Source organism: Colossoma macropomum, unplaced genomic scaffold, assembly GCF_904425465.1.
Source record: "Colossoma macropomum unplaced genomic scaffold, Colossoma_macropomum, whole genome shotgun sequence".
NCBI classification, from domain to species: domain Eukaryota; kingdom Metazoa; phylum Chordata; class Actinopteri; order Characiformes; family Serrasalmidae; genus Colossoma; species Colossoma macropomum.
Genome location: NW_023494802.1, coordinates 22,798,071 through 22,870,159, shown reverse-complemented (window position 1 = coordinate 22,870,159; position 72,089 = coordinate 22,798,071). Strand labels below are relative to the sequence as shown.

The window sequence follows — 72,089 nt, the reverse complement described above, 5'->3', positions numbered from 1 at the left end:
GCCTTACTTCATGTGTATTACACAGACTTAGCTTAATGTTGTTACGTATGTGAGGTGATTTAAGCTATCAAAATATCCTACCTATAGTTTTAATGCTAATAGCAATTTCTGATAAAGCCAGTTAGTCTATCAAAATATCATGTTTAGCCTGTCTGTTCGTCTAGTTCATAGCCTAGCTCATGTGGACTAAATCTAAGTATTCTCTTTAGAGAGAGAAAAGAAGAAAAGATATGTAATCTCATGTATCAGTGGTTCTTAACTGAAGAATTTCAAGTATTTCCTCCTCCAGCAAACATAACCCAGCTCAAAAAGGGCTGGATAATTAACTGATGGAACAGGTGTGTTAGGGAAGGGAGTAGTTGGAACTTTAACCTCAGGGTATAATGTGAAAGATTTTTTGTTTCTCAACCTATGCACACTTTTCTTTACATGACATTGTCATCCCAGTTTGTCTAATTTTGACACATTAAAATTTGATATATTGAGATGTCAAAGTGTATTTGCATAAACAAAATGTACATTTTTTGTCAGATATATATAATAACTAATTCAACCATGGCACTACCTCACAAATTGAAGCAATACATTCATGTAGCTTTGGGACAGAAAATATGGGACTGGTATTTTGGTACAGGAATCTGGTCAGCTCATACACAAGCAGTGGGAGGTAGGTGTGGGAGGTAGGTGTGACTGGCGAAGCATAATACCTTAGTCATATGCTTTTAAAAGCTTTGAAATACAGGAGCACAAATACTGTTGGGAGGTGCCTGATTAAAGTGCCCTTATATTGTCAAGGCTACACATGACTAGGGAGTAGATTTAATGATCTGCTGAATGAGCAGCAAGATAGCTATTTTGTGTGACATGGCAGATTGCTGTCAGTTGGGTGTCGGTAATGGGCAACAGAGATAGGTTACGTAATGAATTTGGCTTTTCTCTTAAAAAAACTGATTCTACTAGGGGACATGCATGTAGAAGACCAAAAACTGATCTTGTTTTCTCAAAAACGAAGTTAGCCACATTAAAAAAAAAAGTCCTTACTTTTGTGGGCTTTCAACTTGCTTTGCATCATGAATTGAGTCTGGCATCAACCCAACTGGGAGCTGGTTCTCTGGCCAGTTTTCACTTAGACAAATCAATATGTTCTGTTAAGCTTACAACAAATATGCAAAACAAAGTGAGGAAAATATATTTCCTTATAAAACCACAGTAGTAAATGACTGAGAAATACTGTGTGTTTTTTCATTATTTGAAAATGAATTATATACACTCACTGGCCACATTATTAGGTACATCTACCTTGTATCTACACTCATTGTCCAATTCATTAGGTCCACTTACTATACACGAGCACTTTGTAGTTCAACAGTTACAGAATGTTGTCCATCTATGTAATTGCAGAATTTGCTAGCCCCTTTAACCCCTTTCATCAGTGGTCAGCCCCCCCACTGGACCACAAATGAGCAAGTTTTATTTGGGTAGTTATCCATTTTCATGGTAGCATCAGAGTACTAAGAAAAAAACAACACCCAAATAATACCTGCTTAGTGGTGGTCCTGTGGGGTTCCTGACAATTGATGAGCAGCATAAAGAAAAAAAAATGCAGAGAAATAGATGAACTACAATATGTAATTGCAGAACTGCAAAGTGCATGTATATATGGCAAGTGGACCTAATGAAATGGACAATGGGTGTAGATGTATGGTAAGTGCCTAACAAAGTGGTCAGTAAGTGAATGTACTACTTTACTGGCTAGTCACTTAGTTAGTTAGCTACTCTTGTCACAACTAAAATTTAAATCAAAAATTAAATACTGCAGGATATTGTTGAACATTGTTATATAAAAATGCTCCACACCGCTGATGTTTTGATTAAAACTGTTTTGTTGTGGAAAGAATGAGTACCAATATTGCAGCCAGACAGCTGCACATTGCAATGTTCAGTATGATATCATCAGTTATCTGGTTTAAGCAAACTAAACACCATATAACATAAAAACATAAGAACACATTTATTCAGACCCATCATTGTAAGAAAAAATCAAGTTTTATGAAAGGTTCATTGGCATTGTTTTTTTTTCTTTACACTCTGTATTGAATCTTGCTTTCAAAACTAGGGCAACTACACATGTAGAGGACAGCTGTGAATATTGTTTGTTTATTTAAACTCGAGCTACGGAGAGGCCGGTCAGCTCTCGGTTTATTTGTTTAGTCTGCCAGGTGAAGTTTGAAGCATTATCCTATGGTCTATCATTAAGTAAACAAGAAAGTAACATAGCACTGTATATTAAAGTGTCAGTACCTATTTTTAGAATAATGACTTTGTAAAGAGAGCTAAGCTAATTTTATTAGCATATGAGTTATCAGGCGTAAATTGAGTACTTTTAAAAGTTTGTTTTCAAGTTCTCTTGAGTGCAATAAGTAATCACATATATAAACTCATTACGATGCTGCACACGCACCTAAATGGCTTTCCAGAAATACAGGATAGCACTAACCCAGATACGTGTCAAGAGTTTCATGTTAACATTCAGTTTTGTCAGATTTCAATATTGTCAAATTTGTTTAGACTACTCAGGTTTCATTCAATATTCATGGGAGAATTTGCAATAAACCATCTTAGGCTGTTATTAGCAGCAGTTTATAACATGATGTCTAGAACAATGTTACTGAAATACCTTTGCAAACTTAGCCTAAACGACCTTAGATATTTGTATGAAATCTTTAAAGACTTATTTAGACATGCAGTCTAGAATAATGTATTTGAACACACCAAAATTTATGAATTAAATTAAATTAAATTAACTGGTTAGCTTTGTAGCAACAATTGTAACGACAGTTTGCTCACCCACAGCCTAGCTAATATTAGCTGCATTACTTGCTGTGTGGTTGTTCGCTCTGTTATGTCATGGTATTTGTCTGTACAACTTTGCGAAGAGTTTTATGGCCACAAAAACCTAAAAAAACAGTTTGCTAGTGTCATTTGCCTTGGTAGTGTGTATCCATGAATTTGGGGGGAAGTATTATTGGTCTGTAATTAGTCTGTTACCTTAAGAACTTCAATCCTCCATTATGTCTCTTGGTCTGTTTGAGGGAACACTTTCATTTCTTAAAAGAGAAGTGATACATTTAGGCCCAATCCCATGTCACCCCGTGCCCCTACCAGCCCTTAGCCCTCTGTTTTGCGCATTCATGTCTAGGGTTAGGGAGTCCCAATTCTTGTTGAGATAGAGGGGTAGGGTGAAGTGTTAGGGCTACATGGCCCTCCAAATGGAGGTTTTTCAGAGGCACACTCCAAAGAGAAAAAAATATGAGAAAAAAAGAAAAACCGGCAAGATGGCTACATGAGTGACCAAAGAATCCCACAAATGTAAATATTTTCTCAGTTAAAAATTATGATAACCATTGTATTATCTTAGTTTAATGTTGTTTCAATGTATTATGGTTGTTTTTTTCATAACAAGCATAAAAAATTGCTAATAGATAGCTAGCTAACTTTTCTGTTCCATCTTAAATAGTGCAGCAGTTACATTCTGGCGCTTCATGCATCAATACTGCTGGACCATTTAAGGTGGAACGGGAAAATTCGAACAAGACGCTGGTGAATAGATGACTTCAGCTTTGTATCACCAAAGAATTAGCGGTGGCCGATAATAAATAATTGTCTTATACCCCCTCTTTGAAGGCATATGATGCCCTAAAGGTAACTAAAGCCCAGCAGTGAGGTCGCTGAACTTTACTCTTCTGTAGGGCCGGGTCGCCTACAGAGCACTGCTAGTAGCCTGTTAATGAAGCAATGTTTGTTTGTTTGAGGGTTGTCCCATTTCGTAGGGGAAGATTTCAACCACTACCCCATGTAACTCAGTTCCAAGAGGTTAGGGTAACACTCAAAAACAAGGGGTGGGGGTAAAAATAAGAAATGGGATTGGGTCTTATTTGCTCGTGATGGACTTCCCAGCTATTCTCCTGTACAACACGGGCCTCCTGCTTTTGAGACAAACTCAAGCCATCCATCAGAGTTCCCTTAATGCAAAAGACTGGCACACATTGAGATTAATGGGCACAGACCTCCCGATTAATCACAAATCTCCGTCATTGCATATTAATGGTCCATGAAATAGTGCTGTACTACATTATATAATATTAAAGTTATAACTATACTCCCAATGTGACATTGCTTAAACAGATTTAATTGTATCACAAATATGGAGAGTATGGTTATCATTATGTAAGTCAGATTATACTGTTAACACAACAAAAAAGTAATGTCAGTTATACATGGATTTATTCTGATGAACGTCTCAATATAATTTGAACAGCAACAGTTTTTGTATAACTGAGGGATGATAAGAGACTTTTAGTAAAGGTTAAGGCAAAGCTCTGTAACATGATCATTTAGTCATTAGTCTATGCCATAATGCATAGGCATGTGAGAGAGTATACACCTTTGTGTGAAGTGTATGTTGGTTAACTTATATTTCATAGTTTAGTACTAACTTCAACTTGAGCTACTGCTGTTTATTTTACAGTGTGAATTTTACATTATGGTGTGAATGGAACACAGTCCTCAGAAAGACTGATCCATCACATCACTCATTACTCATCCACACATGACTCAAGACACAATATGAGAGTAATGTGTAATAACAGAGGCTGGTTTGTCAATTGCATCACTGCGCTGTCCTTTATTCAGAAATCTGCCTGGAACCTAAGTTACCAAAAACAGACAGGAGAGTGCTTATTCCTTTGTCATTTCATTTGCTGCTTACGCAAAGACAATTGTAAGCAACAATAAATTAAAAAGTCCATTTATATGGTAACAACAGCACTAACATTCAGTTGTTTCATCATTTAAGAACATGTAAAATGTGTTCAAAGTTACAGATCAACCCATTAAATAAAATGAAAAATGGTATATGTAATTACGTAACAGTCATTCTTAAATAAACGCAGACGTTTTCATTTTGAGCTTTGTCTTTTTATTTTTAACCCAAAAAATTCACAAGGATCTCAGCTGTGGTTGCGCACAAAGAGACAAAGAGAGAGGACCAAATAAGCAGCAGTTTTCAGCACCGTTTCTGGGACAGCTCCGGTCAAGCACAGACAGAATTCACATCAATGAACCTGATACCTTAACGAAGAGCGAAAGAAATAAGAAATCGGATTCTTCCCGTTTCCAGTTGTGTTCGCTGAATCAGTGCAAAGACATGCCAGACGTTCAGTACTCGTAGCTCCGAGGACGATACGTTGTGAACGTGGAATAAGCTAACAGAATATTCTCCGAGGAGAGGATTTTCCACAGTTAATCTGGAACAGGGTTACTGACTTTTCATCTGAATGAATTCGTGCTGCTTGACTATCCACGGTGAAAAGACTTCCTGAGATTACACAACACGCCACGATGACTGCCATCCCACACTGCGACAAAACGCATTCACGTTAACGGGGGCACGTGGACAGAGGAGTCTATGAGATACTGCTGTTTAATATTGCATGCTGCAGTGGCCGCGTCTCTGCTCGGGAAAACGCAAAGCTCTTCGGTGAGGAAAGGTATGGTACACAAACATGTAGTCGAATTAATGCCTTTTTGTGACTAATCCTTTGTGTTATTCTAATATTTTTGTTGTCTTGTTAGTTGAATGGATTGAGAAAAATTAAAGAACCGTTTACAATAAAGGCATATAGGCAAATAAATAAATAAATGGATGCTTTTCAGCCTTTCAGATGTGACCAGGAAGGGCGGGATCTAACCACCCTATTTGGTAGAGGATCGATATTTCATAGTTTTGATGTATTTCTTTATTACCCTAAAATGCGTACAACAGGAATAAAAAGAAAAGAAAAACAGTTCTACGAGTAGCTGTGTCCAAACCTTTGACTGGTAGTGTATATAACTGACTTATCATAGGCCTAACACACTACAGATACCACTTTGCATAGGCATGGATCATGACCTCAGGAACTGTTTTCGCCTAAAATCCATTTTGCTTTGAAAGACCCTACACATTAATTATGTTTATTTTATTAAAATAAATGATTTAACATTCCATCTTGTCACTACCAAAACAATAATAGCACTCCTGAAACATAACCAAATATTTTGGTAGAGACTGTTTCAGTAGTGACTGTTTCAATAGTGAGAATTTTAGCTAATTTTGAGCATAATTTAAAATGCTAGCAAGCACACAACTAGCAAACCCAGCTTTGAACAGTTGTACACACATAAAATCATAATATTTTGCATTTAAACACAAGAAGATTAATTTAATTGCAGAAAATGTGTTTTGGTAATGATGATTTTTTGGGTTACACACTGACTGATGTCAGGACACATTTACTTTAAAACAATCTGATCTAACTGCTCACCATGTAGCCATAAGGGAAAGACAGAGTCTGAGTTGCTTTATGTGTTCCTGAGTGGTGTAGTGGACTAAGCTCTCACCACAACAAGAGGTTGTGAGTCTGAACCCCAGCAATGCCATAGCCATCCTTAAGTGAGTACACAAGAAGAAAAGCTGTCTAGCAGGATTGTGTGATGGACTGGCTAGTGGGGGAATTGGGTATAAAAACAAGTTCATTTTACTTTCCTAACTGAGATGCAGAACTAAAAAAGCTTTTGACTCAACTAAGAAGTTTGAGTTGTGTGAACTCAAGTTGAGGCAACTCGAGAAAAGCCATGTGATCAGTTACTATATAATTTTAAGTTTAGCTGACCTCTCATTTTTAACAGTGTGGGACAGCATTTTGGTATATTTAAAAACTTAAACTCATTAATCTAAATCTTTCAACTTCACTTTAAAAGAAATCAAAAAGAAATTTGAAAAAGTTTTAAAAGTACAATATATAAAAAGTATGTATTTTTATCACTTGAAATTTAAGGTTTAAGGTTTGAGACAGCCACCTCTCAATAGAAAGTTTCACTATAAATGATGATTTTGTATATATTTAGCTAATTAATATTCAATTAATCCCCTTGTTTTAAATAGATCATAAAATAAACAACGTGTTATAAATATGTAAGGCCTTGGTTTTCTTTACTGTAGGACAGCAGTTTGAAATAATGCAGTAGAATGGTCCATATAGTGTAGGATTCGCCAGTGTGAGTTATTACTGTTATGTGCAAATGACTTGTATGCTTGTTGTAAAAATATTTTTTACACCTAGCTTGTTGTAAAAATGTTTTTTCATAAAACCACAAGAAAGGCCAGCAGTAGTTTGATCAGATGTGGCTTGTTTGCTGCGTCATGATCCCTGTAACATAACCCCAAGCACACTCTCAAAAAAGACAGACCAGAAAAATTCATACAGTGAACATTTACCTGCCTTAACATGGTGTAGAAAATTTACACACTGTACTATAGATATACTTTACTATATTTTGTATGTATACCTTTACCTGCTCACTTCTTCTTTTGCAATGTGCATTTTTACGGAACAATATGTACAGGAATACTGAGAATAATCTCTCGCTCTTAATCCAATACCAGTCCACTCACTGTAACACAGTGATTATGAACAGTCATTCTTGAACTGGAACTCAAGATCACTTTTGTACCTTTGAGGGTATATTTACATTGTTTGTACCTCTGTGCACAAAAATGTACCTGCACAGCACAGTGTACAGTGAATCATTTAGACACATTTCCCTGTATGTACAAAATAACACGAAACCAGCTCAAAATAGATTAATAGATAAAACACTTATAGACTTGTATTAAAACTGTTTTTAGTTAACAAGTACAGGACAAAGCTTTGAAATGACTGTCCATGGTTAGTAATTGTACAGGTGCAGCACACTAGGGATTAAAGATTAGCTTGAAAAATGTTTCCGTACCCTTTTGGCACCTTTATTTTTAATAGTGGTGTTGAACCCAGCCCGTAAAATTATTGCAAGATGTTGTCCTATATGTGTCAAACTCGGGTCTTGGAGGGCAACAGCCTTGAAGACATTAGCATTTTTGCTCTCCTAACACTATGTAATTAACTGATGAGTTGAATCAGGTGTGTTTGATGTGACAGAATGCTAAATGCTGCAGTGCTGTGGCCCTCCGTTACTGCTGGAGTTTAAACGCCCAGTCTAGTTCATAAATAACCATTCTGTTACAAGCGGCAGGCTTTTGGAGAGATCGCTGTAACAACAGTCCAAGCAATAGCCAGGCTTACATTGTGGACCAGAGACACTAAGAACACACACAGAATCTTAGACACTATCACTGATAGACATGAACACATACACACACACAAACACACACAAACACACACACATACACACACACACATGTACAATAAAAGATACACTTATTCTTGCTGGAGTCTCAATGTATTGCAGGATCTCAAATGGGTGAACAGACAGACACGCAGAAGACAAAGCTTCAATGCCACATCATATATTCTCTAGCTGGAAAGTGAGGAAGGCAGTATTGAGGCCAAAACATTTATTGTAATGATAGTGTGTTTTAATAAAAAAAAAAGTTTTTTCTTTCTGATCTTTGCTAGCACAACCACTACAATTTCCTACCATTTCTTTCAGTTTTAAGCCAAAGAGTGCTGACTGTGAGATTCTGTGCAATAGAGTTAAGGCTCATGATGCACTTCTACCCTGGCAGGACCAACATGTGATGGACAATACATTGTGAATACTTCATTTGTGCATTCATATCTACTAATATAATTATATATTTATTTAACTGATATTTTTTCCACCACTCATGACCGGACTATGACAATAAGGTCACCATAGTTATGCTTTTGCTTTTTAATTTCATTTCCTGCTTGAGGGGTGCATAATTAGTTTGTTCAGTATTATAAATTTAAAACAAGCAGGGATAATGTGTAAAATATGTAAAAACAGTGCAGATTTCTATAAAACAACATCAATGCTAAGTAGGTTATGAAAGTGAAACATATTCACTTCACTGTAACCATTCCTTTTTTGAGGCCTTTATATCACTGGAATAAGACTGAAATCATAAGATCATGTTACTCAAAATGCAACATAATCAATAGTCATCATGAGTTATCATGAGTGACTGAATATTGCAGAGAGGGGTGCCCTGATAGACATTTGATAGACAATCTGCTTTGCATTAATTTTTCACAAAATGGAATGTTACACAAAGGTATGAAAAAGGATCTTAACATGGTATTAAATATGGACAAATATAGACGTGCATAAGGTGATTTAAATAGTATGGGCAGCAGTCCATCTTATAGACAGTATATTTTGCGGCAACTTTGATTGTTGTGTTTTAACCCGAATTTGGCATGCTTAAAATTCCAATAATTGATAAATCTCCCCTTTTGTGAGTTCCAGTAATTTAAATTCACAAATTAGATAAATCTGTTGTCAAAATGCAAAGAACATACATTTCCAACAAGTTTTTTTTTCTACAGAAATGCTGGTGAGATTCAACAACATTTTATATGTAGTCTACTAAACAAAACATCTCACAAAGATTATGTAACACTATTACACACTGTTTCTCAGAGTTACAGAACATGGCTACTTGGATTAGACTTTTTTGCCACTGTAAGAATCACACCAGGGCACATATCCATACTATTTCTTTGCCATTCTTCTAGTCCCTCTGCACTGTCCTCGCTTTGGATTAGTTATGCAGCTCACTGCTGAATTTTCAGAACAGTCTTGCCTGCCTCTCTTGCCATTACTCCTCTCTTCTTTTCATTGCATTAATTTATTCTTTCTTTCTGTCTCTCTCTCTCCTCCTGTCCCTGTCTTTCTCCTTCTTCTCTCTCCTCCTGTCCCTGTCTTTCTCCTTCTTCAGGACTGGAATATTATGACTGGAAGTAGGTCCATTTGAAAACAAACACATACACAAACTCATTTGAAAACAAACACTCTGAGACTAGATCAGGCAGCATGTTATTTGGAGGAAACTGATGTGAGTGCCCCCATCCAGGAAAGCAGAGCTCTGGTAAAATTGAGAGATCTAAATTAAGATCTAATCTAAGACCAGTGGAAAGATTCCCTGTCTGTGTGAATCATTTTTATTTCATTAGTGATCTAGGCTCAAAATTGGCAATAGAAACACAGCATGGCATATCATCATCCAGTGTTTATAACAGAATCTCTTTTTTACCCACCATGTGTTACATGTAAGCATACATACTTTCACTCTCTCCTATCATCTGTAAAACAACACTTGATTGCCAAGTTTGTTAAGCATACCAGGGATCTTCTTTGGCAAAATGGCACAACGTTTTCTTCTGTTCACTATAAGAGACCCCTAGGAACGAATCACTCAATTAAACAGATGAACTTTACAAGTTAATTTACAGCCAGATATTGTGTTTGTATATGACGTTACCTTCTGGCTGAAATAAATGTGAGAGGGGATTATCTAATGTGGCTCAGTCACTTCCAGCAAACTGTAGAATCCAGGACTCTTGGTGGCTGCTTGAATCCTGTGTGGAGAAGTAGGTGCTGCAACTCGCGTCTTCTCCTCACACCAGGAACTGAGACATTTGGGTGTTGTCAAGGTGTGAAATACAGGGGCTCCTTGGGGGTCCAGGACCCCCTCATTAATCTCTTGGACCATTGAAATGTCTCAAAATCAAAATTCTGGGGGATTCCTGAAAATTCCGACGTTATGCTCTTCATTAGGGGAACAAAAAAAAACAAGGCTGTCCTTAATACTCTTAACTAACTAGAGCAACTAACAGCACTGGTTTGTCTCAGGGTGCCGCTGTATCCAAGGTAGACATTGCAATTTTCCTCTGGTGATAGAACGTAACTGCTGCACCATTTAAGGTGGAACAAGGTCGTTTTTTTTTCAGTTTCATAACAGCTTTTTTGTGTCCTTGGTTAAACCATTCCCAATATCACATTTTATATAACGTGAAATCTAACTGTATTTGATGCACGTATTGTCTTACAACCCTTGAATCAAAACAATGAACATTAATAGTGTTGTGACACCCCTACTGAATTAATCACTGCCATCTGATGTCACCATTATGTTCCTTCTACTCCTGTCTGAGGCACTTTCCACAAATCCTCAGTTTAACAATTTCAGTTATATATACTTAAAGGTTCAGTGTTTAAGGTTTGGTGGCATCTAGTGGTGAGGTTGCAGATTGCAACCAACTAAACGTCTTTCCAAGAGCGTAGAAGAACCTATAGTGGCTTCCAGGTTTCAACGTTCTTTGAGAACAAGGATTCACCTTTTAACTTTTCGTTTTTAGTCACTGAGCTCCATTTACTCCCATTCATTGAGGACTCACTTGCGGGCGCCCTCTGCTGTTTTGCAGTCATGTTTTTGATATAACAGGAAATAGGAAGTGGCCAGGCTCCTCATAACCGGCTCTGGTTGTGTGTAGTTTTTGGTTCCTGGATAATTGTTCCTGCTAGAGATGGAATAGTGGTGGTGGTGCTGCCACAAATAGACAGTAAAGACCAAATACTGTTTTCCTCACAAACTGATTGCAAGAGATTTTTCACCAGGATTTTTATTTTTAGCGGGAATGCATCTGATTTGTGTTTGGCGTCAGTGAAACCATGGCAACTAACAGTCTGCTTGAGTTCAGAAAAGCCCACAGGCGATGAGCAATCAGCAATTTGGGCGACAAGAGGCAAAAAGTCACAAAGTGTTTATGGAATTATATCTTACCTTTGCTGACTTTATACAATGAAGCAAACATCTGCTTTGATATTGTGACATAGCCATATTAATTTTGTAGCAAAAGAACATTGTAAGCACCAAATCACAGAACAAAGACTTTTTAACACAAGCTGACATTCTGTAAATTTGTTTTTGGCTTTAGAAATGGGTAGAAACTTATATACTTTACTCTGTCAGGATCTCATTTTTACAGTTTACCCAGGAACATCTTTTGACCCCTGCTGGGGTTTTTAATTCAAAATACACAGTGTGCTGCTGAAGAACTAAAAGATTGATAGCAACAGTTGCTAACCAATGATTGGAGGGCTGACAAAATAAGTGTTGATAAATTTAACCATAATTCAGAACTAGTGAATGTTAACTGACAGACAAATTCAGTGTAGCTGCCGTTATTTGTTTAACTTACTAGCTGAGAACATAGCTAGATCGCTAATGACATCCACACCTGTATGTGCGTTTGTATACTTAAAAAAATAAAATGTGTCCTTGTGTTCCAGTGTCAGTACAGTGGCAGAATATGGCTTTGTTTTGTATTGTTTGGGTGTATGTTTTGATTTTTTCCCCCTGGCTGGGTAGTTTGCCATCATATCTATCAAGATAATAACAACTGAGAGTGACTTTCCTGTAGCTCAGATGCTTCTAACACTGGACCAAGCAACGCTAATTGCAGTTGCGAGGCTGCCTTGACCAGCAGTCTGAGCGACACTGCACCGCAACTACATGGCTGATTGGGCTGGCTGCTTGTTCAATGCTACATTGCTGCTACCTAGTTGCCTGGGCCTTGTTCAGTGCTATATAACAGCTTTGTGGCAGCCTAGGCTGCCTGTTTAGATGATGGTGCACTGCAGCTATGGTATGGTTGCTTGTGCAACCATACCCCTTTGTGACTACAAAACTCCACAAGGCTTCCCAGGCCAACTGCCTGTTTGATGTCACATTGCAGTGGCAACACATCCCAGGCAGAGAGGGACACTCCCCCACAGCCAAGGACTCTTGGGTTAGCTAAGTGACTAACAGAAACAAAGCTCCAACTGTCACTATAATAGTCAGAAGAATTCTGTCTTTCTGACACTCAATTTCACTTACTCAGATGTGAGTCTTTAGCCTCTAAACTTGCCTCAGTGCAGCATCAGTGAGCTTGGATTGCTGGTGATTTAGCCTGCTCACTAACATTAACCTCTGGTGCTAACAAGGATATGAAATCTAAATTATCTTAAGCTAACAGCTTTGAGTCTTTATCTTCTAAACTTGCTTCAATGAAGCTTAAGTGAGCTGGAATAGACCTGTGTGGTTGTGTGTAAAGCTGTTTAAGCATTCTTGCTAAGCTAACACAAGCTTCTAGAGCTATCAAGAACACTGAAACCAAAGAAGCTAATATTTACAGCTCCACACACAAATACACAGGTTTACCTGCTCAGATTTAAGTCTTTATTCTCAATACTTGTGTCAGTGAAGCTTCAGTGAGCCGGAATGAACCAGTGCTGGTGTAGTGGAGCCATGTCATGTCATGATGAGTAGTCCAAAAGTAACAGAAAGTAATCAGATTGTTTTTTTTACTGTAGCAATCCTCTGGATTAGATTACAATGACATTATTTTACAGATAATCAGTAATCAGAACAATCCATTCTGGTCCTACTTGACCTAACAGCAGCATTTAACACAGTTGAATGAGTGGATTTAAAACTTATCTCACAAACAGACAGTGTTTTATTGCATTGGCAAAGTACTACTTCTCTCACTGTACATGCTACCTCTAGAAAATGTGATCAGGAAACACAAGGTAAATTTTCATAGCTATGCTGGTAACATGCAATTATGCATTTTCCTACCCTCTGAAAGTCAAGACTATGGTGATAGGCTATCAAATTATGAGTGAAGTATCTTTAAATGGATGTCAAAAAATAGTCTGTAGCTTAATCAGGACAAAACTGAAATTCAGATTCTTGGCACTGAATCTCAGAGCAAAATAATTCATGAAAAATTAGGTTCTTTGGGGTCATGTGCTAAATCCGAAGTACGGAACCTAAGTGTCATTTTAGATTCTCATCTTTGTTTTATTGGGCAGCACGGTGGCACAGTGGGTAGCGCTGTCATCTCACAGCAACAATGGCCTGGGTTTGATTCCCGGCTGGGTGACCAGGGTCATTTCTGTGTGGAGTTTGCCTGTTCTCCCCATGTCTGTGTGGGTTTCCTCCCACAGTCCAAAAACATGCAGTCAGGCTGATTGGACATGCTGAATTGCATGTTTGTGTGTGTGTGTGTCTGTGTCTGCCCTGTGATGGACTGGTGACCTGTCCAGGGTGTATCCTGCCTTCTGCCCAATGACAGCTGGGATAGGCTCCAGCACCCTACTGTGACCCAGAAGGATAAGCGGTTTGGATGATGTATGTATCTTTGTTTTATTCCTCATTTAAATAATGTTTCAAAGGTTGCATTCTATCACTTGAGAAATATTGCTAAAGTCAGACTTTTCTGCCCCAGTTCAGTGCAGAGAAACTTGTCCATGCATTTGTCAGGAATCATTTGTTGCAATTATCTTTTCAATGGGCTTCTCAAGGAAACTATACATCCTCTGCAACTTGTACAAAATGCAGCAGCACGGATCCTAACAAAAACAAAAAAGGAAATCATATAACCCCTGTGCCTGTATTTTGTTTTACAAATAACCTGTTTAATGATACTATTATAATTGCCTGCTACTAGTACAGCTGTATGCCATATTTGACAGTTTATTAGATAGATGCGGAATATAAATTTGACAATGTTGTAATTTTAAATACATTTATTCATCTTAGCCAACATCTTCCATGTCAAATACAGGGCTGCCAAATCTCATGCATTAGCCATGAGACTCAACTGGAGGCAGTCGTGGGCTAGAGGTTAGGGACCGGAGGTCGCCAGTTCGATCCCCTAAGCCCACAGTATGTGGCTGAAGTGCCCTTGAGCAAGGCACCTAACACTCAACTGTTCCCCGGGTGCTGTGGATAGGGCTGCCCATGGCTCCGGGCAAGTGTGCTCACTGCCCCCTAGTGTGTGTGTGCATTCACTACTGTGTATGTGGGTGTTTCACTGCACAGATGGGTTAAAATGTGGTGGTGTCACGCCACACTCAATATTTTCAGCAGCATCTGTCACTACCCTATCTGCGTCCCCTGCCAAATTTGCACCATGCATGCGTGCTACTGTCACACATGCATAGAGAATATTACTTTTACTGGAAATACCCCATCTGTAGAGCATATATGTAAGCATTTACAGTAGCTGAGCTGTAACAATATGACCGTGTTCTTCCGTAGTAGTTCTCTGCTCAATTGGCAAGCTATCATAAGTGTTTATCAGTAAAAACACAGAGCTTTAAGGTGTCATTGTCTACCTGAGCCATTTTGCTTTGTGTATAATGTCATTATTGGCCTGTATTTGCACTATAATAACAACAGTTTGAACAGAGCTTGGCAAAATATAGGCTCAATCTCAAATGGCTTCCTACTCCCTATGTAGTGCGCACAACATAGATCATTACATAACAGCCTCCACACACAAACAGTGCATTGTATATCCAAATAAAAGCCATTTATATTCAGTCAAAACTGCACAGCATCCTATCTAACATGTGCACTATTTTGGTGCAAAATCCCTGATTTCATGACTTGTGCAGTGCACTATTTGAGATTCAGCCACAGACAGTCTAACCTTAATGTTTAGAAAGAACAGAAACATAGAAAACATAGAAAGAAACATAGTAATAAGTGGGATTAAACTAGGAAAGTAAATAGGACTGCTTATACAGTGGTTTCAGCATTAAACACCCCAAGATAATCCGCTAATACGACATCATAAAAAGATAGGCATGTGAGGTATAGATCAGGCAGCATCCAAAAAGGTAATGCAGTGTGCAGGACACACATTCTGACAATGTTGCTTTACTTGAATACAAGAGAAATATTGTGTTAGAAATAGCATACTGTGTACTGCATACTGCATAGGTATATACTCAATACTGCATAGTGCTCTTCATCAGTAGTATACAGTACAGTATCCAGTATGCAACACAGTCTGTGTGCTGTACTAAAGGTAAGGGGCGTGACTAGACTGCCAACATTTCATCAGACCATCTTAAGACGCGCCCCATTTTCCTCAGGTGGAGGCACACAGCTTTTCCACAACTGTAGACTTTACTAAAGGGTGTCTCTTGCTCCAGTCTTGCCTCACACATGAAAGAGGAATGCTAACAGAGTGCACTAAACCAAAGTGACATCTCATTTGGTCTGCTGGCAGCCTCAACTCCCCGCTCTCTTGCTGCACTTTGCATCAACAGAACCCCAGACGGTATCACAATCACAGCCCTTATAGAAAAAAAAACAGTAAATAATTGCTGTAGAACAATTACAGTAAACATGAAAAACGTTTCCTGAAATCACTACACTACCCCTTCTCATCCCTGAGAAATTATAAAGTCCTTTATAAACAGAGCTGGGAGCTGTCTGCTGCTTCTGTGGCGTGCCATTGTGGGGGGACCCCACAGGCTTGGGTGTAGTCTGCACTGACTGGGAGGGGAAGAATTGGAAGGGGAATCAAGTTCAGCGGGGATTCCCTGTGCTCCATTAGCCACCCCGCCTAATGTAGTGTCCCTATATTTTGGTGCAGCTCCTGTAAGGGGCCAGCCTGTAACGTCTCTCAACCTAGGACCCAGCATGGTCCTACCCAGTGGCTGTCCAATGTAGGGCACCTGCCCTTCTTTCTCTCTGGGCTGTAGACCCATATGAGCACTCCTACTGTGAAGTGCCAACAATGCATGCAGGAAGTTCCTTCTCTGTCACATGCCATAACTCAACAGTTGCTTCCTAGCATATGCGTGTGCTGTGTCTATGCAATCTTGGAGTCTGCTGGGTGTACTTTGGGCCTGCTGGTTCTAGTAGGGTATCTGGGGGGTGACCAAAAGCCAGTTCCACAAGGGACCTGATTTTCCTCCCCAACATTAGTAGGGCTAGGGTAGACAAGGTTGAATCTTAGACTGCAGAGTGGATGCCTCCACCAAGGCATTAACAACGGTCTCGGCTTCTTGGTCTGGCTGTGCATAGGCCTCTGGGCATATGGTGAAATAATCCATGGCAGACAACATAAATTGGTTTCTCCCAGGAGTGCGTGGAAATGGCCCTACTATGTCGACCCCAAACCATTGCATGGGCTCACCCACTGGAAACTGCTGCAACTAGGCTCAGGACTGCCCTTGGTGTTCTTTGCATGCAGTATACAGGTCACACCTTCTGCAAAAGTCCTCTATGTCCTGCCTCAGCCTTCCCCAGTAGAAACTCTGCTGGAGTTGGCAAAGTGTTTTCCTGTCTCTGAAGTGACCAGATCCTGCTGAGCCATGCATGGCATTTAAAACTTTCTCCTGCAGCCCCTGAGGCACGACTATCTGCCGTCTCTTCTCCCCAGCTCTCTGATGGCTCAATGACTCACACGCACTGGATTTTTTCCAAGGGTCTGCTGCCTCCTACCGGCCCAGGGGGAGACATTGAGGCCACTGCCGTAAAGGCATGGCCTCCCCAGTGTCAATGTTGTGCTGTACTAGATGAGTCTGTCCCAGCTCCACCTCTTCAAATGCAAAGCAGTCCTGAAATTCCATAAAATCTGCCACAACATATCTCATTGCTGTCCAACTCACCCAAACTCTTTTTCCTTCATGCTGTCATTTTATTTTCTCTTCTGTTAGGTGGGGCCAGTTTCTCTGATTTGCATGCTGCTGGGCTCACACTGCCTATAGGGACATGCAAGGGAAAACATCTTGCTGGCTGCCACATTCCCCTGAATCATTTTGGGGGCTGGAAAAAGCTCTGGTTGAGGACACCATGGGAGACATAAGTTCAATGCGTAATTGCCCTTTCGACTACCGTGGGTCACTTTTCTCTTTAGTTAACCTGTGTAAATGGGAGGATTGTCACACCCCTCCATCCCAAACACAGCAAGTCTTCAGGGGTTCTCCCCCAGGGCTTGGGGAAATACCCCCCATGTGCTCCTGCTTCATGATGGCTTGCTGCTTTCTTTTACTGTTTTGGGAGAGCATACTCTTCATCAGGGCCATTGGGGCTGGTTCTTCACAGCATCTTCTTGTCTCCCCACGGTCTCTCCTTCCTCCGCTGCTTCCAAGCACAAACAGCCATTTGAGTTGGGGGCCTTGCCCAGCTCCCACTCTGTGTTTCAGGTGGCTTCATCATCACTACACGCCCCCCTTTTATGCTCAATATGGCATTCGCGAGGTCTACTTAACACTAAATATTTTCCAAGAAATAAAGGCCTAGATTGCACATGTCCTGCACCTCTGCTATCCAGACTAAATGGCACATATGCCTACCACTGACTGTCAGGGTCAGTCACTCTCTCCTCCTCATTGGTGCTAACTCACCAGTCATGGTGCGCGGGTGGACTATCGTATCCTCCAGCTCGACCCCCATTGTACCACTTTAGGACGGGCCACCGTAAAAATTGACCCAGTATTCACCAGTGCAGTGCAAGGAATTCCCTCAATGTGGATGGAAATGTGGCAAAAATCAGATGTAGACATCCACCCCACCAATGCCAGTAAGTTTTGCAACGCTGGCAAGACTTCCCACCGACTTCTCCCTCACTGGGCATGCCCTAGCTAGGTGCCTAGGCTGGCCGCATGACCAACAGTGGCAAGCCCCACACCTCTGGCTGTATAGCACTGGGAATAGACAGTCTGCTAACCATGTCCATCATCTGCTCAGCCCATGCCAGCAACTGTGACATACTTTACATATCTTCCACTCCAGCTCTGGACCCAACGGTATTCGCACACTGTGAAACCACTGACAGCATGATCTCCCTCTCTAACACATACTCCAGGGCCTCTTGCAAGTCATGTGGGCAGACTAGTTCTGCTTTACTGGAGTATCTAGGGGTCTTTATACTTACCACTAGGCATGTGTGTGATGTGCCCTCTTCGTTTACATTCACGCTCAGGGCTCTGGGTGCTCTGCTGGCAGTTTCAGATGGTGCAGCTTCGCGGTTAGCCTCAGTGCTAGCCAGTGCACTCCAGCTCGATTATCTCCTCGTTTCCTCAGCTCTCCCACTGAGGATGTCTGATCAGCGCCATCCATTTCCACTCGAAGCCAGTGCCCCATCCTCCTCTCTGTGTTAGCATAGTGGTTAATGCTAGCAGCTGAATAGGCTGGTGCAAGTTCGTAATGTCCTGACACCAAATGTAGTGTTCTGCTGCTATGGAAGGAGCCACACAGCTTTTCCACAACTGTCTCTGGCTCCAGCCTTGCCTCACACATGGAAATGGAATGCTAATAGAGCCTAAGCCTATATCTTTTTCTGAGCTATTTTTCACTTGGTCGGCTGGCAGCCTTGACTCCATGCTTTCTTGCTGCACTAAGCATCAACACAACCCCAGAAGGCATCCCAATCAGACTCCTTATAGAAAAACCTAGAAAATACCTACTGCAGAACAAACAATCAGATTAAACATGAAAACATTTCCCAAACTCGCTCCAGTTTTTTGTTTGAAAGATGTGCCTGTGTGACTTTTAAAACACACCCCATACAATGACAGGGGGTAGGATGTTGTTTTCTACCCATCTTCAAAGCTACAAACAAACTCCTAAAAATGTCGGGAAAAGCTGGTGTGGCTTCAGTGTGGCAGTGAGTGCAGCAGCATTTGGTCAAATTTCTCTCAGTTTGCCTTTTTTAATGCATAGAAGAAAGGCTGAATCCAGAGCTATTAAAATTATGCAGGAGGTTACGTCAGTGGTTACATCCCCCCAGAATGGCCGCATTGCACTTATGATACTGGAAAAATTTGCCAGAGCAATACGTCATCTGGGCATCTTTGGCGTAGTGGAGAAATCCATGTTGGTCACAGTATGCATTAGGCTATTTCGTATTAGGACCATGTGTGGGAGGGTGGGAACCAATGAGGGCAGTGCAATGTGAAAACAGAGAGTAGAGAAAACATTTCTGATGAACCAGAACAGATAGAAAATGAAAAGGTTAAATAAACAACTAAGCGTGATCAATAACAAGAGAAATGTTAATGACTACACAGTTAAGGCTGCAAAATGAATGCGAGGGTCTGTCTTACTTACAAGCTAAACAAGAAGCGGTGCTAAATCCAGGCTATTCTAACACACTTTCAGGGTGTAGCTGTTAGCTTTGAAATTCGTGCCTATCAATTTCAGCAAGTAAAAATTTTGACAGAGCTACACCTAGCAGCAGCGCTAAAACTGCCATTTTGGATAGACATGACAAATTTTACGGTTGAACCTCACTTTCATGGACAAACCTTCAGTCTCCCTCTTGCACACGGACCCTCAACCTCTTTCACTTATTAAACGTTCATTCCTCATGTTTCCGTTTTTCATATTAGGCACTTCATAGATATAGAATATAATGAGTAATTCACAGTGGTGTCTTTCAAACACTGCAGGAAATACCAACTTGCTAACTGACCAAAACACAAAAAATGTAGAGCTTATAATAAAAGAGAATAAAAATTTTGATCTCTTACTTTGCACACAAAAGCAACCAGCAACAGCCAGCATAACTTTGATATGCTTGTGATTTCTAGTATTTACACCTAAATATTGTAGTTACCGTGTTTGTTTAACTCTTTTTAACTGCTCTACATTCTCTATAATAGGACTGTGTTTTGCCCTCATTAGAAAAGGCTGACCAGTTCAGCAGAGAGCTAACAACAAATTATCAATGCTGGACAAGAGCTTGCTTTCAGTCTTTTCTTCTCTAAAGGATTAAATGTTGTTACTCTTTATTAAGTCAATGTGACAGAATATTTTTTATGTTAAGGAAAAATCCAGTTATTTTTGTATTAAATATCAAATTATATTAAAATATATATATAAAAAATATTAAAATTATTGTTTTTATATGTAATGTTTTTTATGTAGTGTTGAGGTGGAAACAGATCCAAGATACATCTTATATATGAGATGGAATTTCAGTGACTGTGTATAAATACATTTAAAAATAGCTATAAATGATGTGCACCAAACTCCCCCACCCCCCTTCCCAATACCGTCAGATCCATGACCACCACCCACCAACCCCCAAAACCTCAAAACTTCAATATCCCACTGAAATCTCACTCTAACAAAAATGTAAAAGTTGGCAGCTCTGCAAACCCAGAAGCTGTGTTAGTGCAGGCATGTTCTGTAACTGAGGGCAAGTTTCCTGTTGTGATATTGTAACCCACTTATTAGCATATAAGTACACAATCACACAAAACTAAGCTGCTACATAGTGTCCCACAAACCAGTTTTTTCAAATGTACTACAAATGTCGGTGTTTTCAGTGTAAAAATGAAAAACGTGAGCTCTGCTCAACGCTAACACATTTAATACAAACATCACTCACTATATTCTTAATAACCCTCCAGGAGTTAACCATTTAAAAACACATGAGTTTTTTTTTTTTTAACTACTCCTGAACTCCTGTGTATGTAGTATTGTCATAAAAGTTATATGAAATTCAGTCCAGTATACATTGAATTTTTTCATGTGAAATACATAAAGTTACTGTTTCCATTTTTAATCATTCTATTCAATTGATTGCTCTGCATTATTTACAGCTGGAAAGTAGATCCTGCAAACACAGAGGTGTGTCTCAATTTCTTGGGTCTGAAAGGCTATGTGAATGGGAATGAGAATATGAATAGAACGATATATAAATACTATACTATACTATACTTTGCAGACCAGCCCACTTGCCTCAGGAATCTAAGCTTAATTAGAGGCTAGTGCTAGGACTAACATGTCCTCATCAAGATTACTGTATGAATTCAGCACTCAAGGTACATCTTCACTACCATTTGTAAGGAAACATAACTGTACCATATTCAGTTGCAATTATATATAAGTTTTTATTTTAAAAAGTTAGGTTATGAGAAGGTACAAATGTGCACCTTCGCCTAGGAGAGCAAATGTAGTGAACCATTAAAACATACTACACTGAGGTAAGCAAATGGACCTGAACATTATTATTGTACCTTTACATTGTTTGTACCTCGATGAACAAAAATGTACCAGCACAATAATGTTTTCCTGACAGTGTAGATTGAAATGCTTGGGTTCCCTAAAGCAGTCCTAGGGACCCCGTGCTCCGCACATTTTTTTCTCTCATCTAGCACACCTGATTCAACTAATTAACTAGCTCCTCAATGTGCTTGGTTAAGTGTGCTGGAGTAAAGAAAAAAACAAAAATGTGCAGTGCATGGAGTCCCTACACTGTCAGTAAAGGTACTGTGTGGGTCAATTTTTATTCATCAAGGTACAACTGTATATGTATTTGTACATTCCATAACACAATAATTTAAAACAGTAAAATAAAATAAAAAGTCTAGAGACAAGTACTGAGTTGATATGATTGCAATGGAATATGGTACAGTTGTGATCCTTAACTAAAGGTACTGAAGATGTACCCTTGAGGGTCCCACCTCAGCAACAAGAGTGGCAGTACCACTAAGACAGTTTTTGCAGGACAGATTTTTTGCACCACTGCTCAAATGATTTACAGTGCCTTGAAAAAGTATTCATACCTCTTGAACTTTTCCACATTTTTTCACATTACACCCACAAACCTAAATGAATTTTATCGGGATTTTATGTGATAGACCAACACAAAGTAGCAAGTAATTGTGAAGTGAGAAAAGAAAATTATGCATGGTTTTCAAAATTCGCAATAAATAAAAATCTAGAAAGTGTGGCATGCATTTGTATTTAGCGCCCCTGAGTCAATACTTTGTAGGACCACCTTTCGCTGCAATTACAGCTGCAAGTCTTTTGGGGTATGTCTCTACCAGCTTTGCACAGGCTTAAATTTTTGCCCATTCATCTTTGCAAAATAGCTCAAGCTCAGTCAGATTGGATGTGAACAGCAATTTTCAAGTCTTGCCACAGATTCTCAATGGAATTTAGGTCTGGACTTTGACTCGGCCATTTTAACACATGAATATGCTTTGATCTAAACCATTCCATTGTAGCTCTGGCTGTATGTTTAGGGTCGTTGTCCTGCTGGAAGGTGAACCTCCATCCCAGTCTCAAGTCTTTTGCAGCCTCTAACAGGTTTTCCTCCAGGATTGCCCTGCATTTAGCGGGGTGGCGATGGTGTGTTCAGGGTGATGTGCGGTGTTAGTTTTCCACCACACATAGCGATTTACATTTAGGCCAAAAAGTTCAACTTTGATCTCATCTGACCAGAGCACCTTCTTCCACATGTTTGCTGTGTCCCCTACATGGCTTGTGACAAACTGCAAGCAGGACTTCTTATGGCTTGTTTTCAAAAATGGCTTTCTTCTTGCCACTCTTCCATAAAGGCCAGATTTGTGGAGTATACGACTAATAGTTGTCCTGTGGACAAATTCTCCCACCTGAGCTGTGGATCTCTGCAGCTCCTCCAGAGTGACCATGGGCCTCTTGGCTGCTTCTCTAATTAGTGCTCTCTTTGCCTGGGCTGTCAGTTTAGTTGGACAGCCATGTCTTGGTAGGTTTGCAGTTGTGCCATACTCCTTCCGTTTTCAGATGATGGATTGAGTAGTGCTCTGTGAGATGGTCATAGCTTGGGATATTTTTTTATAACCTAACCCTGCTTTACACTTTTCCACAACTTTATCCCTGACCTGTTTGGTGTGTTCCTTAGTTTTCATGATGCTGTTTGATCACTAATGTTCTTAGTGACTCTATTTACTAATTAGGTGACTTCTGAAGGCAATTGGTCACACTGGATTTTATTCAGGGGTATCAGAGTACAGGGGGCTGAATACAAATGCCTGCCACACTTTTCAGATTTTTATTCATTAAAAATTTTGAAAACCATGTATAATTTTTGTTTCACTTCATAATTACTTGCTACTTTGCGTTGGTCTATTACATAAAATCCCAATAAAATACATTAAGTTTGTGGGTGTAATGTGAAAAAATGTGGAAAGGTTCAAGGGGTATGAATATTTTTTCAAGGCACTGTATATGACAAGTGTTACAGCTTATGGCTAAACAAATAAATTAAATCCTCTTTTCCTGGTGCATTGTGATTGTTGTGGCTTCTGTGTTTGCTTGGAAGGTTTAGGGATGCATTCATGAGGTACTTCTTTTACAAGAAACAGTGCTGACCTTCAAAATGTGCTTCTGTCTGAGAGCTTCCAGACCATATGCCTGTAACGATTTGCTCTAATGAGTTCACACAGAAGGCAATACACTGCTTATGACCTTTGCAGTTTTCACAGAAAGAGCAGGCTGACTGGACAGACTGCTAAGCATGAAAGATGGAAATGAAAGTTGCTTTGGATCCAAATCGGATTCAGGTTCAACACAGCAGTGATCATCACATAACCACTGGAGTTCTCCACCAGATGAAGTACTCTTAGACCAGAAATCAATACATGCATTATTCAAGCCAAAGAAGGCTGATTCAAAACAAATGGAACTGAATCAAGATCTATGAGGTTGATGTCTGATGACTAATTTTGATATTCATGCCACAGTAAATAACATACTTTACCTCCATCAGTTTCAAGTGAGATAAATGATTTTCACACAGCCCTACAGAAAATGAGGCAGTAGTTATTTTATAGTTTAATAATATTAAGTTTTATTATAGCCTTTTTTGTTTCGTTGTTTAGTCACTATGTACAAAGCAGCTGTGCTGTCTGCAAACATGTAAGTAAAGCAGAGTGCTGCAGTGGTCTTTTTTTAATTTTTTTTTTTTAGGCATTTGGCGTGGTATGTAATGGGGCTGGGCACCGCAGCATACTGCAGTGCTTGGAGCTTCCAGGACACCCACTCTCTCTTGTTCTCCCCTCTGCCCTTTATCCCCTCGGTCTCTCTTTCTCTCTCCTTCACACATGCATTCAGCTCTTCTTCTGCCCTACTTTGCAGTCTAAGTGTTTTCTCTTTAGCACAGACGCCTTCGCACACACACACACACACACACACACACTCTTCTTCACTGAACAGACACACACACATACACGTGGCCAGGAGATGAGTGATGAGTGCCCTGGTCTGGTACCTTGCACCTGCGCCGCTGTATGTATGAGGAAATATATGGCTTAAGATTAATCTGACCAGAGCTGCTGCAATCATTCTCCAACTATGCAGTAATAGTGAATATCAGTGGATATCAGTCATGCAGCATGTGTAACTCCAGACTTGACATTTCACCTATCTCTTCCAAAATATACTTTGCACAGCAAATTAAAAGATGTAACCAACAACAAGGGACTTTATCAATTAAGGAAAGAGGTATTAATTATTTTCTGCAGGAAAAACGGAATTTATACTGCTTATCCCAAGTCAGTAGGTTGAGTCTAAAAAAGGATAGTTAGACCAAAAGAACTCAAAGCGAGGGCAAATGAAAATTACAACAGTATGACAAACAGTACCCTAACTAGCCTTATGACAGCTTTAGCTTTACAACATATTCTTATGCAAATACTTACATACTTAGAATGGGTTTGTTGTGTTTGTACATTTAGCACAGGTCATTAATACTCACAGATTATCACTTTATAGCTATGAGAGTTGTTAAGTAATTTAAAAGGATCAGGAACTTGTTTCAAGACTGAATCTTTTAGAGAGCCCAATACAGGTCAAAGGATACATAAACAAATCTTAATAACAGTATCTTTTTCCTTTTAAAGGGCATTAAACTTAAACAAAGGGAAGTCAACCTACTCCAAACACTGTAACACATCTCCACAGAACAGGAAAACATCGTTTCTGTCTTTCTTTTCTAAGACTTCCAGCTCCCCATAATCAATTCAAAACTGCGAAAAGGCATCACTGTTTTCACTTTCTTTATCCACTCAAACGACAAATTGTGCTACTTACCACATGCGCTTTTGTCCCAAAGGGAAAAATAGCTTCAGACCAAAAGCTTCTGAAGTGTGTCCTAAAAATATCCTCTTTCCAACATGTGCCTACACACCTGGATTTTTACAAGTGTCCTATTATAAACCTTTCTATATTTCTTCACAAATTCACCTACATCCAGTTGAGTTTTAAATTGTGTAAACTGCCAGAAGTCTGTATAAGGAGAGGGCGTACAATAAAAGCACACATGCATCTACACTGCAGGCATTTTTTTTTCCCTCCCTCACTGCCTGTGCTGCTGTTTTACTGCTGTATTAGCCAGTAGTGTCCTCTGATTGGCTGAGAGGCTCCTCTGCAATGTAGGGCCTCTTCTTTAAATGGGATGCCTATCAAAGACCCCCCCTCCCACCACATACACTGGTTTGCATGGATGACATACTGCAAAGGGAGGGCTGCTGAGCTCTGCAATATTAGGCGCAGTACAGGAAAAAAAGGAAGACGAAGACTAAGAATGGGTTGGCATGTCCTGGGATGAAATACAGAGAACATAACGAATAGTACAAAAGGGAGGAAAGAGGAAGAATACAGATTTGTAAGTACTGCAAACAGTGTGGTTCAAGGTGGTTAAGAATTGCCCCTTAAAAACATAGGCGCACAGGGGTGTGAGAAAGCCCCTTGATTTGTTACATTTCCCTGATGCTTGGCTCATTGCAGGGCAGTTAATCTGTTCTGCTGCAGTGTGTTGAGTGTGCAGTTTTATTTCTCCAAGAGCTGGAGGGTGGAGGGGGTGGAGGGGGTGTTTGAATGCAGTGATGCCAAGAATGAAGATCCATGTTGGTAAACTGAAGCAGATGCACTGTGGGGAACCAGAGCTTTTATTCATATCAATTATTAGCTCTTTCAAGAGATCTTAGCTGAGGAAGATCATAAATGATGAAGGTGCCCTACTGAAGACTCACAATTATTGTTATTTCAATAATAATAATAATAATAATAATAATAATAATAATAATAATAATACCAGACATTTATATGGTCTATTTCATATAAATGCAAATACAAGAAAGAAAAAACAGATAGTTGACATAAAAAAAATATTGTTTATTTTTAACGACTGCTCAAATTGCTGCACAAGTACATCAAAACACATAGTGAAGGTGGCAAAAAAAACAACAAATCAAACCAAGCAATTATGAACTGTGAGTAGGCAACAACACAAAAAAGTGCAACAAAGGGTTCCTTGCACAGCGCCATAGAATAAGTACTTTCGGATATCTGGAGAACCATGTTTAAAGGCTTGAAGAACAGTTACATAATACAAAGGTTCTTTACAAATTTAAGGCTTCTTAAGAACCTTTACATTGTGTGAAGGGTCGTTCAATTTTTAAAAAGTTTGGGGTATCAAAAGTTGGTTTTTATATGCAAAGAACCCTTTCTAGAACATTTACTTTTAAGAGAAAATATGTCTACAATTGCTTTAGACTGCTGAAAAGTGAAATGAATTATATATATATTTTTTTTGCATAGAAACAAAGCATTGCTTGCCAAGGTTTATGTTTGTTGATTAGTTCGTCTGCATTAGATTATCTTGATTTGGTACATAATATGTCTGGCACTAAGAACCCTGCAAAGACAATTTCATACCATGCAAAATTTTCCACACATGCACTCTAATCATAAATACAAGCAAAGGTGAAAGGAGGAACAGACAAATCTAAAAAACAATATAAATGTATACATAATGTTACAATTTTCATGATAACATAAGTTCTTACTCGACTGTGAATTATGACAAATGAGGCTACTGTTCAATATAACAAGCTAGTAAATATTATAGAATTCTAAATTAAAATAACCAGGCATGTATTTTGTGCTGACCAAAGACAGGACATAGCACTGAGCAAACAAATTAAACATGCACACATAAAATCACCCCTGCATACAAAGAAAACACTGGTGATTGTAAATAATTAAAATTGACTTTTTTGAAAAAAAGAAAAGAACTATAGTACATTGAAGATCACTGGCCTTGTGCATACCTTCTACTACACTGATCCTATCCAACTCTGATTTTTGCTTTCATCTACGTTTCTCTTTGAAACAAACACCAAGATAGCTTAAAGGTAATGTGCAAATGATAGCACTAATGGCCACTTTGAGTGTTGCCAGATTATTTCTCAATATCGCATTATTATAACCAGTATTGCACATTTACAAAGCAAAATGTCACATTTACTTCATCATGTCCTTTGCAATATGCTTTATAAATCAACTACTTTGTATAATCTCCCTCAAGACGGGTATAATACTATTATGAGTTGAATGGACGCTCCTAGGCGATTTTCATTTGAGCAATATACCTTCTACCAGCACATCAAAATCAGGTAATCAAGGAAATTCGGGTAATCATGGCTCATGATGCTTAGGAGCTGGATTGAGATAAAATCTTAAGGGTAGGGAAAGTGACAAAGGAACAAGCAGATACATATGCCTTATCATCTGAGTTTTTAAACAAGAACCCAAAGCAAATTAATCTCTTTATTACTATGCTGTGTAGGGCAGGCTTTTCCAGAGGTGTTCTACACCTAGGAAATGTCAGTGATGCTTTGTTTTAGATGAAACCTCCTCGTAGCATAATCTGGGCAACAGTCTTTTTGCTGAAGACCATTGTGAGATTTTGGTATAATTTGCTACTATTCACTTTAACAGTTACTACCAAACTCCATTATACCAAATTCAAAGCTATTCTTTATGATGTGTAGAGACTTTAGCACAAATGATCTGAAATTGAATCATTGCTACTTTTCCACCCCAGAAAATGCTACTTCTATCAGTAACTGCATTGCATCAATGCTGCCACATGCCCCCAAAATGACACAAAGAGTACCTCCTGACCCCAAGCCTGTTAACCCCAAATTTAATACTCAAATCTTACTTAGTATGTATCATAAGGATTTCTTTTGCTTTTTACTGACGAGAGACCAAAGCATAATTAAATTATATTGTAGTTGCATGTCAATTCCAAGTAACTGCAATAGTTCTTACTATATTTATTTTGTTGTGAATACAAAGACCCAAGAAAGCACCTTAAATGCCTTGTACCTGAACCGCTATTTAATCAGGTTTAATTACAGCACCAATCAAAAAGTTGAACAAACATTTGGCCTCTTCAGTCTTCAGCTAATTTGAAGAACAAAGTTCTAGATGGTTCCAGATGCCTCCTTGATGCCCCCAGCCAATCACAGGGGATTGTACAATTCCATCACTAGCACTCTTGATTAAACATAATGAAGCATTGATTAGCCAAACCAAGTGCTGGATGATAACTACAAATAAAACTGGGCTTCCTCAAGAAGGGGATTGAAAATGGTTAAATAAACACTGACATAGGTAAAATCACTACTTATTGTAATAAGTGTTACTTTAAATTAACTTACCTTGACTTTAAAATGTTAAGCCATTTTCTCTGTCAATGGTTATGTCTCAACTTAGTGAGAGAAAATAAGAGTTGGTAAGCATGTTATGCAAAAATGTTGGAATTGAGCACAATAGACTAAACAGCCTAACAGATTTTTTGTTTGTTTTTCTTGTAGTTTTATTGTATTGTATTTATTGTATTTGTATTGTATTGTTTTTCTTAAGTTCCACTATACTTGTTCTAAATAGTAAAATAATATTAAATGTGTACCATTATAAGAAGATAAGCCATTACTTTCGGGTGATGGTGATATGTCAGCTTGAAGAAAGAAAAGAAGAATTGGTTATAAATTCTAATTTGTATAACATAGCAGTGTAAAGTAGCATCATATGCATGATTTCAGAAGATGGTAAAGCTTCATGTTTCAATGGAGATGAGTCAACATGCAGTACATTCAAAGAGAGTGAACTATTTGTATTGTCTAAAACTGTCGAACATAGTTGGTCAAAGGCACAGCCTATAAGAGTAGTCAGATGTTTTTACATAAGACAGTATTGCATTCTTTACTTGAGAATTGTTTGCTAAAGTTTATCTTCTGCCTATCCAAAACAGCATCCACTTTCAACTGCACTAGTTACTTGTATCATCCTGAATTTAATACAAAAGTCTTCTTATACCTGGCTCAGTGTCTTCATTCATGTACACATTCAGGTCCATTGGTTCTTGTTTACATTCAATACTACTTTTCTCTGTAGTATGCAGGTTGTCTAGTGTTGTGTTTCTTAAATGTGATCCTGTAGAATGTCTAACCTGTAGTGTCATTGCTTCACTGAAGTCCTATTACACATACCCTCTTGTGATATCTAGGGGGGGTTAACCCCATAAAATCCCAGGCATATTACATACTAAGGGTTACTGTTCAGTAACTACAGGGAATTCAATGCAAACTAGCTGGATCATTCTTAGACTACAGAAGTGTGTAAATGGGTAATAAAGGTTTGGGCCTGCCAATGGGCCCTGGCCATTTAAGGGGTTAATTAGTTGATAAGGTAAATCTTTGGAGAAATCAATATGTCTGCAGAGCTTTTGTGACATGCTTTCCATTTCATTCTTCAAATCACATTTTAAAGCATCTTTCTTCACAGAGCCATGTTTCTCCTTCTTGTTGCTGACTAATAATTTGTAAGGAAATGTGTAGTAATGACACAGTGGAATGAGGAGTAGTGGAAGTTTTTCCATGAACTATTTTCTCCCCTTCTCTCTCTCTCTCTCTCTCTCTCTCTCTCTCTCCATGGAATTTCCATTGGAAAATATGTTATTGGACTGGAAGTAATTCATTTCCATTAATATGTCTTTTCTGCCTTACAATTAAGTAGGAGATAATCTAAGTAAATCTATAATTAAAATATTAAATGCAAATAAATACCTTTGAAGGATGTAAAACCTCCAGTCTCTTTAGGTGGAGAGACCTCTACTTGAAGTAAATGAAAAAGAAGGGTTAGCACTTAAATCTTTCAAAAGTGTGTGACATTTACATTTGCTAAGAAACTGTCATTACTTTATATCAAGATTTAAGCTAAATCTGTTAACCATTGTTTCTATAAATGAAACCTACATGCATATAAATAAAACAAATAAAAATGTCTTACCATTAATCTGATCATCAACTGCAGGTACTGCCTCATTAAGTAATGCTGTACTCTCATCACGTTCTAAATTAAAATATAATGGAGGAACAAATGTTAAAATACAGTGATAAGGAAGTAAGCAGAGTGAAAAGGTGCTCCAAATGACCTTTAAATGAGATGCACTCAAAAAATACGTAAGATCATGCTGGAACAATTGATGTAAGGTTTATTCTAAGTAGCACAAATGAATCAAACATACTGATGTTTTGGTACCAAAATGCCCTTCATCAGAGTTAAAAAAAAGCAAGGCAGGTCATCATAAAAGGCCTCACATCATCAGAGAGGCACAGGTGTCATGAACTGAGGTCCTCAGTAAAGCTGCTCTAAAGAACAATCCATCTACTAGACAATCTGTATGAATCTTTAGTTTTATGCTGTTGACATAACATTCCTTCCTCCAGTCATTTAAGGGATTAAACAAATTATGACTGTTAGTTCACTTTTTATGACATTCTTACAGCAATGTAAAATAATAATTGTAAAAGAAAATTTACCTTTAAGAGACTGTAATCCATCCTTCTCTTTCAGTGGTGATTTCTCAACTTGATTTGGTAAAAAAAGGAATTTGTATCAGTTCTTATATTGTACGCCTGTACTTGGCGTATTAAAAATGACAAAGATCTATTGCATTTATAGACTCTGCATAATGGTAATTGCAAATATTGTATTAAAATATGTATTGCAAATAAATACCTTTGAAAGATGTAAAGCCTCCAGCCTCTTTAGATGGAAGTCCCTCTTCTTGGAGCAAATGAAAAAGAAGAGTAAAAATGTATAACATTCTGAAGTGTGTACAATCCACACTAAGGAACTGTTTTTATTTAAGGTAAATCATTTAGCTACTGTTTACATAAAAGAAGCCTGCATTAATCAGAGTAGGCTGCCACTGCATCTCCACATGAAGTTGTCTTACCTTTAATCTGATCCTCAATGATAGGTGTTGCCTCATTAAGTATTGCTGTGCTCTCATCACGTTCTGAATTAAAATAATGGAAAGACAAATTTGGACAATAAATGTTTTAATGAAAAGGGAGCAAGTAGAAAGCACTTTATCAACAACAAGGAGGTCTGAAAGATACATACATAAAGTACAGTTTAATATTTATTTATAGGATATTTTATCAAATTATCTGGCCACAACGTGATTGTCACCTTTCAATTACAAAGCATTATGGATATTTTGTAAAATATTTGCAAATTTTTTTAAAACGTTTTAAGGTTTACATGATTTGCATATCATTGCATTCTATTTTTATTTACATTCTGCACAGTGTCCCAACTTTTTTGGAAATTGTAATTTATTTTTTAACCAACTATGAAATTAATTATATAATTACATTTGAATGCTATACAATGACAGTAATATCTCCTGATTTCTAATGGTTTACACTTAGAGCTAAGACATGTCACGCAATAATGAAACTATGGAAGTCACTGGGAATGGCAAAATTCAGTAAAGACATATCCAGTTTCCAATTCTCCAATGCTTTGATTGAAATTCTGCCTGATGGAAACTGAGTGATGTAGTTGTCCTCATTTAGAATTCCACACATTCCTATTTCCTGTCATTAAGCCATATCCTCTGCAATTACATGTTACCATATCTCACATAGCAGGCTTAGAGAAACACAGTCTGCTTGTACTGTAACTGTGTATGGCTACTGTAACTGTGTATGACTACTACAGGAAGCTATGATGTCCAGGGTTTTTTTTCTTGGAAGAAAAACAAACACACAGTGGCAAATTGTGCAACACAGTGCTTTTTACAGCAATTTTTTACAGCCTCTGACCGATTAAACTTTTAAAGTGGCACAAGACTACTAAATTAAAATTATTTCAAAACATTTGTCTGCCACAATATTGTTTTTATATCTGCAAGTAACTGCATATCTGTATGAAACTTTGGATTTATGCTGTTACACACAATGTATTTCTCTACTCCTTTTACCTTTCTTTTTTCTTTATTGCTCTTGTTGTACTCAGATTGCCCACTAGATGGAGCTCTGCCACTGCAAACTCTTTTTTGCCCATTTGACTCCTTTTTCCTGAAGTACTTTTTTTCTTATTTTGCGACTTGCATGTAATTTCAAAAAACAAAAGTGTATCACATTTCTCACGGACAAGACAAGTTTTTAACGTTTGAGACTCTTGGTTCTTGTGCTCCCTCTATTTTCTACTTGAAAAAAGCGACCCCATCTGTTACTATGGCTGCAGATCTGTATATATTTAATTTGGCACAGTTTGTAGTATTACAGTTACTAGTTGTTAAAGTGTGTCCATCATTATAGGTACAAATCTTCTGATTACAGAACTGAAAAATACATGTTCATTTTTACAGAATTTCCAAAAGACACTCACTCTCTGTGTAGACTAAGTGATTGGTAATGTAACCAATGTTACCAGATCTGGGTGTTGAGTCAGGTCATGTTGCTAAGTACAAGGATGAACTTCTGATGACTGGATTTGATGTACTAAAAAATCACTCTAAAATGGTAGCAAATTTAGTAAGTCGTTGTTGCATTATGACTTTGACTTTGATGATAGAAAACAAGATGTATACATCTCTCCATACCTCAATTATACATATTCAGACTGTTATTTGCCCATTGTAAATTTAAAATATAGAACATATAGTAGTTGCTTTATGAAAATGTCAATAGCTCCATAAGTTAGTGTTTAACATATTAACTGTATGCTTTTCAAGCTGTTGCTTTATTATTATTATAATTGTTGTTTTGTTGTTTTATTATTATTATTATTATTATTATTATTATTATTATTATTTTGTACTTTACTGATGGCCAGGTTTTATAGAGCAAAGGTAACTAGTCTAATGCTACTGCTTTGTGAAAACATCTTACATGATTAGGTTTGGCATCGTCTTGCTGAAATAAGCAAGGACTTTCCTGAAAAAGACATCATTGAGATGGCAGCATATGTTGCTCCAAAATCTGTTTCGCTCAGCATTAATGATGTCCTCACAGATGTGCAAGTCACCTATGCCATGTGCACTAATGCACCCCTATACCATCATGGATGCTGGCTTTTGAACTCTGCGCTAATAATAATCCAGATGGTCCCTCTCCTCTTTAGGCCGGAGGATGCAGCGTCCATGATTTCCAAAAATTACTTACATTTTTTAACGGGTCGGAGCACAGGACACTTCACCTCAGTCCATTTTAAATGAGCTTGGGCCCAGAGAAGGCAGGGATCCTGTTAATATATGGTTTCTTCTTTGCAGATTTTTAACTTGCACTTGTGGATGCAACGACAAACTGTGTTCACAGACAGTGGTTGTCAAAAGTGTTCCCAAGCCCATGCAGCAATTTTCACTATGGAATTGTGCCTGTTTTTAATGCAGTACTTCTTGAGGGCCCAACGATCACGGCCAACCAGTATTGGTTTTTGGCCTTGTCCCTTGCATACAGAGTTGCATACAGATCAGATTTGATCAGTAACAACCATACTAAATAGTATGTCATAAAAAGTATATCCTTCGATAGAAGCCCATTCATTAGTACATTACACACAGTATAGTAATATGAGTTTTAGGACACAACCTTTGTATTTTTGAGTTTTATAATTGCAGGATTCCTATGACAGACACTCTGTGATAACAGCTGACAAAATGCCACGAATAGTCACAAACTGCTACATTACACATACAAACTGCAAAACAGAAACACAAATCTACTTCTGTTAGCACAAATGTGATGCACAGCGCCAGACACTTTTGTCGTGGACCTGATGCTATAAATGCCTTATTTCATTTTTCAAGAATTTCAGTTTCACAAAAAATGCTACATTGATATTATTAAATTTCTGACTATGAACACCCTACTTTAAAGCACTGTTACTATACAGCACCTTCCTTGTCAAGTGGAGGTCCAATTTCTGTGAGATATTCCTGTAAGGGTGAAGTAGTTTCTGTAAGAAAAGATGCAGAGCTCTTATAAATAAAAAAATGGGACATGAGATACAAAATATATGGAAGCCTGAAGGAATAACAAAACCTATGAAACCTACGTGTTTTTGAGTCTGTCATGGAAAAAAACAAGTCTTCCTTCACCATCTCCTGTTTTTCTAGTAATTAAAAAAACATTTTTTCAGGAATAACTATTGAAAGATGAAAAATACAGAAACTAATGTTTTTTAAGCAGGTTTGAAACTATGTTATTTCAAGATTCAGACTGCACAAAGGGTCCAGTGTTTGGGACTTAAAACATTTTGAAAAATTATTATATTTCCTGTCCTTACCTGGTTTGCGGGTAAATCTCAAAACTATGCACCCAATGATTAGCAAGATGATACTGCAGACAACACAGCCAGAGATGGCAAGCAGGACCTTTCGTTTTAGAACTTAAATAAATAAATAAATAAGAATTTTAAGTTATCATCAGATTTTTTGGTTAGCATACTAGTAACTGTCAATAACCTTTATAATAAAAGAACACCCAGGTGTTGGTTGTGCATTTGTTACAAGAATGTATAATCTGAAATATTAATTTGTGACTCACCAATATTATTAGCTTTGAAGCCCTCACTGAAGGAAGAGTATAGTGGCCGCACTGTCCTGTTGCCCCTGCATTTGTATTCACTCTTGAAAGTCTCTTCTGTGGCCTTCACACTGTATGTCTCCTCAAGGATGGTTTGCTCAAACAAACCATCTTTGTACCAGGTGTAGTTCCATTCAAGTGTGCCATCTTTGATTTCACATTTTAGAGTCAGTGTGTCCACAGACATGATGTCAGACCAGCTAGTCTCCAAAGTAAGCGAAGCTGGTGGACGGGCTAAAAATACATAAAAAAAGTTTAAGAATTAAAAAATTACAGTGAGAAGATCAACAACATTCAACCAGTAATAAAACGATCAAAACAACACACAATGAAAAAATACAACAATAAAATAATGCAACATGAAGAAATAATTACTAAGTACCTGTTGAAAATTTACCCGTGAGCTTGATTATTGTTATTTGTAAACTTTGAAAACAGATTTTTCAGCTTGAATGTGTAGTTACTAGTGCTCCAAACATAGATTGGAGTGGAAATTCTGACCAGTAGCCAAATCTGATGATACTTAAAAAGGACCAGAGGTTACCACCAGGATTGAAAACATCACATTCCAAGAAATATAGATGTTTCATTTTACAGAAGCCCTGTGCCACAGCACTTTTTATCAGAGATTTTCTTGATGAGATCTTACCTTGAACAGACAATGCAAATTTTGTGCTTAAGGCTTTTGACAGGGGTCTGTCTTGAAGCTCTGTTTCACAGGTGTAATTTCCATGGTGTCTCTGTTTCGCAGAAAGGATTGAGAGGCTATTACCAGTGTTGCTTGTATCAACATCATCTGAAATCTTCAGTGAATTTCTGAGCCATGTATATTTCCAGCTTGTGGGTGTGTCCGGAACTTTGCAAATCAAAGTCACTTTTTCACCAGTAAACACACGGCTCCACCCTACACTCAGAATTACTTTTGGCTGAGGTGGGTCTGTGGAAAGAGAGAAATGAAACTTTATTTTATAGCACCTTCTTCATTAATAATAGCAACTAATCATTTACTTTACAAATCCTTAATGTTAAGATAAAGAAAAGACAGAAGCAGTTATATCTTACGTTCTACAGTTGACCTGTGACTGACACTAGATTAATACTCTCTTTACATGACAGGTAAATTTGCCATTGTTTAGCATAGTTCATTATATAGTATACTGCTGTATCTGATCCACTCATACTCCCAACACACACTGACACTGCAGTGCTGAGAATGATCCACCACCCAAATAATACCTGCTCTGTGGTGATCGTGTGGGGGGTCCTCACCACTGAAAAAAGAGTGAAAGAGGGCTAACCAAGTATGCAGAGAAAGAGATGGACTACAGTCTGTAATTGTTGAACTACAAAGTGCACCTATATGCTAAGTGGTGCTGATATAATCAACAGTGAGTGTAGATACAAGGAGGTGTTCCTAAGTCCTCAGTAAGTGTATATAAACACACCAACATATATACCTCCATGTATCTACACTCATTGTCAATTTTATCAGATCCAGTAACAATATAGGAGCACTTTGTTGTTCTAGAGTTACAGACTGTAGTCCATCTGTTTTTCTGCATACTTTCTTATGCATACTCCACTGCCATGGTGGTGGTGTATTAGTGTGTATTGTGGGGCTATGAGTGGATCAGACACAGCAGTGCTGCTGGAGTTTTTAAACACTTCAGTGTCACTGTTGGACTGAGCATAGTCCACCAACCAACTATATCTAGCCAAAAGCATCCTGTGGGCAGCATCCACTGATGAAGGACAAGAGGATGACCAAAACAAACTGTGTAGCATCAGCTGCTATTGTCTCTGACTTTTCATCTACAAAGTGGAACCAACAAGCTAGGTTTGTCCAATAGAGTAAGTGAACACAGTGTTTATAAACTCCAGTTACACTGCTGTGTCTGATCTACTTGTACCAGCACAACACACACTAACACGCCAACACCACACCAGTGTCACTGTCACTCCACTCAACAAACGTGTGGCTCGAGGCAAATGTGTGATGAAGTTTGCACCTCAAAAGTTCACAAAAGCACTTGACTATGAAAGGTAAAAGGTAAATTCTGGTCTGTTAAAAAAATCTTGAAACCAGCAACACTTAACAATAGAACAGTTAACACAAAAATTAATAAAGCTGTTCAGGCTGAATTTTAGCTCTAAGTCCTGTGATAGATACAGGTAGACAGTGGTAACAAGACATATTATTCAAGTTATTTAACAAGTTATATCAACAAGTTATCCTACTCTTATTTCTTACTGTGAAATCCCTCAAAACTGTCTGGACAGAGGGAAACCTGACACTGGACACCGTTTGCACAAATCATAATGGCATCTCATGGCTTTCTTGGTGACAGTACTTCTAGGCTGGTAAAAGATTTTTCAGCTTGAATGTGTAGTTACTAGTGCTCCAAACATAGATTGGAGTGGAAATTCTGACCAGTAGCCAAATCTGATGATACTTAAAAAGGACCAGAGGTTACCACCAGGATTGAAAACATCACATTCCAAGAAATATAGATGTTTCATTTTACAGAAGCCCTGTGCCACAGCACTTTTTATCAGAGATTTTCTTGATGAGATCTTACCTTGAACAGACAATGCAAATTTTGTGCTTAAGGCTTTTGACAGGGGTCTGTCTTGAAGCTCTGTTTCACAGGTGTAATTTCCATGGTGTCTCTGTTTCGCAGAAAGGATTGAGAGGCTATTACCAGTGTTGCTTGTATCAACATCATCTGAAATCTTCAGTGAATTTCTGAGCCATGTATATTTCCAGCTTGTGGGTGTGTCCGGAACTTTGCAAATCAAAGTCACTTTTTCACCAGTAAACACACGGCTCCACCCTACACTCAGAATTACTTTTGGCTGAGGTGGGTCTGTGGAAAGAGAGAAATGAAACTTTATTTTATAGCACCTTCTTCATTAATAATAGCAACTAATCATTTACTTTACAAATCCTTAATGTTAAGATAAAGAAAAGACAGAAGCAGTTATATCTTACGTTCTACAGTTGACCTGTGACTGACACTAGATTAATACTCTCTTTACATGACAGGTAAATTTGCCATTGTTTAGCATAGTTCATTATATAGTATACTGCTGTATCTGATCCACTCATACTCCCAACACACACTGACACTGCAGTGCTGAGAATGATCCACCACCCAAATAATACCTGCTCTGTGGTGATCGTGTGGGGGGTCCTCACCACTGAAAAAAGAGTGAAAGAGGGCTAACCAAGTATGCAGAGAAAGAGATGGACTACAGTCTGTAATTGTTGAACTACAAAGTGCACCTATATGCTAAGTGGTGCTGATATAATCAACAGTGAGTGTAGATACAAGGAGGTGTTCCTAAGTCCTCAGTAAGTGTATATAAACACACCAACATATATACCTCCATGGATCTACACTCATTGTCAATTTTATCAGATCCAGTAACAATATAGGAGCACTTTGTTGTTCTAGAGTTACAGACTGTAGTCCATCTGTTTTTCTGCATACTTTCTTATGCATACTCCACTGCCATGGTGGTGGTGTATTAGTGTGTATTGTGGGGCTATGAGTGGATCAGACACAGCAGTGCTGCTGGAGTTTTTAAACACTTCAGTGTCACTGTTGGACTGAGCATAGTCCACCAACCAACTATATCCAGCCAAAAGCATCCTGTGGGCAGCATCCACTGATGAAGGACAAGAGGATGACCAAAACAAACTGTGTAGCATCAGCTGCTATTGTCTCTGACTTTTCATCTACAAAGTGGAACCAACAAGCTAGGTTTGTCCAATAGAGTAAGTGGACACAGTGTTTATAAACTCCAGTTACACTGCTGTGTCTGATCTACTTGTACCAGCACAACACACACTAACACGCCAACACCACACCAGTGTCACTGTCACTCCACTCAACAAATGTGTGGCTCGAGGCAAATGTGTGATGAAGTTTGCACCTCAAAAGTTCACAAAAGCACTTGACTATGAAAGGTAAAAGGTAAATTCTGGTCTGTTAAAAAAATCTTGAAACCAGCAACACTTAACAATAGAACAGTTAACACAAAAATTAATAAAGCTGTTCAGGCTGAATTTTAGCTCTAAGTCCTGTGATAGATACAGGTAGACAGTGGTAACAAGACATTTTATTCAAGTTATTTAACAAGTTATATCAACAAGTTATCCTACTCTTATTTCTTGCTGTGAAATCCCTCAAAACTGTCTGGACAGAGGGAAACCTGACACTGGACACCGTTTGCACAAATCATAATGGCATCTCATGGCTTTCTTGGTGACAGCACTTCTAGGCTGGTAAAAGATTTTTCAGCTTGAATGTGTAGTTACTAGTGCTCCAAACATAGATTGGAGTGGAAATTCTGACCAGTAGCCAAATCTGATGATACTTAAAAAGGACCAGAGGTTACCACCAGGATTGAAAACATCACATTCCAAGAAATATAGATGTTTCATTTTACAGAAGCCCTGTGCCACAGCACTTTTTATCAGAGATTTTCTTGATGAGATCTTACCTTGAACAGACAATGCAAATTTTGTGCTTAAGGCTTTTGACAGGGGTCTGTCTTGAAGCTCTGTTTCACAGGTGTAATTTCCATGGTGTCTCTGTTTCGCAGAAAGGATTGAGAGGCTATTACCAGTGTTGCTTGTATCAACATCATCTGAAATCTTCAGTGAATTTCTGAGCCATGTATATTTCCAGCTTGTGGGTGTGTCCGGAACTTTGCAAATCAAAGTCACTTTTTCACCAGTAAACACACGGCTCCACCCTACACTCAGAATTACTTTTGGCTGAGGTGGGTCTGTGGAAAGAGAGAAATGAAACTTTATTTTATAGCACCTTCTTCATTAATAATAGCAACTAATCATTTACTTTACAAATCCTTAATGTTAAGATAAAGAAAAGACAGAAGCAGTTATATCTTACGTTCTACAGTTGACCTGTGACCGACACTAGATTAATACTCTCTTTACATGACAGGTAAATTTGCCATTGTTTAGCATAGTTCATTATATAGTATACTGCTGTATCTGATCCACTCATACTCCCAACACACACTGACACTGCAGTGCTGAGAATGATCCACCACCCAAATAATACCTGCTCTGTGGTGATCGTGTGGGGGGTCCTCACCACTGAAAAAAGAGTGAAAGAGGGCTAACAAAGTATGCAGAGAAAGAGACGGACTACAGTCTGTAATTGTTGAACTACAAAGTGCACCTATATGCTAAGTGGTGCTGATATAATCAACAGTGAGTGTAGATACAAGGAGGTGTTCCTAAGTCCTCAGTAAGTGTATATAAACACACCAACATATATACCTCCATGTATCTACACTCATTGTCAATTTTATCAGATCCAGTAACAATATAGGAGCACTTTGTTGTTCTAGAGTTACAGACTGTAGTCCATCTGTTTTTCTGCATACTTTCTTATGCATACTCCACTGCCATGGTGGTGGTGTATTAGTGTGTATTGTGGGGCTATGAGTGGATCAGACACAGCAGTGCTGCTGGAGTTTTTAAACACTTCAGTGTCACTGTTGGACTGAGCATAGTCCACCAACCAACTATATCCAGCCAAAAGCATCCTGTGGGCAGCATCCACTGATGAAGGACAAGAGGATGACCAAAACAAACTGTGTAGCATCAGCTGCTATTGTCTCTGACTTTTCATCTACAAAGTGGAACCAACAAGCTAGGTTTGTCCAATAGAGTAAGTGGACACAGTGTTTATAAACTCCAGTTACACTGCTGTGTCTGATCTACTTGTACCAGCACAACACACACTAACACGCCAACACCACACCAGTGTCACTGTCACTCCACTCAACAAATGTGTGGCTCGAGGCAAATGTGTGATGAAGTTTGCACCTCAAAAGTTCACAAAAGCACTTGACTATGAAAGGTAAAAGGTAAATTCTGGTCTGTTAAAAAAATCTTGAAACCAGCAACACTTAACAATAGAACAGTTAACACAAAAATTAATAAAGCTGTTCAGGCTGAATTTTAGCTCTAAGTCCTGTGATAGATACAGGTAGACAGTGGTAACAAGACATTTTATTCAAGTTATTTAACAAGTTATATCAACAAGTTATCCTACTCTTATTTCTTGCTGTGAAATCCCTCAAAACTGTCTGGACAGAGGGAAACCTGACACTGGACACCGTTTGCACAAATCATAATGGCATCTCATGGCTTTCTTGGTGACAGCACTTCTAGGCTGGTAAAAGATTTTTCAGCTTGAATGTGTAGTTACTAGTGCTCCAAACATAGATTGGAGTGGAAATTCTGACCAGTAGCCAAATCTGATGATACTTAAAAAGGACCAGAGGTTACCACCAGGATTGAAAACATCACATTCCAAGAAATATAGATGTTTCATTTTACAGAAGCCCTGTGCCACAGCACTTTTTATCAGAGATTTTCTTGATGAGATCTTACCTTGAACAGACAATGCAAATTTTGTGCTTAAGGCTTTTGACAGGGGTCTGTCTTGAAGCTCTGTTTCACAGGTGTAATTTCCATGGTGTCTCTGTTTCGCAGAAAGGATTGAGAGGCTATTACCAGTGTTGCTTGTATCAACATCATCTGAAATCTTCAGTGAATTTCTGAGCCATGTATATTTCCAGCTTGTGGGTGTGTCCGGAACTTTGCAAATCAAAGTCACTTTTTCACCAGTAAACACACGGCTCCACCCTACACTCAGAATTACTTTTGGCTGAGGTGGGTCTGTGGAAAGAGAGAAATGAAACTTTATTTTATAGCACCTTCTTCATTAATAATAGCAACTAATCATTTACTTTACAAATCCTTAATGTTAAGATAAAGAAAAGACAGAAGCAGTTATATCTTACGTTCTACAGTTGACCTGTGACTGACACTAGATTAATACTCTCTTTACATGACAGGTAAATTTGCCATTGTTTAGCATAGTTCATTATATAGTATACTGCTGTATCTGATCCACTCATACTCCCAACACACACTGACACTGCAGTGCTGAGAATGATCCACCACCCAAATAATACCTGCTCTGTGGTGATCGTGTGGGGGGTCCTCACCACTGAAAAAAGAGTGAAAGAGGGCTAACCAAGTATGCAGAGAAAGAGATGGACTACAGTCTGTAATTGTTGAACTACAAAGTGCACCTATATGCTAAGTGGTGCTGATATAATCAACAGTGAGTGTAGATACAAGGAGGTGTTCCTAAGTCCTCAGTAAGTGTATATAAACACACCAACATATATACCTCCATGTATCTACACTCATTGTCAATTTTATCAGATCCAGTAACAATATAGGAGCACTTTGTTGTTCTAGAGTTACAGACTGTAGTCCATCTGTTTTTCTGCATACTTTCTTATGCATACTCCACTGCCATGGTGGTGGTGTATTAGTGTGTATTGTGGGGCTATGAGTGGATCAGACACAGCAGTGCTGCTGGAGTTTTTAAACACTTCAGTGTCACTGTTGGACTGAGCATAGTCCACCAACCAACTATATCTAGCCAAAAGCATCCTGTGGGCAGCATCCACTGATGAAGGACAAGAGGATGACCAAAACAAACTGTGTAGCATCAGCTGCTATTGTCTCTGACTTTTCATCTACAAAGTGGAACCAACAAGCTAGGTTTGTCCAATAGAGTAAGTGGACACAGTGTTTATAAACTCCAGTTACACTGCTGTGTCTGATCTACTTGTACCAGCACAACACACACTAACACGCCAACACCACACCAGTGTCACTGTCACTCCACTCAACAAATGTGTGGCTCGAGGCAAATGTGTGATGAAGTTTGCACCTCAAAAGTTCACAAAAGCACTTGACTATGAAAGGTAAAAGGTAAATTCTGGTCTGTTAAAAAAATCTTGAAACCAGCAACACTTAACAATAGAACAGTTAACACAAAAATTAATAAAGCTGTTCAGGCTGAATTTTAGCTCTAAGTCCTGTGATAGATACAGGTAGACAGTGGTAACAAGACATTTTATTCAAGTTATTTAACAAGTTATATCAACAAGTTATCCTACTCTTATTTCTTGCTGTGAAATCCCTCAAAACTGTCTGGACAGAGGGAAACCTGACACTGGACACCATTTGCACAAATCATAATGGCATCTCATGGCTTTCTTGGTGACAGCACTTCTAGGCTGGTAAAAGATTTTTCAGCTTGAATGTGTAGTTACTAGTGCTCCAAACATAGATTGGAGTGGAAATTCTGACCAGTAGCCAAATCTGATGATACTTAAAAAGGACCAGAGGTTACCACCAGGATTGAAAACATCACATTCCAAGAAATATAGATGTTTCATTTTACAGAAGCCCTGTGCCACAGCACTTTTTATCAGAGATTTTCTTGATGAGATCTTACCTTGAACAGACAATGCAAATTTTGTGCTTAAGGCTTTTGACAGGGGTCTGTCTTGAAGCTCTGTTTCACAGGTGTAATTTCCATGGTGTCTCTGTTTCGCAGAAAGGATTGAGAGGCTATTACCAGTGTTGCTTGTATCAACATCATCTGAAATCTTCAGTGAATTTCTGAGCCATGTATATTTCCAGCTTGTGGGTGTGTCCGGAACTTTGCAAATCAAAGTCACTTTTTCACCAGTAAACACACGGCTCCACCCTACACTCAGAATTACTTTTGGCTGAGGTGGGTCTGTGGAAAGAGAGAAATGAAACTTTATTTTATAGCACCTTCTTCATTAATAATAGCAACTAATCATTTACTTTACAAATCCTTAATGTTAAGATAAAGAAAAGACAGAAGCAGTTATATCTTACGTTCTACAGTTGACCTGTGACTGACACTAGATTAATACTCTCTTTACATGACAGGTAAATTTGCCATTGTTTAGCATAGTTCATTATATAGTATACTGCTGTATCTGATCCACTCATACTCCCAACACACACTGACACTGCAGTGCTGAGAATGATCCACCACCCAAATAATACCTGCTCTGTGGTGATCGTGTGGGGGGTCCTCACCACTGAAAAAAGAGTGAAAGAGGGCTAACCAAGTATGCAGAGAAAGAGATGGACTACAGTCTGTAATTGTTGAACTACAAAGTGCACCTATATGCTAAGTGGTGCTGATATAATCAACAGTGAGTGTAGATACAAGGAGGTGTTCCTAAGTCCTCAGTAAGTGTATATAAACACACCAACATATATACCTCCATGTATCTACACTCATTGTCAATTTTATCAGATCCAGTAACAATATAGGAGCACTTTGTTGTTCTAGAGTTACAGACTGTAGTCCATCTGTTTTTCTGCATACTTTCTTATGCATACTCCACTGCCATGGTGGTGGTGTATTAGTGTGTATTGTGGGGCTATGAGTGGATCAGACACAGCAGTGCTGCTGGAGTTTTTAAACACTTCAGTGTCACTGTTGGACTGAGCATAGTCCACCAACCAACTATATCCAGCCAAAAGCATCCTGTGGGCAGCATCCACTGATGAAGGACAAGAGGATGACCAAAACAAACTGTGTAGCATCAGCTGCTATTGTCTCTGACTTTTCATCTACAAAGTGGAACCAACAAGCTAGGTTTGTCCAATAGAGTAAGTGGACACAGTGTTTATAAACTCCAGTTACACTGCTGTGTCTGATCTACTTGTACCAGCACAACACACACTAACACGCCAACACCACACCAGTGTCACTGTCACTCCACTCAACAAATGTGTGGCTCGAGGCAAATGTGTGATGAAGTTTGCACCTCAAAAGTTCACAAAAGCACTTGACTATGAAAGGTAAAAGGTAAATTCTGGTCTGTTAAAAAAATCTTGAAACCAGCAACACTTAACAATAGAACAGTTAACACAAAAATTAATAAAGCTGTTCAGGCTGAATTTTAGCTCTAAGTCCTGTGATAGATACAGGTAGACAGTGGTAACAAGACATTTTATTCAAGTTATTTAACAAGTTATATCAACAAGTTATCCTACTCTTATTTCTTGCTGTGAAATCCCTCAAAACTGTCTGGACAGAGGGAAACCTGACACTGGACACCGTTTGCACAAATCATAATGGCATCTCATGGCTTTCTTGGTGACAGCACTTCTAGGCTGGTAAAAGATTTTTCAGCTTGAATGTGTAGTTACTAGTGCTCCAAACATAGATTGGAGTGGAAATTCTGACCAGTAGCCAAATCTGATGATACTTAAAAAGGACCAGAGGTTACCACCAGGATTGAAAACATCACATTCCAAGAAATATAGATGTTTCATTTTACAGAAGCCCTGTGCCACAGCACTTTTTATCAGAGATTTTCTTGATGAGATCTTACCTTGAACAGACAATGCAAATTTTGTGCTTAAGGCTTTTGACAGGGGTCTGTCTTGAAGCTCTGTTTCACAGGTGTAATTTCCATGGTGTCTCTGTTTCGCAGAAAGGATTGAGAGGCTATTACCAGTGTTGCTTGTATCAACATCATCTGAAATCTTCAGTGAATTTCTGAGCCATGTATATTTCCAGCTTGTGGGTGTGTCCGGAACTTTGCAAATCAAAGTCACTTTTTCACCAGTAAACACACGGCTCCACCCTACACTCAGAATTACTTTTGGCTGAGGTGGGTCTGTGGAAAGAGAGAAATGAAACTTTATTTTATAGCACCTTCTTCATTAATAATAGCAACTAATCATTTACTTTACAAATCCTTAATGTTAAGATAAAGAAAAGACAGAAGCAGTTATATCTTACGTTCTACAGTTGACCTGTGACTGACACTAGATTAATACTCTCTTTACATGACAGGTAAATTTGCCATTGTTTAGCATAGTTCATTATATAGTATACTGCTGTATCTGATCCACTCATACTCCCAACACACACTGACACTGCAGTGCTGAGAATGATCCACCACCCAAATAATACCTGCTCTGTGGTGATCGTGTGGGGGGTCCTCACCACTGAAAAAAGAGTGAAAGAGGGCTAACCAAGTATGCAGAGAAAGAGATGGACTACAGTCTGTAATTGTTGAACTACAAAGTGCACCTATATGCTAAGTGGTGCTGATATAATCAACAGTGAGTGTAGATACAAGGAGGTGTTCCTAAGTCCTCAGTAAGTGTATATAAACACACCAACATATATACCTCCATGTATCTACACTCATTGTCAATTTTATCAGATCCAGTAACAATATAGGAGCACTTTGTTGTTCTAGAGTTACAGACTGTAGTCCATCTGTTTTTCTGCATACTTTCTTATGCATACTCCACTGCCATGGTGGTGGTGTATTAGTGTGTATTGTGGGGCTATGAGTGGATCAGACACAGCAGTGCTGCTGGAGTTTTTAAACACTTCAGTGTCACTGTTGGACTGAGCATAGTCCACCAACCAACTATATCCAGCCAAAAGCATCCTGTGGGCAGCATCCACTGATGAAGGACAAGAGGATGACCAAAACAAACTGTGTAGCATCAGCTGCTATTGTCTCTGACTTTTCATCTACAAAGTGGAACCAACAAGCTAGGTTTGTCCAATAGAGTAAGTGGACACAGTGTTTATAAACTCCAGTTACACTGCTGTGTCTGATCTACTTGTACCAGCACAACACACACTAACACGCCAACACCACACCAGTGTCACTGTCACTCCACTCAACAAATGTGTGGCTCGAGGCAAATGTGTGATGAAGTTTGCACCTCAAAAGTTCACAAAAGCACTTGACTATGAAAGGTAAAAGGTAAATTCTGGTCTGTTAAAAAAATCTTGAAACCAGCAACACTTAACAATAGAACAGTTAACACAAAAATTAATAAAGCTGTTCAGGCTGAATTTTAGCTCTAAGTCCTGTGATAGATACAGGTAGACAGTGGTAACAAGACATATTATTCAAGTTATTTAACAAGTTATATCAACAAGTTATCCTACTCTTATTTCTTGCTGTGAAATCCCTCAAAACTGTCTGGACAGAGGGAAACCTGACACTGGACACCGTTTGCACAAATCATAATGGCATCTCATGGCTTTCTTGGTGACAGCACTTCTAGGCTGGTAAAAGATTTTTCAGCTTGAATGTGTAGTTACTAGTGCTCCAAACATAGATTGGAGTGGAAATTCTGACCAGTAGCCAAATCTGATGATACTTAAAAAGGACCAGAGGTTACCACCAGGATTGAAAACATCACATTCCAAGAAATATAGATGTTTCATTTTACAGAAGCCCTGTGCCACAGCACTTTTTTATCAGAGATTTTCTTGATGAGATCTTACCTTGAACAGACAATGCAAATTTTGTGCTTAAGGCTTTTGACAGGGGTCTGTCTTGAAGCTCTGTTTCACAGGTGTAATTTCCATGGTGTCTCTGTTTCGCAGAAAGGATTGAGAGGCTATTACCAGTGTTGCTTGTATCAACATCATCTGAAATCTTCAGTGAATTTCTGAGCCATGTATATTTCCAGCTTGTGGGTGTGTTCGGAACTTTGCAAATCAAAGTCACTTTTTCACCAGTAAACACACGGCTCCACCCTACACTCAGAATTACTTTTGGCTGAGGTGGGTCTGTGGAAAGAGAGAAATGAAACTTTATTTTATAGCACCTTCTTCATTAATAATAGCAACTAATCATTTACTTTACAAATCCTTAATGTTAAGATAAAGAAAAGACAGAAGCAGTTATATCTTACGTTCTACAGTTGACCTGTGACTGACACTAGATTAATACTCTCTTTACATGACAGGTAAATTTGCCATTGTTTAGCATAGTTCATTATATAGTATACTGCTGTATCTGATCCACTCATACTCCCAACACACACTGACACTGCAGTGCTGAGAATGATCCACCACCCAAATAATACCTGCTCTGTGGTGATCGTGTGGGGGGTCCTCACCACTGAAAAAAGAGTGAAAGAGGGCTAACAAAGTATGCAGAGAAAGAGACGGACTACAGTCTGTAATTGTTGAACTACAAAGTGCACCTATATGCTAAGTGGTGCTGATCAACAGTGAGTGTAGATACAAGGAGGTGTTCCTAAGTCCTCAGTAAGTGTATATAAACACACCAACATATATACCTCCATGTATCTACACTCATTGTCAATTTTATCAGATCCAGTAACAATATAGGAGCACTTTGTTGTTCTAGAGTTACAGACTGTAGTCCATCTGTTTTTCTGCATACTTTCTTATGCATACTCCACTGCCATGGTGGTGGTGTATTAGTGTGTATTGTGGGGCTATGAGTGGATCAGACACAGCGGTGCTGCTGGAGTTTTTAAACACTTCAGTGTCACTGTTGGACTGAGCATAATCCACCAACCAACTATATCCAGCCAAAAGCATCCTGTGGGCAGCATCCACTGATGAAGGACAAGAGGATGACCAACACAAACTGTGTAGCATCAGCTGCTATTGTCTCTGACTTTTCATCTACAAAGTGGAACCAACAAGCTAGGTTTGTCCAATTGAATAAGTGGACACAGTGTTTATAAACTCCAGTTACACTGCTGTGTCTGATCTACTTGTACCAGCACAACACACACTAACACGCCAACACCACACCAGTGTCACTGTCACTCCACTCAACAAATGTGTGGCTCGAGGCAAATGTGTGATGAAGTTTGCACACTTCAGACACCAAACATATCTTGGTCGATTGACAACATCATTTTAAGCTATGCTTGCTATGAAAGAGAGCACTCTTATGCACAAGGGAGAGCAAGTGTGTAAAAATAATTGGACTGCCCCCTTGTGTACAAGAATGTACAAGACATTCAGATTGCATTTCGATGCTCTGTCCAGACAAGCATGCCACAATAGGTGATGCAATAAGTATCAGTGGCCAAGATTTCTAACAATACCATTTCCTACTACTATAACATGACTGTGCTGCTGTTATATAACTGTAAACTCACTCTGAATAAAAGTGTCTGCCTAATGCATAGATGTAATTTTAAAATGTAAATTTGGTCTGAGTTGTGTTTTGGGATGACTTTCCCCACTGCAGGAATATATGATGGAAAAAAATGTTGCACCTGTGTAAGAGAGCTAGTAATAAACCAAAAGGAACTGACTCTATTAAACGTCTTCCAACAAAAAACAAAGCTATCGCATCAGGTAACATGAAACTACAAACCTACCCCCTACAAAACAGGTCCTACAGACAAAGAAATGCGTATATAGTACGTAGTTCACAGTAACATCAAGAGGAAAAAAAATAAAATAAACATTTTGTATTTCCATTGTTGCAAATTTTCACAGAAATTCTCTTAAAGACTTAAATTGGTCACAGAATTCACTCCTATTTTACTTTCATCTCTCTTTTAGTGGATGTAACGTAGCACTGTCTTCACACATAGGTAAAAATAACTTGAGGTTAGAGCTAGCTAGGCATAAGTACAGCCTCCACATGGCAGGGTTTGTTTTAAGATGTGGTTAACATGACCTCCCAAACGGTAATGGTAAGGCCTCAGTACAAAGCTTATTTTTTCATTTGTAGCAGAGTTGTGTAGGTTGATTTTATAAAATTATTGAGAGACAGTTACTGAGGTTTCTACACTCTCGCTTTAGATGAGGTGTAATGATTCAGCAGCCACAACAGGGCACACAGTTGTATATTTGTAAAAGTTCACAAAAGCTCATGACTATGAAAGGTAAAAGGTAAATTCTGGTCTGTTAAAAAAATCTTGAAACCAGCAACACTTAACAATAGAACAACTAACACAAAAATTAATAAAGCTGTTCAGGCTGAATTTTAGCTCTAAGTCCTGTGATAGATACAGGTAGACAGTGGTAACAAGACATATTATTCAAGTTATTTAACAAGTTATATCAACAAGTTATTCTACTCTTATTTCTTGCTGTGAAATCCCTCAAAACTGTCTGGACAGAGGGAAACCTGACACTGGACACCGTTTGCACAAATCATAATGGCATCTAATGGCTTTCTTGGTGACAGCACTTCTAGGCTGGTAAAAGATTTTTAAAATATATATATAAAATATGTAAAATATATATTTTATATTTTTTAATTTGATTTTCAAATTATGAAAATGTTAACTGCAACAAATATTGTTTTCACAAATGTACAACTATTATCCATATATAAAATTTAAAAAATCTATGACATGTACAAATGGCACATTTTTCAATTAAGAGCCAGTGTTGCACGATGTCCACATACAAGAGAATTCAGGAAAATGTCTTTTGGCATATTGTAGCAATAGGACTCTATATGACTCATTATACAACAGTTAGTTCCGGCTACGCAAGCTGATTGGTTGAGAAGTGTTCTAACTGTGCTGTTATTTCGTCTTAACATCACAGGTTTTTCACAAACACAGTATCACACCGCTGAGATGCTGTTGCTAAGCAACGACTTTGACAGCTGTAGGAGACGCTCAAGCCATTTGAACGTTTTTACTTCTTACTTTGTGCACAAACAGAAAATGGACACTTTTAAGATCATATTTGACCTACAGCCGATTTGGTCAGACTCTGAAGATGAGACTACACTAAATTCCACTCAACTGTCAGTTGGTCTGTGTAAGGAGCTGGAGAACGAACTGCTGGCTGTGCAGTGAATAACATCATGGCTGTGATGATCTACGGATCTGCGACCAAATCACAGCCATGATGTTATTTCGCGATAACACACTCCCTCTCGTGTTCTATTCCTTAAATATGACTCTAGCAGCAAGTGGTTTGGAGGAAACAACAGATGGCAAATACCTTAAAATTAACAATTATTAACTGTTCACATGCATGGACATCATGCATGAAAGGGTTAAATGCCATGTTCTAATGTGATTATTTAACATTTCAATGCCTAAACATTATAGATTCACATTTGTAATCAGAGTTTTAAAATATGCAAGTATTATGATAAAACATTTCAGTAAGTTTATAGTATGTTTTTTTTAATGGCTCAACTAAACTTGCCCTTGAATTTGATTACTTTTATTTAACCTTTGAAAACAGATTTTTTAGCTTGAATGTGTAGCTTGCACACTAGTGCTCCAAGCACAGGTTGGAGTGGAAATTCTGACCTTGGCTTAAGCTCATCAACATAATTGAATGATGGCTTGGCAAGCAAACACACAGTAGCCAAATCTGATGATACTTAGAAGGGACTAGAGGTTACCACCAGGATTGAATACATTACATTCCAAGAAATATAGATTATTTTGTATCATTTTACAGAAGCCCTGTGCCACAGCACTTTTTAGCGGAGATTTTCTTGATGAGATCTTACCTTGAACAGACAATGCAAATTTTGAGCTCAATAATCTTGACAGGGGTCTGTCTTGAAGCTCTGTTTCACAGGTGTAATTTCCATGGTGTTTCTGTTTTGTAGAAAGGATTGAGAGGCTATTACCAGTTTTCTTAGTATCAACATCATCTGGAATCTTTAGTGAATTTCTGAGCCATGTATATTTCCAGCCTGTGGATGTGTCTGGAATTTCGCAAATCAGAGTCACTTTTTCACCAGTAAACATATGGTTCCATCCTACACTCAGAATTACTTTTGGCTGAGGTGGGTCTGAGGAAAGAGAGAAATAAACCTTATTTTCTAATACTTTCTTCATGAACAGCAGTGACAAATTATTTATTTTACAAATTCTTAGTGTTAAAAAAAAAGACAGAAGCAGTTATGCCTTGCTTTCTACAGTTAAACTGTGACTGACATTAGAAGAAACTAATCAGTAAATAAATAGGCTCTTCCTGAGTTGAACTGGATGGTTTAGAGTGTTTTATTTTACAGAAGCCCTGTGCCACAGCAATTATTAGGAGAAATTGTCTTGATTAGATTGAAATTTTACCCCTCTTCTCTTTATATGACAGGTGTATATGGCATTGTTTTGCAGAGTTAATGATACAGTATACTGCTGTGTCCCCTCATACTAGCACAACACACACTTACACACCACCACCACGTCAGTGTCACTGCAGTGCTGAGAATGCAAATAACACCTGCTCTGTGGTTGCCCTGTCCATTTCAGAACAGAGTGACAGAGAACTAATTGGGTCACTTGTGGTGAAGCAGGGAAAACGAGTAGGAATTATCAGGCAGAAATATTTTATTTTACTATATAAAAATGTGACCAAATGAAGGTACAGGTAGATTAGAAATGCTGACAAACTCACTACCAGCCCTTATTTTAACAGTTCATGAATTTTCATAGCAGTGTGCTTCTGTGAACAAATATGCAACTATTAGCCCTGTTGCGGCTGCTAAATCATTACATCGCATCTAAAGTGTAGAAACTTCAGTAACTGTCTCTCAATCATTTTTATAAAAGCAATCTACACAACTCTACACAAATGAAAACATAAACTTTGTACCATTACCGTTTGGGAGGTCATGTTAACATTGTGTTAAAACTAACCCTGCCATGTGGAGGCTGTACTTTTGCCTCTTATTAACATATGTGTCAAAAGGGAGATTAAAATAACATAGCAGTGAATTCTGTGACCAATTCAAGTCTTCAAGACAAATACAGAAAACCATCTCTCATTTCTGTGAAAGTTTGCAATTATGTTGCAAATTTGCATTGATGAAATTACAAGAAAGATTTACTTTGATTATTTTCCTCTTGATTTTACGATTTAACTACATGTACTGTTAATAATCTTGGCCACCGATTCTTATAGCGTACATTGTGGCATGTTTGTCTGGGCAGGGCATCGAACTGCAATCTGAATGCCTTATATATCGCAATGCAAAGCCACAAGTGGGCAGTCCAATCATTTTTTACTCACACACTTGCTCTTCCTTGTACATAAAACTGCTCCATTTCATAGCAAGCATAGCTTAAAATGATGTTGTCAATTGGCCAAGACGTATTTGGTGTCTGATGTGTGCAAACTTCATCACACATTTGCCTCGAACCACACGTGTTGAGTACAGTGACATTGGTGTGGTGTTGGCGTGTTAGTGTGTGTTGTGCAGGTACAAGTAGATCAGAAACAGCAGTGTAACTGGAGTTTACAAAACACTGTGTTCACTTACTCTATTGGACAAACCTAGCTTGTTGGTCCACCTTGCAGATGACAAGTCAGAGACTATAGCATCTGTAGTTGCACAGTTTGCGTTGATCATCCTCTTGTCCTTCATCAGTGGACGCTGCCCACAGGACGGTGGAGGCTGGATATTTTTATTGGTGAACTATGCTCAGTCCAACAGAGACACTTAAGTGTTTAAAAACTCCAGCAGCACTGCTGTGTCTAATCCACTCAAAGTCCCAGAATACACACTAATACGCCACCACCACAGCAGTGTCATTTCAGTGTTGAGAATAATCCACCACCCAAATAAGACCTGTTATGTAGTGGTCCTGTGGGGATTCTGATCATTGAAGAACAGAGTAAAAGGGGGCCAACAAAGTGTGCAGAGAAACAGATGGACTACAGTCTGTAACTGTGGAACTACAATGTGCTTCTTTGTAGTTAATGGATCTGATAAAATTGACAATAAGTGTAGTTGCAAGGAGGTGTGTATATATTGATGTGTATATATGCATACACTCACTGAGCAATTTATTAGGAGCACCTCCTTGTATCTACACTGAATGTCCATTATATTAGTTCCACTTAGCATATAGGAGCAATTTGTAGTTTAACAACTACAGACTATAGTCCATCTGTTTTACTACATACTTTGTTAATTCAGGTACCATAGGTCAGTCTATGAATCTGAAGGAAAGCTGTGAAAATGATGTCCAAAGACATTAGAGATAAAGTTAAAGTCATGCACAAAACAGGAAAGGGCTACAGAATAATATCCTAGTGTTATCCCAGTGAGCAAGGTTGGATCAACTGTGAGGAAATGGAAGCTCATACCACCAAGACATTGTCTAGATAAAGCTGTCCTTCAAAATATAACATTAGAGCAAGAAGAGGCCTTGTGAGGGAAGCCACAGAGAGGCCAAAGAATCAGAGTGACCCAATTAAAATGTTGGTTAAGGTTTTATGGACAGATAAAACAAAATTTTGCTTTTTGGACAAAACTCAATTTTACGTGTGTCACAAACCTAACACTGCCCATTCCTCAACAAACACCATCCCAACGGTGAAGCATGGTTGTGGCAGCATTGTGTCATGGGGTTGTTCTTCCTCAGCAGAGACTGGACATTTTGTTAAAATTGAAAAAAATTAATAATAATTTAGTACATATTGGCATACTGGTAGAAGCTCTGTTAGTTTCATCCCATTCATGCAATTTATGATTACCTAAGTCACACTGCAATGTCATACTGTTACAACATAAATGTAAACTGTTGTGTTTATTTACTGAAAATAGGCATGTGATTTATTTAAAACTGTGAATTATCTTAATATATGCCACCATTATTATAAAATATATACCACCTTTAGAAAAATAAAAAATGTGTTTCGCATTATACTGTTATTCTTTTTAAACATTTGTTATATTTAATTTTTTTAGTAATGGACGCACAGCATTTTGGAATGAAACTCTTCAACCGTTTCCGCAGCTGGAAATTACAGCTATTTTTGTTCGCCAGAAAGTGGCAGTAATTGCAATAATTGCTATATGTCAAGCAGCCATAGAGTCTTGAGTGAATATCTCTATGACACTGTTTAAGAAAAGCGCATGAAAATCATTGAAATAAATAAAACAAATGTCCAGCATGAAAGCATTTTTCTTACTTTTACAAGTGAGTTATGCATATGCATACTGGATTATATACACAATTTACATCACAGATATAATGTGTACACATGGTATTGCCTGGTTGTCTGAGTGTTGTGAGTGTTTGCTAGTCTGTATTTTCGTGCCTCATGTCTTTTTAGACTAACGAGTAAAACATGCAGCTGTTATCTGTGGTGAAACAAAACGGATTTGCAGATATTGTTACTTCTGAATTTGTTGTAAAGTAGCTTAAATACTTAGTTTGCTGCTTACTTATTTGCAGTAAACCTTTTTGGTTTTAAGAGTAGTAATGTGTTTGTGTTTCTCACAAGCATCATTTGATTCTATTAATATGTAGTGTTAGGCACGTCTGCTCTGTTTTGTTAAAAATGACATGTTGATTTTAGGCTGCTTTGTTCATTTGTTATTCCTCCTTTGACAGGGACTCTTATTCTGAAGGGCTGTGTGTGGGCAGTGGTAGTGCGTCTCAGGCATAGATATACACACCTAGATGCTGCGTTGCCTGTTGTTCTCTACGTGAGGCGATACGTCCGTCATGTTGGAGCGGTCAAGATCTGCTTGTGAACAAATTCACTTGTATTGAGAGATGATGAGTTCTCAGAGTTAAATCAGCCACAACTTCCTTATTACTCAACGGATTTTCACCAAATTTGTTTTGTTATAATCCTCAGACATAGATTAATCTAGGTTGCACAGACTGCTCTCAATAGCTTTTATTTCTTTAAGAATTGATCGTGCTAATTAGCCATCCCCACCAGCAGGACAGTGTTCAGTCTGCACCTGACGTGAGTGTAGTGCAAGCGCTGGTAAAAACACAATCAGCAAATCCATCAGTGTGTGAATCACTTCTAATCTTAATACATACAAGGACGAAGCTAAAGTTGTCTTCCTATTCGCCAGCTTTTTGTTCGAGTTTTCCCATTCCACCTTAAATGAAGCTGCACCATTTAAGGTGGAACAGGAAAATTTGAGCAAGAAGCTGGCTGATGCACCATTTAAGGAGGAACAGAAAATTCGAACAAAAATCTGGCAAATAAGAAGCTAACTTCAGGTTTGTGTAATAAGGTGTTAACGTTAATCTATCACGAATACACAAATTAAGGAGTGCTATAACTACAAGCATTAACCATCATTGTAAATAAATAAATACTACATAAAGTTAAGATCCCCTGAATAGACTATTAAATGAAATAAGCTTAATATAAAATCAGAAGAAAAACAATCACATCAACAGGTTCTCTGTGCCTCACCAACCACACGGCCATATCTAAACATAAACATTACACAAACAAAACGCATTACACAAACATGAGCTCGTATCATTGCATTCCCTTCGTCATATAATCATATACCACTTTCTGAGTGCAATATTCTTGAAACAGTATAACTTTGGACAGTATCTTTCTTAAACTGCCGCTCTGTAATGGTACTGAATGCAGTCCAGCCGCGATGCTGACCGCCCTGAAATGGCGGCGCCGTAGACGTACCTTGCTGGACCCAACGCGACATCTAGGTATGTATATCTATGGTCCCAGGGCTTAGTGGTCATAGATATAGTGTAAACCATGTTTATACATACCTAGATGCCGCGTTGGGTCCAGCTAGGCAGGAACGCAGTGATCTACGCTCATGTTTGTGTGATGTTTATGTGTAGATATGGCCGTGTGGTTAATGAGACACAGAGAACCTGTTGATGTGATTGTTTTCCTCTGGTTTTATATTAAGCATTTAATAGTCTGTTCAGGGGATCTTAACTTGATGTAGTAGTTATTTATTTACAATGATGGTTAATGCTTTATAATTAGTTAAATTATAGTATTCCTTAATTCATGTAGATATTCATAATAGATTAACGTTAGCGCCTTACACAAAGCTGAAGTTAGCTTCTTATTTGCCAGCTTCCTGTTTGAATTTCCACCTTAAATGATGCATCAGCCAGCATCTTGTTCAAATTTTCCCATTCCACCTTAAATGGTGCACCAGCCAGCTTCTTGTTCGAATGTTCCCTTTCCACCTTAAATGGTGCAGCAGCACTTTCTGGTGCCTGAAGCTGCACCATTTAAGGTGGAACAGGAAAACTCGAAGAAGAAGCTGGCGAATAGGAAGCTTCTTGCTGTGTTTTGGGGGTTTATTTTATTTTTATGTGTATTAAGATTAGAAGTGATTCACACATTGATGGATTTGCTGAAGTGTGTGAGACTATGTTTCTACAAGAGCTTGCCAACATGGCGGACGCGCAGACGTATCGCCTTAGAGAACAACAGGCACCGCAGCATCTAGGTATGTATATCTATGGTGTAAAGAGACTGAGCCAGGACAGTGAGAGGACGCGCTAACTGCGCATACCCGAGCGCTATTCTAGTGCGGTATTCTCTCCTTTTCTTTTGTACCTTTTTCACAAAGAGTCGCGATTACTTCCGATTTAAGCGTTTGCAAGGTAAAACTAACTTCCGCTCCATACAATTACTGCAGAAGTGATGACAAAATGTTGTAGTAGTGTACTATAATGCTCAAATACTGAGCTACATCAGACATATGTCAGTTTTCGTGCACTATCATGACAAATAGTATTAATAAGAACTGAATGGAAGCACTGATTTAACTTTAAACAGAGCTAAAATGCTGTATATGTGGCGTATCCCTGCTTACTGCTGCTGCTGCAGCTGCCTAACATCAAGTAGTCTCTCTGTCTTTGTACAACATGCCAGCGATTTCTGTAATATTTCTGTTTTCAAAAGAAAGAAGAACCTTTATATGTGGTATGAATTTGGTATGCGTTGTTTAGATGTAGCTAGCTAGCTAGCTTTGCTAGAAGCTATTTCTAACTGTGGCTGTATTCCCAAACAAAGAAGTTAGCTTTCATTAGCTGCTGGCACCAGCAGGCTAACGTGGAACGGGTTCTGTGTCGCATTTAGCTACAGGATGCCAGCGACGTCTGTGACATAAACACAAACCAAACTTTAATATGTAAAGTCTGATTGACAGACCTCGTTTAAAGCTTATGGTAGGCTAGCAGGCTACTGTCGCTAATTAGCTAGCTTACCATTAGCAGTTTGAGGAACACCAGCTTCATATGAGTAGCAAACTTTAAAGCTAGCTGGCTAGCTATGTTAGCGATCTGCCAAACAGCATTATTCTTTTAGTTTCATGGCAATTTTGAAGCAGTACTTCGGATAACATCCACCTTTCACTGCTCAATCAAAAACGTGACTCCTAGCTAACTTATGCGGTGACATTTGATTTCCTGACATAGCCAGCTAGTTGTTTGTGATCTGGGAAGATCTGCCAGCCAATGTTAGTTGTTTGTACCAAGCTGATCATGTAAGAATTATTTCGTTGACGGTTTATTGCCTTCATTAGCTATATAAAGATGAGTACAAAATTAGCTGGTGATGCAGAAAGCTGTTTTATGTTAGCCGGGCAATCTAGTTTGGTTAGCAATAGCTTCTAGTCAGCGTAGGAGCTTAATATAAACGCCATCAAATTCATGCTACATATAAAAGTTCTTCTTTCTTTTGAAAGCAGAAATATTACAGAAATCGCTGGCATGTTGTACAAAGACACAGAGACTGCTTGATGTGAGGCAGCTGCATCAGACTGCAATAAAAACAAGGCTCTCCCACACGTACAGCATTTTGGCTCTGTTTAAACTTAAATCAGTGCTTCTGTCCACTTCTTATTCTCGCTGTTTGTCATGATAGTGCAGGAAAACTAAAATATAACTGTTGTAGCTCAGTGTTTGAGCATTATAGTTCACTACTATAACATTTTGTCATCGCTTCTGCAGTAGTTATATGGAGAGGAAGTGAGTTTAATCCTGCTAACGCTTAAACCGGAAGTAATCATGACTCTTGTGAGAAGGGCCCATTAGGAACTCCAGGTCTAAGCTCCATTTTTCTATGGCCAGAATGAATAGGGCTTCCGAGAAATCGCCTTTGTCGCACCCTGTGTTAAATAAAAATGTTAAGAACGTTTTGTCCTGTGTACATTTTTCTCCCAAATACCACTGGATCGTCCGAATTACGAGGTCGGAAAGAGCTAACTATAATACTAATATTGCTACATGGGAGCTGAAGCTACTGCGCATCTATTTGATGTCACTAAGCTACACGAAACTAAGGTGGGCTGTGGCAGTGCTCTGACGAGTTGTGCTACCTTATCAAAATGTTCTATCGTAGCGCATAATTACAGTTATACCCATAAATAAAACCTCTCAGTGGGATATTTTGATAGGCTGAAACTCCTTATCAGAACTACTACCCGGGTTAAAACTAAGGAGGCTGAATTAAGCTTCTTTTTTTGCAGCTTCTTGTTTGAATGCTCCCGTTCCACCTTAAATGGCGCAGCAGCTGTGACTAGCTATCACAAACATTAGCAAACGACAAAAAACTGATCTGTTATTGTGGTGAAACAGCAAAAAATAAGTTAATGTCGCTCAGCTGTTAAGCGGAAATAGAGAAACCCCCTCGTATTATGCCTTTCAACCCTCCAAGAAGCTGAAGTCAGCTTCTTTTTCACCAGCTGCTTGTTCGAATTTTCCTGTGCCACCTTAAATGGCGCAGCAGTTCAGAACGTGACTGCTGCACCATTTAAGGTGGAGCAGGAAAAGTTAAACAAAAAGCTGGCGAATGTCCTGAGAAAATGTCCTAAGAAAAATGTTACCAGCATTAAAATAATAATTAGGACATTCTAATGGCCTAAGTCAGTTTATCAGGGGGTCAGCAGTAATATTAAGCTGAGTCTGTACTGGATTAGCCTGAGTTTGCAGATCTTTTCAAATCAAGCTAAAAGGAGAGATCTATCATGTTTCACTGAGTATAAGATGAAGAACAGAGAACTGCAGGGAAACCTGGTGATTTTGTTCTGACTCCTTTTCATTTGCCCCCAGTCTGTACATGGAAATGTTCACTGCCAAAACCTGCTTAAGGAGGCTGCAAGTCTAATGATGTGAATTCAGTGCGTGGTAGCATCAGCTTTCATGTAGTAATATTCATATTTCAACTCTTTAACGACCTTGTAATTCAGAGGATCCAGAGGTATTCGAGAGAAGAATATTCATAGGACAAAATGTATTGGGGTCTGAACATTTTTATCTACCACGGGGTGCGATAGAGGCGATTTTTTGAAAACCCTATTCATTCTGGCCATAGAGAAATGGAGCTTAGACCCGGAGTTCCTAATATGGGCATTAGAGCATGGCGCCGATTACAAAATGACGACACGACTACAGTGGTCTATTAGTAGTTCTGTCCGTTTTACAAATGTTTGTGGAACAACAGAACCAGTATGTACTGGTTCCGCTTCTTTTTCCTGTACTACACTGACATATTCACATGCTTGCACATCCACTTTTGGAGTGGCAAGATTTCTTAAAATTTATTTTTTTAAACATTTAAACTTAGACTATGTTATTACATAACTTATTAGCTGTACAAATACACATAAATGACAGCTTAATGACTTTTTACTTTTTTTGGGCATTTATTTAAAGATTGTGTGCACAGTGTCTCTGGCATAGCCCAGTTTCTTTTTCTGCAAGTATTCTGCTGTGCGTTCAGGATCAGCATCCCTACGCTGTTTGTAAAGTTGCTGCTTCTCAGCTTCATTTAATTTAGCCATTACTGACCAAAAAAGGAAGTAACATTGATAGATAAACATTATAATCATGAAATCTGTATGGTATTTTATGCAAAGGAACTCAATGAACAGCTTTGAATAACATTTATCTATGCACAGGAGTCACTGGTGTTACTGATCGTCACTGGTGTTACACATAAGAAAGGTAACACCAGCGACATTTGTCATGAAAAAATCATTTTTCATTACTCTCTGAAGAATTATTCATTAGTAAATGCCTTAATTACTGGCAGATCATGCACCCTTAATGTAAAATGTTACCGACTAGTTTCTGGCTCCTGCCATCTTGAACATAATAAACTTTTGCTGTGATGCTAACACACATGCTTAAACTTTATGATTGGGTATGTAATCAGATACAGGTGTTTACAGGGCTTCTATTCTTCTATTTAATGGATTAATTACATGATTACCCACTTTATTCAATTGGATAGAAATTGTGTTCCAGATAGCCTCAGTCAGACTCGCCTAGGTGTATACATGGACATATTTGGATTATAAATGGCCCCCTCAAATAAAGCATGTGTGTGTCTACAATGCATTTTGAATTTTAAATAATTTATCTTAAAGTAGCCTACTCATGTAAACTTGGTTCTACAAACAAGCCTATTAAATAACATTTTTCTAATGTAGCCTAATATAAAGTTAAATTATTTGTAACATATTTGTTGTTTTAAAATAACATTTACGCTGTACAAGTCAATAAATACATCCATCTAAACAAGTTACATTATGCATCACTGAAAGAATACTGTTGTGGTATTATTAGTACTTTTATTAGTATGTTCTAGTATATTTTGTCCAGAAGTAGCTATGTTGACTTTCCCTAGTTGCATAAAGAAAATAGCAAATTTTCCAAATGCTCTCTGTCCTGCTAGTGATACACTGAAAAAAATGAACTTGGCCCTTAGTAAATTTTACATAATAAAATTGTGCATGTTTTTCCTCAATTTAAATGTCTTTTCTTCAACTAAATAATAATAGCAATGTTGAAAACCAGTAAACTAAACATATGAAACATGCTTAAAGTGAATTAGAAATAATAAAGGGTAGAAACTGCGCATGTGCATGCACAACTTTTTCCGAGCTGATGGCAGCCATTTTCTACATCTCGTCTCTGGGAAGGTTTGGCTTACCTGAGAAGATTCTGTCATCTTACATTCACAAGGTAGGATATTGTATATTGTCTATTGTTTGTCATTATGGACATATAACATATTCATGACATTTACGCAGAAAAATATTGGCAAAAGGACTTAGCATGGCTTAAAATTCACTAGCTTAGCTAGCTAGCCAGGTTAGTTTAAACCAACGCATATTCAAAGTACACATAACGATACTCAGTCAAATAATCACTAAACTTACTACTGATCACAGTGTTTTAATTTAATGTGTGCTTCATAAGTATCTGTCTATGTTGAGGTCACTTGAGGTCCTCACTAAGTATGCGCACGAATACAACCGTTAGCTAGCGTTACTGTGGACCTAGCCAGCTAGCTAGATAGCTAAGTAACGGCGCCGTTTTCTAAAGTTCACTGCAGATGAGTGCATTTAGCTGCTGTGTCATCGTACAGGTACACGGTAAAATGTTGTTTTGATGGTTGTACACACACAAACACAAGGCAGCGTTGGATATAACAGATGAAAACGTACAGTTAAGGGACGACTAGCATAGGATAAGTTTGTGAGGGGCTCAATTCAACGCATATTCGAAGTAAACAGACCTAGTTGTGTGTCCTTGACATGACCTGTAATAATCTTTTCCCGAGGGGGAGGCTGTGCTCGCTTTGCCTGTGATTTCGGATATGATATTTGGGTAGTAGGTGTCCACAAACCTGTGTAATTTCAGCCTTTGTTAGCTAGGTAGCTAGCTCAACCGAACCTGGAGTTTGGATATGGAGCCAGAGCCGGTTTTCTGATGGAGCCTGCAAACGCTAGTAGGTTGCAGACATCAGCTACTTGGTTTAATTTCAGCATTTGTCCATTTAAGACTTAATGCTCTGTTCAGTGAACCCAGTTCGTAATGTGGTGTTCCAACATGGACTCCGATACCGTTAACGCAGCTAGCTAGCGTTAGTTAGATAAGCAAACGTTAGTGTTAGCAGTTGCTGGCTAACTTAGCTAGTAGGCTACAAGCACCATGAAGCAGGTTTAACATTAATTTCAGCATTCTGTTCCTTCAACACCAATCGCTCAACTTTGCTCTATCAGAATTGTCAGTGGAGATTTAGTTCAGCATAATAGAATCCGTTATCTTGTTAACTATCAAGCTAATGATAACTGTTCAGCTCTGTAGTGGAAAAGAGGTTTATGTTTGCCCATATAACAGTAGAGTGTCACTAGTCATTATTATAATCAGAATGTAAGTTTGTATATAAGATGGTGCATGCACACACACTCACAAATGTATTTTGCTCATGTAACCCCTCTGTCAATTTTACCAAGATATAGTTTACCTTATGTTTAGTCAAACTGCATTTATGTTAAACATTATGGTCTTAAAGTGCCAAGTGGTAGAATTAATTATTATACATTGATTTTGATGCTCAATAATGCACAAACCCTAGACAGAGAATCCTGATAGCCATATTGATTAAAAGAACCATGATGTGACTTAAATATCATAGTTGGTTTCAAACTAAAATAATGCTCAAAGAATTAAAACAAATAGCTAAATATGAGTAAAATAATATATATTATTGTAAGACTATTAAATTTCAGCCAAAATAATGCACTGTTATGTCCTTCCACATGGTGAGATAAAACATTAAAGTAAAGCGATAAAACATTAAAGGTTATGTTTAAGATAAAACCATGTTAACATTTTTCATTTAATTTTATTTAAATGCCGTCTTTGTTTATAGATTAAGGCTTACCAAGGTTGTTGAGTGCCATGTTTTAAAAGATTCTCTGGCATGTTCTAGGTCTCTGGTAAGTGCATTTTAATGACCCAGATTTGATATTTGTATTTAACTATGAGGCTATTTGTTTTGTAAAGCTACTCTTTATTTATTTGTTTTATTGTTCAAATTAGTAATCATTTTTCAGTCTCTAAGATGATCGGGATTTTTATGTTCATGTTTCTTTTATCTGTTCCTTGTATGCTTGTCAGGTTAATGTACCTTTTAAACAATTGAAGGTATATTCTAACAAGTGCAATCAATATGTGCAGGCAAAGGATGTCCACTGTAAAAGAGAAGCCATCATAAAACCTCTTTGTCTGCCCCTGAATGATGAAATGATGATGATGGATTTCTTATCAAGGAGTACATGGTAAGTCAGTATGTGACCTAAGCACATCACCATCATTCTAATTCAATTCTAATTTCTAACTAAGGTAAATTCATCTTATTTCACATTTGAGCTCTTTTAAATACTGTGTGTCTTCCAGGCATTTCAGTTCTTATATGAATTGCTTATAACATTTGCTTCATAAAATCAGCCCCCTCCCACCTGTATAGTAAATCCAAATCGAAACGCGGCGTTAATGTGTTAGTATGTTAGCACCAACCACAGATTGTAGGTGCTAGTGTGAAAAGGGTGAACTAAAACTTTTTGCAGTGTGTATTTTACCATTGAATGGAGTTTTGTGGAGATGGGGGCTGATTTTATTTAGATTCATCATAAAATAAGTATTTGATATTAAAAAACTGTCCAAGGTGCCTGGAAGTATGTAGAAGAGCTCAAATGAGAAATAAACTGAACTTACTCTTTATGGAGCAAGAGTACAATGGAATGTAGTATTAATAACAAGATTTAATTTGTAGGACATTCAAGGTGAAGACATCTTGAGAGACCAGCACAGCACTGGGCATTTATGTCATCAGAAGAGGGTGGAGCTCTTGGAGAATATGAAGACGCTGACGCTGATGGAAACATTATTGTAGGAAACATCAAATCAGTTGCACCGGACTGCAGTAATGCTTGGAGTAATCTATGCAATGAATATGGCTTACCACAATGGGTGGAAATGCTGCTATGAATTTGTACATTCCTCATGCCAAAGGATGGTGCAAAGCTCTCCCCTAATATTCTTGGTTTGGAGAACAAAATCTTGGGATAGTCAAAGTAGGCTGTCTAAACGCAATGGACTTTTGAACAACGCTTAAGTCACATGAAACAAGAATGGCTGTATTTGTCAAAATCTCTTAAAATTCAGTGACATTTCAGTGATTTTCTATACAACATGTCAAGATCCTGGTCATGTTTAAGAACAATGTCTTAAAACGGCATGCAGTTAAATTTGAGTCTTTTTTGCTAACACTGTACAAAGTAGCCTTTTGAATAATTTGAGCTCTATAAACTTTCACCTCAAATTTGCATAGTCTAACAAGCAAAATAAGGTTGTGCTAACTAGAGGCAGTGCTTTGACAAGAAGGTTGTACTCTGTGGGCACTATTTCTGGGGCATTATTTTGATCACTGATGACAATTGGATATTGTATAAAGTCATATAATATTAATACTGTTATTGTGCTGTTCTATTTTAAATATCTTCTGCTGTAAAGTTGCACTTAAGGTTGGTGTTATCATTACATAATTACTGAATGTTATTTCATTGGTTCACAAATTCTGGGCCATTACTTAAGACTTAATTAATTGTGATTAAAGGCACACACATTTAGGCAAATGTGTTTAGAATTGCAGTGTTCTGTTTGAAGCTTATTGTTGTTTGTAAAGTTGCATTTTAGCTTGTGTTGCCTGCAAGACAAGCAATAATTGATTGATACCTGTGCACTTTTAGAGAAGTATTCAGTCTATTTTTTACTACTCTGCTTTATTTTGTCTATAGTCTAGTTTTATTACTTAATATTGAGTGTTTTTCTATAGTGGTAAAGCAAATGTGTATTTTAGTTGATCCTGATATGCATATGCATTTGATGTACATTAATAAAGTTACTGTAATTTTTTATTGTCATGATAGTCATTGTCTTGACCATGTGTTTAAATAGATGGAAGATTAATAAGTGTAGCTGAAGTTTAATTTGTGAAAATTAACATTTAAACATTGTACATTAATAATGCTCTGTGATATAATTAAGCTGTTGTATCTAATAAACAATGAGTAACTATTTGGAAATACACCAGAATTGAGTAGTTTTACTAAAAAGTTATTTAACAATCTACATAATTTAATGAAATAGCATGAACATGATTAAATTTAGTTAAAATTACACTTAAAGGAAATTTTACAAAATATAATTATGCTGACAAAACTTACAAGCAACAAGTAAATGTCATCAGAAAGGTATCAGGTATATTTGAGTTTTAACTAAAAAAAAGTATATAACAATCTACATAATTTGCTTAAGTAGAAAGAACATGATTAATTTTAGTTAAAATTACACTATTGAAGTAAATCCTGCAAAATATAGTTAAGTTGACATTACTTATAGGCTTTCCTTTTTTAAAAATTTGTTTACATTGTCAGGTACAGGCATACAGTCTTATTACATAGGTTTAATGGGCACAGATTTCAGAAGTAACAACCGGGCTTTTTCAAGGACTGACTGAAGCCACATTTATTCATCCTTTGAAGCATTGCACTTTCTTGAGAGGTTTTAAATGGTTTTGGGCAGGTATTTTACTAAAATGGTTTGGGTGATTATTGACTTCCAGTGTTAGCAACTCTAGCCTCATACCAGGTCAGTTTTCAAAAAGTGCCACAGATTTGTGACTTGACCACTGTAGAATGTTCACCTTTTTTTTGTTGAACCACTCAACTGTTCAATCCCACTGTGTTGCTTTGGTCTTGGGATCATTGTCGTGCTGAAAGGTGAATTTTCTCCCAAGCTTTAATTTTAACAGACTGAGACAAGTTGTCTTGGAGTATCACCATGTATTTTGCACCATCTGCATATCTGCCAATTTTAACAAAATACCCAGTCCGCTAGGGAAAAAAATCTCCACAACATGTACACCACCATACTTCACTGTTGGGATGGTGCGTTTTGAAGAATGGGCAGTGTAAGGTTTGTGCCACACATAATATTTTGGATTTTGGCCAAAAACCTAAATTTTTGTTTTATCTGACCACAAAACTTTAACCCACATTTTAGCTGGGTCACTCTGATGCTTTCTAGCAAAGTTCAGATGTGCTTTGATGTGTTTTTCTTCAGTAGTGGCTTCTTTCTTAACACTGGTTGACTGGTGCACCTTTACTCCAATCTCAGCCACTGAACTCTGTAGCTCCTTAAAGGTGATTCTTTGGCCTCTCTGTGGCTTCCCTCACAAGGCCTCTGATGTTAGCAGGGTGCCCAATATGTTGATTACACAGTGCACGATGGTCGCACTTCATTTAAATGTACATGACATTGAAACAGGCTATCAAATTTCAACATTTTCTTACTCTGTGGTGTAACTAGGATCTTATGGGCCCCAGTACAGTAGTTAACGGGCCCACCATATAAAAATTACTTTCAGTTAATAAAAACAATGTAATAATTTTTTTTCAAGGCACACCGCTCCACCCAGTAATGCTCAGAATGTGCTTGCGCTTGTGTTGCATTATGAAATGCGTCATGAGACATTTTTGAACGCAACTATGTGTGAAAGCCTGTCTGCGTAGCTTGAGGTGTCTGCGTTTACGTCATAAAGTATGTTTTAGGCCTTAATGTGATATTTCCTGATGGAGGGAAGCAGAGAAGGCTGAAGACTGTAATTTGACTCTAATTTGTGATTGATTTATGTGAAATGTGGCCACTGTCCTGCTGCTCTTTAATTTACTCACCGCTGTGAGTTTGCCTCTTTAGAAATCTAGAAAATTTTCATTTATCGGTAGCCAGTTCATGTATCACCATTTTTGCATTTTTGCTTTTGTAATTTACACTGACTCTTTCAGAGGATGAGTACGAGACCACCAAGAAACTGAAAACATACCACGTCCATGCAGAGTGAGCACGAGGACTATTTTTTACAACGTTAGTTTTCAGTCAAAATCATGCATCTATTTGATATGCCACATAGCCATTGCACTTCCAAAAAAAAGGACAACGTTGAGAGGCATTTATAAAACTATACCCAGAACTATGGTGATGAATTCCCAGACAAAAGGAAGAAAAAAGTAAAAGAATTGATGTCTTAATTGAATGTCCAGCAACCAATCTTTAAAAAGCTCAGCTATAAAGCAAAAACTGTTACCATAGCTTCGTTTCAAGTGAGTTGTCCTATCATGAAACACAAAAAAAAGTTTAAGAATCGGCAGATTTTCAAAGAGGCCTTAGTCAAGGCAGCAGACTCACTATTTCAAGATTTTAAAAACAAAATGGACATGGTGTCAGCTATTTAAGCTGTTCAGTTCTCCTAAACCACAGTTATAAGTTACAGTTATTGGCATCAGCAGCTACTATCCAAATTACACACGCCTGGCTGACACCATTTAGTGCAAATCATCAGAATAGGGTTAGTGTGATTTTTCAGTCGTCTGCCCTGTAATGCTGACAACATAGGCCACTAAAGTGCATTAAAAAAAGTTTTAAATCTTTTAAAAAGGTACGAGACAGACTTTTTTTTAAAAGATATATCACAATGACCTGTCCACTGAAAAAAGTAGATCTCAAGCCAAAAAAGTGTGGGCACCCCTGGTTTGTTTAGGCAGTGACTGGATGGTATGACTTTCCATTTCCTCACAATTGATCCAACAGTGCTCACTGGGATAACCAAACACTTGGATATTATTCTGTAGCCTTTTCCTGTCTTACGCATGCCTTTCCTTACAATGTTCTTTGGTCATCATTTTCACAGCTTTTTTTCAGATTCATGATCTGACCAGTGGTACTTAAAGGGATCTTTGATCCATAAAAATAATCAAAGGGGTCCCTTAAGGTTTGATCCTCGGACCAGTATTACTTAATATTTATATTAATGACATTCCCATCTCAATTGCAAGTTGCATTTATATGCCAATGACACCATCTTGTACTGCTTGGCTGACTATACTGGTACTGCAGCGGATAAACTGCAGTATTCTTTTAATGCCCTACAATCAGCTTTTTAAAATCATAAACTAGTTTTAAATGTTTAAAACCTCAACACTGTTTTCCAGAGCCTCTATCATTGATCTGAACACTCTTACAATTGCAACCCTGAAGGGATCCGACACTGAGAGAGTTGGTGAGTACAAAATACCTTGGCATATTGCTAGACGACAAATGCACTTTTAAACACCATATTAACAAGCTCACAAATAAACCGAGGCAAAAACTTGGCTTTATGTATCAAAAACAAAGTATATTATTACTTTTTTAGCATTTGATATGTTTTTACTATTTAACTTCTTATTCCCTGATTTCTGTATTTATTGGCTCAGCTACATTGTAAATGAGGGTGTCCCTCAAAGTACTCCAAGCTTAAATGCTTAAGTAAAGGTTGACTGATTGATTGTAATCCAGCTGTGTACTTGTTAGGGCAATATCTTTCATGTATGTACACTTGAAGCTTCCACAGCACATGAGTTGAGTACGTATGGAAACAGCATTTTTCAATTAGTTATTTTTATTAGACAATATTTTCTTACATGAAACCAATATCACTTTAAATTAATGAATTTTTAGGGTCAGTCTTTTAAAATAAAACATTACACAATGTAAAATATCAAAGTGTCATTTTTAATCCAGCCAAATTTGTTGTCTTTTAAGGGGGCTGAATACTTTTGCAAGCCACCCTGACCTCCAGATATGCAGCAGCGTGCAATGCACTGTGTGTTGTGACACATTATTCCTATAACCATCTTTAAAAATTTCTGTGATGTCTGCCACAGTAGCCCTTTTGTCAGTTCTAACCAGATGGGATAGTCTTCGTAGCCCTTTCTCACAAGCCTTGCTCATAATGCTCCAACCCAGTCATCTGGCTATAATGATTTGGTCCTTGTCAAAATTGCTCAGGTCTTATATATATATATATATATATATATATGGTATTTAGATTGACATAATGTTACTAATACCTACTAATACTACATAAATGAATTAACTACAGTGTTATACCAACACTTTAATTAGAAGAAAGAGGCAAGATGGGAGTCTAAAACAACTGTGCAAAACTTTAGCAATAACATTTGTTGAAAATATTTACTGTAGACTTTCCCCTTACTTCATTGTTTTGTTTTCTGCAATTTAATTTGCTTTCTGAACAGCCTCTCAAACTGAAAATATGACAAGAATTTACTTACTTTTAACAGTTAAAACTTGGGGGTCACTTTTTTCAGACGTGGTTGTTCCTCTTTTGGCCATGCATGAGTATTTTCCACTGTCAGACACTGTGGCACCACTGATGTTGTAGGTAGATTGACTGGACTTAATGGGAACAGAGTCTTTATCCCAAGCATATTCTAAATCAGTCAGTTTCTCTGGAACTTTACATTGTAGAACAACATCCTCACCCTGGTACAGGACTTGATGGTTTAAACTGGCAGTTATGCTGGGCTTAGAAATGTGAACTAGTGAAGGTGCAAAAAAGTCAGTTAAGAAAAACTGTCAACTTAAATATTTTCTGTATAAAAATGAAAATGTAATAAAAAATGATTTAGGGTTATATGCATGAATCAGGACCCCCCCTGCTCTGTTGGTAATTTAAACATAGTAGCTGACATTTGGTAATTCAGGTCATGATTAATTCTGGAAGACGTAAAGTTATACCCCACTCCCTTAAGGGTCAAATGTGCATGGCAAAAATGAAAGAAATGGAAATGATCCAGTGAAGCAATATGTCTCCCAGTACCTTTAGCCTCCATAGCCATAGGTTTTGTGATCACTGGAAAAGAAATATTTATCGATTTTTAAATTACTATTTAAATATTCAATAATAGCATACATCTTGCAGAGCACTAAACTGACAAGACTAAATACACATAATCAAAAAAAAAATCTTTTATGGTGGATTCTTCCTCGGACCACTGTCAGTAACTGCTGACCGGAAGCATCTTACAAGCCTTGCTCACAATGCTCTGACCTAGTCGTCTGGCCATAATGATTTGGTGTCAAGGTTGTCAAAGTTGCTCATCTTCATTCCTATATGCATCTAACATGTTAACTATGAAAACCAAGTGTTCATTTACCATCTAATATAGCCTAGACCTTGACATACACAGCTGTTCCACATTGTATGAACAATTAAAGATGAATGGATTAACAGAAACGGTCCAAATTTTGCAAAATCTCAATGTGACTTGTTTGGTTAAATAAAGGTTAAAAAATTACTTGTAATAAAATCTTGTTACACAATCTTACATTAAAGGTTAATTATGTTCTTTGTCCTATGAAGTTACCAGTTAACACATACAAAGTTTTAAAATCTGGCAGAAATCAAAAGCTATAAATCCATCTTGCTTGAGAATTAAAATCTGATAGCCAGAGTGAAACTGAACTACAAATAACTTAATGTAATAAGGAGACTTTATTGATCTTACCATCAGGGTCCTCTTCTTTAGATAGGCTTAACACCATACTGAACACTGCTGTTTATTTAAACGGAAAAAGAAATCGTTTACTATATAAAATAAACTTAATCTCCTAAGTCAGCACTCAATACTTTAAATCAATACTTGGTTGTCAAGTACTTCCAAAGGATAACTGCCCAAAAAGGAAAACTGAAGATTGCAGACAATTCTTGCAGAAATTTCTTACAGATCCTACTAATATAGCTGTTAAGTTACTACCAACCACAACTGCATTCTTACCTGCTATTAGGATGAATTTGACAAAAGCCATTCTGTCTGCCAATTTACGACTAGTTTATGCTAAGCAAAGAGCTCAAAAGCCATGTTTCTTGCCAGCCTGATACAAAAGGAGTGGGCTTCCTGTCACAGCAGGCGGCTTTTTTGTCAAGACTAGACAGGAAATGCCTTCCTTCACACTGAAGTTCAAAGAGCCAACTATGAGCTATGAGAGGTTTATCAATTTGCCTCATCCTTACATTGGACACATAGGCACAGCGAGTTTGGTACCCGTAGTTACAATGAGGCAACTTTAAAGTTAATAAAAGTGAAAAGCACTTTAAGTAAAAACACCACAATTATTTGATTACTACAATATCAGCAGTACTGGTTTACAATTTGATTACTACTACAGGGTCCATAACACTGTAGTTTATAATATTTTAGTTATTTGAGCTATAATTAGATGTTAGTAGTTAGAAGCCTCACACAGGAAATCAGAAAGTTCCAGAATATGTTCATAATGGTCTTGTCCTGCAAAACCATTTGTATCCTTTTACCTTACGTTTATAAGGTTACACAATAATGCTGCTTTTTGTATATATTATATATTTGTTTCACCATTAATGATGAATAATGAGTACATTGAGAAGAGCAGAGAAGATATACAACGTCAAGGTGTAATTCGCGAGACTTCTATGACAGCAGAGTAGATTTGCCAGCATTGTCGTTAAAGCGGATATTACTGCAGCATTTTGTTTCAACCCAGATGTTATTTTTTTGTCTGTCTCTAAGCAACACTGTCTTTCATTGTCTAAGCCACAGTCCACATTCTAGGCCTGTCATATGTGGTAAACCAACATCCTGAAAACAGACAACCTGCAAGTTGAAAATGCTTAACCTTTCAAGTTGTCAACTATAGCTGTTGTTTTTAGAGTAAGTATGACATAAAAACTTATACATCTGGTTCTACAAAACAAATTACATTGGTAAACACTAAATATGTGTGCAATTTACTCTCA

General features: G+C 38.0%; 1 protein-coding gene and 1 long non-coding RNA gene across 6 annotated transcripts; one reads left to right on the top strand and one right to left on the bottom strand.

Moving 5' to 3' along the window:
- Positions 1–26,644: 26,644 nt before the first annotated feature.
- LOC118822283 (Fc receptor-like protein 5) lies at positions 26,645–71,193 on the bottom strand. 4 transcript variants are annotated; one of them, XM_036591224.1, is made up of 24 exons: positions 71,092–71,193; positions 70,822–70,869; positions 70,134–70,166; positions 69,586–69,852; positions 51,361–51,648; positions 47,379–47,666; positions 45,448–45,735; positions 43,518–43,805; positions 41,588–41,875; positions 39,658–39,945; positions 37,728–38,015; positions 35,798–36,085; positions 35,110–35,382; positions 34,850–34,951; positions 34,619–34,675; positions 34,460–34,519; positions 31,506–31,568; positions 31,286–31,333; positions 31,087–31,134; positions 30,554–30,616; positions 30,331–30,378; positions 29,175–29,222; positions 28,924–28,973; positions 26,645–28,759 (listed from the first exon to the last, which is right to left on the bottom strand). In XM_036591224.1, exons 1-23 carry the CDS (start codon positions 71,120–71,122, stop codon positions 28,963–28,965), a joined length of 3,504 nt encoding a protein of 1,167 aa, XP_036447117.1. In that variant the 5' UTR covers positions 71,123–71,193; the 3' UTR covers positions 26,645–28,759; positions 28,924–28,962. The 4 variants fall into 4 exon arrangements, with proteins under 4 accessions (XP_036447117.1, XP_036447118.1, XP_036447120.1 ...); XM_036591225.1 differs by having other exon boundaries at positions 30,331–30,375; XM_036591227.1 differs by having other exon boundaries at positions 31,286–31,330.
- LOC118822284 lies at positions 61,504–64,865 on the top strand. 2 transcript variants are annotated; one of them, XR_005008447.1, is made up of 4 exons: positions 61,505–61,585; positions 63,282–63,348; positions 63,590–63,690; positions 64,185–64,865. It is a non-coding gene; the product is annotated as an uncharacterized LOC118822284 (long non-coding RNA). The 2 variants fall into 2 exon arrangements; XR_005008448.1 differs by lacking the exon at positions 63,282–63,348 and having other exon boundaries at positions 61,504–61,585.
- Positions 71,194–72,089: the final 896 nt, after the last annotated feature.

Excerpts from the sequence above, each read along its gene's own strand:
- LOC118822283 (XM_036591224.1), bottom strand. The coding sequence starts at position 71,122 with ATGGCTTTTGTCAAATTCATCCTAATAGCAG. Across the intron at positions 69,853-70,133 it reads TATGGCTATGGAGGCTAAAG|TTCACATTTCTAAGCCCAGC; the intron begins GTACTGGGAGAC and ends CACCTTCACTAG. Across the intron at positions 36,086-37,727 it reads ATTTGCATTGTCTGTTCAAG|ACCCACCTCAGCCAAAAGTA; the intron begins GTAAGATCTCAT and ends CTCTTTCCACAG.